The sequence below is a fragment of the Furipterus horrens genome, unplaced genomic scaffold (assembly GCF_987537825.1).
Source record: "Furipterus horrens unplaced genomic scaffold, mFurHor1.1.pri manual_scaffold_2, whole genome shotgun sequence".
Taxonomy (NCBI): domain Eukaryota; kingdom Metazoa; phylum Chordata; class Mammalia; order Chiroptera; family Furipteridae; genus Furipterus; species Furipterus horrens.
Window position 1 is genome coordinate 94,989,512 of NW_028327172.1, and position 72,089 is coordinate 95,061,600.

The following is a 72,089-nucleotide window of genomic DNA, read 5'->3' on the forward strand; positions in this document are numbered from 1 at the left end:
GCTGGGTGGGTCGGGAGCAATGGGAAAAAAATGGGACAACTGTAATTGAAAAACCAAAAAATAAAATTTAAAAAAGGAAAACCATCCTACAGCCATCTGATTATCTTGGTTGGATCTCTATGCTTTACCTTAAAGAATGTGTTTTGTATTGTTAATAAATGTCACATAATTTATATGGTTGTAGCTCTGAAATGAATATTCATTTTTCAAAGCCTGACACTGACTTGAATAGAAATATAATGGAATAAAATATGGAAATAAGGTTGAATAGCAATGGAATGATTCAGAAATCAGAACATTCCCCTCTGTTACCCTGGGGTAATTTATTATGAGAGAGGTGCTCCTGGAGAAAGAATTCTAATTCCTCAGGAAGAAAAGATGACTGTGCCAGATTGTCTAAAATGTGCAGGTCTTATATGATTTGTGAATTATTCCTTGTATTCACTGCATCACCTGATTTCACAATCAGTTAATCTTTATCCTTGGCTGGTTTCCTAGCTGCCCTCCAAATATTATAAAACCTTTTTAATAATGTGCTCTGCATATTCCCTTAAATCCTTTCTTTTGTTTAATAAACTTTGCTGTTAGAAAAAAAAAAGTAGGTGTTAGTTCTTCCCTAAATGTTTTGTAAAATTCACCTGTGAAGCTATCCAGTCCAGGGCTTTTGTGTGCCCAAAGTTCTTTTGTTTGTTTTTTTTAATTACTGCTTCAATTTCACTCTCTGTTATCAGTCTGTTTAGGTTTTTTGCTTCTTCTTTAGTTTTGAAAAATTATGTTTCTAGAAATTTGTCCATTTCGTCTAGGTTGTCAAGTTTCTTGCCATATAGTTGTTTATAGTAATTTCTTACAATCCTTTGTATTTCTGTTATTGGTTTTAATACCTCCTCTTTCATTTCTAATTTTATTTAGGTTCTTTTTTTCTTAATAAGCCTAGAACCAGCTCCTGCTTTTGTTAATCTTTTAAATTGTTTAGTCTGCTCTAATCTTAATAATTTCCTTCCTTCTACTTGCTGTAGGCTTTATTATTGTTGTTCTAGGTCTTATAGCTGTAGGGTTAAATTTTTTATTTAAAATTCTTCTATCCTTTTTAGGTAGGCCTGTATTACTATAAACGTTCCTCTCAGAACTACTTTTGCTGTGTCCCATACGTTTTGTACTCATTATCATTTGTTTCCAGAAATTTCTTAATTTCTTCCTTGCAGCACCTAACAGCTAGCATTACAGATACCCAACTCTTTACCCTTGCTACTGAGCCCCTCCTGGAAACCAAAGTTTAATAACCCTAAGTATAGTCCCTAGGCATCACTAATATGTTTAGTCCAGGGACTAGATGGGGAATTACATAGGGGCACCAAGTATTCCCTGTAAAAAGTTTCAAAGGTCTGCTAAATATGTAAATATGTAGGGGCTTCAGATGTTCTTTGTAAGAAGTAGCAAGGACTTGCTAAAAAGCCTTGGAGAGAGGAATGTAGGGAGAAGTGTTGTAGCAACTGGTGATTTACAAGCTAAAAGCACCTCAGCCTCTATCACCTTCCATTTGCTTGCGTCTGGTTTATAACATTTGTGAAAGGTATACTTTACAGGATATCTAGCCCTTTGAAAATAAATTGCTTAGCAAAGAATTCGTCCCTGGCTGGAGAGCTATGCTGCCGCCGAAGATAACCTTATAGCCTTGCGAATTTCTGTTCCTGTTACTGCCAAGACATTCCTACAGTCCTGCCCAGCCCTCCTCTTCCTAAGGCTGTTTCCCACCAAAGAAGAAACAAAGGGGCAATACCAGTATATAAGCCCCTCCCTAAAAATCCCAGGAGGTTGGACCTTGTTAGAGACCAGCTCAGGGTCTGCCCAATTTGCCAGCAACCATTAAAATCCTTTGCTTACTTTATACACCGCTTCGGAGTGTTCAATCTCTCCTATGTAGCCGTATCACAACAAAGCCCAGAGCGAGTAGAAGGAAATCATCAAGATCAGAGCAGAATTAAATGACATAGAGACTAAACAAACAATTCAAAAGATCAACAAAAGTAGGAGCTGGTTCTTTGAAAAGATAAACAAAATTGACAAGCCTTTAATCAGGCTCACCAACAAAAAAAGAGAGGACCCAAATAAACAAAATCGGAAATAAAAGAGGAGAAATCACAACCGATACCACAGAAATACAAAGGATTTTAAGAAATTACTACAAACAACTGTATGGCAAGAAACTGGACAACCTAGATGAAATGGACAAATTTCTGGAAACATATAATTTTCCAAAAGTGAATCAAGAAGAAGCAGAAAGCCTGAACAGACCAATAACAAACAACTAGTGAAATTGAAGCAGTAATGAGAAAACTCCCGGCACACAAAAGCCCTGGACCAGATGGCTTCACAGGTGAATTTTACAAAATATATAGGAAAGAACTAACTCCTATCACCTATTACAGGAGACTAATGAACAATACAGACAAATGAGCATAATTGAACCAGAAGTATGAAAACAAGGAGTAGACTACAAGGAGTAGACTAACAGTGAAAAGCAGGGAGGAGGGAGGGAGAAAAGTGGGTAAGAAGGGGAATGGTCTAGTCAAAGAACATGTATAAATGACCCATGACATGGACAATTGGGTGGGGACTGACTGTGGGAGAAAGGGTGAGCAGGGTATGGGGAAGCAGTAGGGAAAAAAGTGGAACAACTGTAATAGAAAAACAAACAAAAATTTTTAGTGGGGGGAAAAAGCAAAATATATTAGTTAATGAGCCAGGAACCCCCCGCCCCCCGCAAACAAAACAAAACAACAAAACAAAACCCTCACATATAAGATAGTGAACAAAAGAAAATGTAAATATGAAAATGAAATTTTATTGAATATTAGGAGGACAAGGATTTTCCTTCACATTGTATATTTTTCTCCCTACCTGATCCCTCCAGAAGTTGGCATTCTGAAGAAGTAAGCAATGACATAAATTTCTTTGCATAGAATACGAGTTGTTTAATAGAGGTTTTGTTGACCAAAACTTTGACTAGAACGTCATGCCTAAAAGAGACATGCTTGGGCTCTGGTTGTTACCAAAAAGCCCCAAGGAACTGGAATTGACTTTCGAAGGTAATAAAAGCCCACGAGAAAAAAAGTCTGGTACCTTGGTTGGTTGTGCAGTCCATGGCAATCTTTCCAGGGAAGGAACTAAGGTTGCTTTCCTGAAAGATGGCTAGAAGGTACCTTAAGGCACAACTGAAAACCCGAAGGCCTTGTAAGACAGGTGTTTACAGCCAAGGCTGAATGGCAGGTATGTGGCTCAGCTTCTGTACCCTAAAGGGCAGATTGAAAGTCACCCTAAAAGTTCCTTGTGTAAGTTCCAGCAAAACAGACTTAAAAGATCCTATGTGAACATTTGCTACTCTTGTTTATGCAAATGAACAGGATAAATTAAAACTGGACTTACTGTAGTCCCTTTAATGACAAGGAGTTATCTTTAGAAGAAAAATTGATTCAAGGAAAACCACAATGCTCAGTGGTAGACTATAAAGTAGTGCAGCTGTCTAAAGTTTATTTTCATTTAGTTTGTTTTCACTTGAAAGTTAAATGAGGTCTGTGACATCATCAGATGCTTAATTTACAGGCAAGTAGGTGGTGAAATACCTTGCAACTGGATGTCTTCCAATAAGACAGTCTTACAGATTTAGAGACTGGTTTCTGGATTAGGTTGCATAAATTAACATGTTTTCTGTTTTCAAAAGTCATAAACCTATGATCTCATTACCTGAGTGATTGTGCATACAGACCTCACTTAATCCTGTTTACATCGCTGCCTCCTGAGACTCAACAGTTTGGCTGAACTAAGTGGCTGAGTTGGTGAAGAACGGGGTGGTCTCTGGGCCTCACTTTAAAACTGGTTTCTCTTTTCTATCCAAATGGCTTGGACAGAAAGGGCCCAGAGGTCTGAGAGTGAGGAAACCTAAAATATTCCCCTTAGCCCAAACTTAGTGGGGAAATGGGTTTTGGACAGGTGTGATGTGCCTGGCACACCTTCCTCCAAAGAAGTTGTTTTCCGTAATGTGGGACATTAGAAAATTAATCCCTGCCTTTTGTCATCTAGTGGTTATGGATTGAATGATGCCTTTTAACACTGTTGCCAAATTTGTTGCCCCCGGAATACAAGGATGCCAGCCTGTTAAACCAAGCACACCATTGTCCAGGACAGCCAACTAACCTGTAGTCTGCAAGATCCTTCCACATGTGGGAAGGCCATCCTCCTCTCCATACCCCCACTGTCATTAGGGATTTCTGGACCCAAGGGTAGGTAGGACAACCATGCCCAGCTTGAAGCAGCTAGAGGAGCACAAGACCTTCGCCCATTGTCCTTTATAAGATTATAAAGGATCTTAAGTCTGAGAGGGGGGATTGTTATTTTTTATTGTCATAAAAAATTAATAAAATATATAGGAAAGGGTGAAGCCAGAGAACTTGTATGTACGACCCATGGACATGAACTAAGGGGGGTGGTATTGATGGGGGAAGGGGGTTATTGGGCAGAGGGGAGCAAAGGGGAAAAACTGGAACTATTGTAACAATATAATCAATAAAATATACTTAAAAAAATTCAGATACATTACTATTAACAGACTTCACTAATTTTTCCACAATATCTTATTGCTGCAGGATTCCACATTGTATTTGCTTTGTCTTCTGTTTTGTGACTTCCCTTGTTTTTCTCCTGACACTTTGGGAGAGGACTGGTCAGGCATTTTGTACAATGTTCCTCTTGGTTTGTCTGTTTTCATTAGGCTGGGATTTTGGGTTTTGGGGAAGAATACAGTGGTGAAATGCCATCATCACATATCTGATGCACAAGGTATCCACATGTATCATAGGTTATATTAACCTGATCCTTTAGGTAGGTACAAAGTTCAGTGTTGCCTCTCTTCTACAAGGTAAGGCTGATAGTAAAGGCTGTTGTAGATTTGCTGATAGCACTGGAGGTAAAACTACACACACCCCTAAACAATAAATGCTAGGTGGACACCATTATCATAATGGCTAATAGGACAAAGTTCATTTCAGGGCAACACTAATAAGCGGCCAACATTATTGAGCACTTATCATCAGAATATCAATGACGGAAGACAAAGAAGCTGAGCGCAATTGCGCTAGTTTTTTAAAAAACTTTTATTCATTTATTTTTAGAGAAGGGCAGGGAAGAGAGCAACGTCAATGTGAGAAATGAGTTGCTTCTTGTACCCATCCCACAATTCAGGCATGTGCCCTTACCAAGAATCGTCCTTGCTTTGCAAGATGGTGCCCAACCGAGCCACATGGGTCAGGACCAGCTGCCATAATTTAAAGTCGTGGCCCCTTGCCTGGTAACCCAAGCCAGTTTTCCAGCCCAGAACACACTGAATGAAGAGGTTGGGTCCCCAGGAGGAAGTTCTTTGCCACACAGTAAGTACATACTGGTTAACATCCGCCCGCCCCCTCCCCCCCAGTTCTGTCCTCAAAGTAATTATGGACTTTTACTCAGGTAACCATACATTTAAGGGGGATTCCCAGATATGTTGAAGGCCGCTGATACCCAGAGATCTGAAGTGTCACCATGGAGGCACAATGTGGGGGTACAGTTATAAACTGAGTGCTAACCAAGTTATAAATGTTAAGTAGTAAGTGCTCACATCACCTGGTGGTTATTTCTATCTATAACTAGACTGACATACTTAGTAACTGCCATGACTCCTCACATGAGCCTTTAGCCTGTGGGATGCAGGCTGTTGACAGGCCCAACAGAAGCCTCTGCAGCTGCTGTGCAGCCCCTTCTCACACTGCCAGCCAAGAGTGAATATGCTTATCAGATTACAAGAGGGCCAAATGCAGGTCAAAGTCACAAGGAGCAGACAACACACATGTACAATAGTGAGGACAACCGGTCATCCCACAGAACATCATGGTGACATGGTTTAATATAAGCTGGATGAGCCAGAAGTGGCTGGCACACTGAAGGCCCTCGTAATGTTGAGTATGGGGGATAAACCTGGAGATCCTATTTAAAACCAGAAAAGGAAAAAAAAAAAAAAAAAAAAAAAGACTTAGGGGATCATGAAACACGCTTAAAATAACAACACGAAAACAAAATAAAGTGACAAAATGCACAGCTAACTTACCATTGGAAGATAGTGAAGCAACTCATTTTGAAACTCACAAATAAAGAAGCGGGGGGGGGGGGGGGGGGGAGGCGGACCAAGGCCTTTATCTTATTTTTCCTCTGTAAGCTATACCACTAAGTAGCCAGGTACTGGATGAGGGCAAGTTTCTCTACTTGAGCTAACAATGAAAGAATGACAGAATTGGAATACTGCCATTCTTTAACCTTTAATAAGTTGATGAATTAAATAAGCGTTCTGTAACAACGACAGCTAAATTCAATGTAACAACTAAACATATGCCACTCAATGGAAGACCACCACTACCTGTGAGGTAATACTGGCCCGCTTCCAACCAAACCAAACAAAAATATGAATCTGATTAAATCTGTGAATCCACAACAAAATCACAGGGAACACTGTTAAGGACAAAGCATGTTGACTGATATCAAAGGAATGCAATAAGCAAAATCTGGGGAACTCTGCAGGATAATTAATCTTATTCTCTTCATAAATTAATTGCAGGGAAAAAAGTGAAAAATAGATGGAGGGAATTCTATTGTAATATATGGATTTTAATTGGATCATGATTCAAACAAATTGTTTACAAAAACTGAAATTTTTTTTAGGAAATTATCATTTTTTGGTGACAATATTATTTTGCTGTGTGTTTTAAGGAGTATATATTTAAAAACATACTGAAATGTTTATTACTAAAAGCATCTATCTGAAATTGCTTCAAAACAATATGGGGACGTATCACACGAATGGGGTTATGAAGGAAACAAGATTAGATGAGTTGGTAATTGTTGAAATTGAGTGACAGGCACTTGGAGCTTCATTATTTATTGTCTGCTTTCAGGTATGGTTAAAAATTTCCATAGTGAATAATTTTAAAGATAAAAACAAAAAACCCAATTACCACTAGAATTTAGGAAATTCCTTTAGGTTTTCTGCAGCTAGACCTGAATGACCATTGAAAAAGTACTGAAAAACAAACTTTAATACTTATTTTAAGAAATCACATTTAGATGAACAAATCCAGGTAAACTACACTGAAGTGAAGTAACATAGTGAGACTGATCATTCATTTCTAATTCTCAATCCTTCATCCTACATATTTAATACCAGCTGTCCAAAGAATATGCAATACATTAGGAAAACAAAATATGCATGACTATCACATATTAGTCACTATTCAGTCAAGACAAAAGGCCACTGAGTATAAAAACCATCCTAATACTTTATCCAGTAAGTTTTAAAAGTCATTACATTTCAAAAAAAATTTCCTCTTTATTTAAACATAAAACACATTTACAGCATGCAGGTAAAACTTAAAATTATATGGTGTCTTCCCAAACCAATTATCTTTGAATGTATCTCCAAGCACTGAAAATAAACCAACATATTCTACAGGTAGACTCAGATTCTTCTATCACCTCATGTCAAATTGAGTTATGCACACTAGTTTTAAGTTAGGCAAATAATTTAATTGATCACCTGAATAAATATGACTTTTATCTCACTGAGTTTCTCTTCTGAACCACTTACTAATACCATTCAGAGGAACACTAATATATTCAGTCAAAAATAAAAAACACTCCAAATTGAAGTAAGTGTCAGTGCTCTAAATGATCAGAAAATTTCATTTATAAGAGTTAATGCTATGCTTAATGATCTAGAGCAAAAAGAGAAATTGACTGAAAACAAATTTATGACAGTCTCTGTACACTTTGTGAAAGTCTGAAATTATAAATAGAAAAATTGAGATATTTTAAAAAATCTAACGTTGTATATATTCTGAACCACATGCTAGTTAAAATTCATTGTTACACATCACCAATACCCACAATACATCTAGGAAGAATGAAATTACCATATTCAGACGAGAAAAAAAAATTCTGCTTCATGTATGGATATTGCCAAAGAAGCAAGATTTCATTTGAAAACAAAATACAAATGTCTATGTGAATGCAGCCAAACATTTCTCAATTTAGAAAAGTACCATCATAAATAATAAGCTGTAGCAATTTTATTTTAAGTTACTGCATTACTTCAATCTTGCTGCACCAAGGTTACATCTACATTTTTGATGTTTCTTTTGATCAATCCTAAAGGCAACACAATCATTTTAAAGGCGATAGCCTACAACAGCAAAGATTTTTTACTGTTAAAAAAATAAATAAATTTCTTTTAAATCAAAAATTATATAAAAGTGGAAATTACAATAGTTAAGGAAATAGAAAAATAAGCCAATTATAATCTAAGTCTTCTGACTATGGCTCCAAATTTATTACAAATATCTGTGTATAAAACTCTTTCAAAAAATCCTGACACAGAACTTTCCAAGTTTCTCTACTGACTGAATATCCTCTTATATCCCCATTCTCTGCAAATTTCTAACATGGCCACAGTCATCAGCCCACTGATGGAGCAAATAATTGAAATTTCTTTCCCTATTACTTTTATAGCTTTCTAAAACTAACTATTGACTTAGTTTAATCATCTGAGGAATAAGTGGAAAAAATAGGAACACTTAATAATAATTATAAAATTATGGGTTATAACCAACAAAATAATTTACTTGAGGATTATTAGGGACTGACTTGCAAACAATTACCTATTTCTAGGCTAAACAAGAAATAAATTATAGTGTATGACTTAGTGTAACAGGTTAAAAATACCTCAAGGATTTGGGACCAAATTTTACCTACATATTGTACTTATAAATTCACCATATATTTGTCTGGTTCTCCCACTTTTTTCCCTTCAGTTTTCATAGCCTATACACGAGATCAACCAAAATGTGCTAACAATATAAAATTATGTTTAATCCTATAATACCTTAATTCATTTCACTATATAAAGCAGACAAATTAATAGCTGTTCAATTCTTATAATAACTAGCAGTCTCACCAGAATGAAACAGGGTATTTTCATTCTACCAAGCTATGTTGATTATAAAAGTGAGAAAAAAGGAAATCCAATTCCTTTCCAAACTAAAAACTCTTTCTTAAACTGAGATTTGTTTTTGATACTGTAAAATATGTCTATTCAAGAAAATTCAGCAGCAGGCATTATATAAGATAACAGTTAAGTAGCCTTGCTCAGTCTCAAGTGCCTATGTAGGCAGTTTTAAGGTTTCAGTGTTCAAATAGTAGTTTTCAGAAACAAACAAAAGAGAAAATATAAATAATTTTGACTCTGAAATCATTTCAAGGGATTCTATAGTACAGTACTGACTTGGTATATTTTGTGGGCATTTAGTGTTATAAGTGTTAAAATTTAAGACATATAACCTAAATGTTTCATTTCCCCTAAAATAAGGAAGACATTTTAATTAGAAAAACAATAAGTGGTAGCGGCTAGGTAATTTGAGATTAAAAAATAAACACACACACAAAAACAAGTACAAAAAGTACACTCCTATATGGTACAGTTAGCTTGGCACAATGAAGAGCAAATTTAAGATGCAAAAGACAAACTGTGTAATAAATAGGACCACAGTTGTAAACTGTAATTTTTCCCTCCTACGATGCCAAAATTGCACTCTAGTTGTGTTGGGAAGCAGCAGAGTTTATAAGAAAGTGGGCAGGAAACAGCTGTACAGGCCAGGTATAATTTATACATTAAAAAATAATTATAATCCTACAATTCCCATGGGGTAAAGGTTATAGTCACTGAATGACTCTCCTTGATATGTCTTCTTCATACTTCAATTACTATCAACACCTGAAAATAGGAAAAAGCATAAAGAAAATATTTTTTATTTGCATGAAACCTGCATTTGAGATAATCATGAAATGAATAAAGTAAATAAAATATACCAACATTTTAAAAACATTTTGGCCAATAGCTCTGACCCCTTTCCCCCAAAATTTAAAAAATGGCAACATTAAGTGATTTTATTATTCTCCTTTAATTTACCTTCTAAGTTATTTATGAGCAGTACAATGTTTAAAAAGAGGTCAGCCTTCATTTGTTTTTATTCTTTCCAAGAGAGTCAATAAGTAAGCTGATGTAGGAATTGTATTTTTAAGAAAAAGATGGAAAGCAGCAGACAGGGTCAGTAACATTCTTAAAGTTAAGAAACATTAACTAGCAATGTTATATACATGATAGCTATAGGGAAAAAAAAAAAGAAGGGGAGAGAGGAGGGGTGGCGAGCTGAGGATACATAAGAGGTAGAAAAAGTGACAGGAAAATAAACAATAAACAATTTTAGTAGTCGTTACCTGGAGAAATCCTTGTAGTATTAAACTACTTACCTATGTGTTTAGAATAACCCAACTTTTTAAGTATTATATAAATTAGAAGACCAGTCATGTAAAACTGGGTACTAAAGGTATCAGTATTATTAATATTTTGCCATTGATCCCAAGAATAAATCGAGTGTTTTGAAATGTTTTTCTTCTCTTGATAATTAAGAGACTAATTCCAAAATTTCTGTATAAAGCTTTAAATTTTTCAGTAATTGATCACTTAAGTAGATCAGATGCTCCTCAATCAGGTTTAAGACTGACTGATGTAAGAGTTAAAAAAAATGAGAACTAATATCTTTGGACTAGCAATGAGACAAACTTGTATGTTTTATACTTTTATAATTACTTAGGTCTTGAAAACCTAGGTTAGCGAGGTTAGCTATCTCCCTCAAATGCTAAACTGCTACATTACACTAGGATAAGCATTCGACTTGTAAGCTAAAACCTAGCTGTATCTGACAAAGGCCATGCATGGTCTATCTTCTCTGCCTATGAGATTAAGTTCAAAGTTTAATCCAAAATGGATAATTTTTCATCTATACTTATGCTTTAAAAAGCTCCTTGCCATTCTCCCACTTTCAGAAAAAAGGCCTGCTCTGTACTAGGTAATGACATTTTAACTTGCTTAATTCTTAAAAATGACTACAATTTTACTTAATAAAGGGGCTCAAAAGTAAACACAGCCATGTCCTTGAATAACATCATTTTGTGCAACATTGTTTCATTTTAACATTGATGAGATGCCTAGGAACTTAACTCTTGTTGATATTAATCAGCCGGTGTTAAAATGGGCTTCATGTCATAGAACCTATTGACAATGTTTAGTGAGAACTTACTGCATTCCAAAGAGGGAAAAAAGAGGCCATCCTTAACTGGCAGGAAAACGAACTAATGTATCTACTAATATAACACAATATTAAGCATGTATTACCTACCATGTAGTTTTGTTAAAAATGCTTGTGCTGAACCTAATAAATGCTTTCAATATACAGGAACTAGAGAAACAAAGCAATTACACATAGAAACAATCAAACATATGCAGACGGTAGCATATGCTGAAAATAACAAGCCTAGTCTCTTCAGTAAATTGATGTTATTTAAAAAGAGGGTTATCCTAGGTTAAAAGAGACTTAAGGGATATAACCAAATATAAACAGTAGCCCTGAACTGTACATTGGTTTAAGCCAGCGATTTTCATCAAGTGTGCCACAAAAATTTTCAAAATATGCACTACCTAACTTATAGTCAGGGGCACTGACCTCTCTTCCCTTAGATTGTCAAATAAAAAATGACGACAGCTAACACAACAACAGTTGTCTGGTGTGAATGAATCAAAATTACACCAATTTTTTTGGGGGGGTCAGATTGGCAAAAAATACATTTTTTGGTGTGCTGCAGAATTTTAGTAATTAGTTTATGTATGCCATGAGATTTTAAAAAGTTGAATATTGATGGTTTACACAAGCCAGCGCTAAAGAACTTTAAAAAGAGAAGTCTGAATATAGATTAGTATTAAATAATATTAAAAATATTTTTAGTTAGTTGTATAACAATATTTTGTTGCTAATGTTATTGTGGCTATGATGAAAAATGTTATGTTTTAAAGATACATTCAACATTTAGGTCATGAATGTAAAATTTATTTTTATGCTAAAAGGAGTCAAAATGAGAAATAAATTATTAAAAAAGTAACTTGCTGAAATTCATGAAAGTAGAAAAGTCAGGATTCAAACTCAGAACTTCAAAGCTGGGCTCTTTTCACTTTATCACTTGCTTTGAAATTCTATACTGTGTGGACAAAAAATTACATTGTTTGTAATGTGAATCTTCCAGAACATTGCTTAATTCTCCATTCAAATTGAGACAATGTTATACAAAATGTCAAAGTAAAAAGGTGAAAATAAAGTGATTTTCATATCTGCCAGAAACAAGTTAGGCACTGTAATTATCTAGTATTTTTAGTTTGCAAAACACCTAGACATCTGGGACTTCCTAAAGAATTAAAATCTGAGTTCCTGCCATATGATGAAATATTAGGCAGATATTTAATGAATCAGGTTGTAGGAAAAAATGCTCAGAATATATTACTAAGATAAAGAAACAGGCTACAAAGTAGCATATATAGAATAGGAGTAGTATGTGACTAGAATACTTATAAATAGTTTAAACCCTTTAAAACTGAAGTAAATAAAGCTCTACTATACAAAATATACTGGATGGTTTTTCTGTATGATTTATCTTCTACTTTGCAATAGTTTTTAATCCTCTATAAGGAACAGACATACTTGTATTAGTTAAAAACAAATAACTATAATAACCCATATATGTTAGAAAAAAATCACTTCCAATAGGTAATTTGAAAAGGGCACAGAAATAACGCATAAAAACTAAAATTAAAGTGGGCCAATAAATACATGAAAAAAATCCAACTTCAATAATAAACCAATGAAATGTTATTACACCAGAAGCTTAAAAACTATTAATACTCAATGCTGGCAAAGATGCAACAAAATGGACAGTATCCTTAGTTAATAGGCAACTTGGTGCAATCTTTCAAGAGCCCTTAAAATGTTCACATTTTCTTGCAATTCCACTTCTGGGAATCTTTGAAAATAATCTAAAAGGATGTAAAAAGATTTTCATACTTCAAATTTCATACAAGAAATTTCAACTTTGAAAAATTTCAAGTATGAAAAAATTAACATACTTATTTACTTGTCCAGTAAAAGGGAATATAGGTATAAACCATGGTATATCTGAGACAGAACAGCAGTATCTTTCTTTAAATGACCCAATGTTAGGTTAAGATCACAAATTTGAATATATAGCATTGAAAATATCTATGTGAATTATGAAAAAAGACTAGAAGAAATTGTGCCACTACTTTTTAAATTATATACCATACTTTTCACTATAAGACGCATTATTTTACCCCCCAAAAGTGTGGGGGAAATGTCTGTGTCTTATGGAGTGAATACTGCGTCACGACCATGATGTGTATTGCCTGACATGTCAGCAATGGCGATAGCTGTTAGAAGAGGAAGCGGTGGGCCCTCAAGAAACCCTTGGGGATGCTTAAATGTCCCACTTTACTGGTGAATCTCAGGGCGTCTGGTCAGTATGAAGATAGTGAAGAAAGTGATATCAGTGATTCATAAATTCTGACACCGATGAACTCTTGGGGTTCCCAGAAAACTAGAAAAGTACTTGAATCATAAAGTCCTCATTTGTTAATGGCAGTAATGATGGCTCTTAATACCACTATTGACTGCTTGTTCACTTTACATGCTTGAAATATTATTGTTATATTTTATTAAATATTTTAGTACACCATTTGGTTCAGAATACTTTTTTTTGTTTTCCTTCTCTGAACCTAGGTGTGTCTTATGGTCAGGTGCGTCTTATTAGTGTGAAAAATATGGTACATTAAAAATATGACACTAATGTAAGAATCCAAAAAAGTTACTTAATGACCAATGGTTGAATATTTCCACTTATAGCTATAATTCTAAAGCCAGATATAAACTACAGACCTGTAGGTAATGTGTTAATGCTTACACTTGTTTGCCTCCTCCACCTCGTACTGTCACTGGCTGGCTGTTCTGAATAAATGCACCTCCTCCACGAATTACACTTGGATGAGTTGGAGAAGCAGCTGGATGTTGCCCAGGACGAATAGGTTTAGCTAATACAAAAACCAAAAACTGGCTTTAGAATAAATCTTAACACATGACTATAATGACTTTTTAGGTCTCTTTATTTACAACAAATTCTTAAGTGTTTTTTCTCTGCTGTTTTGCTGCTCATTGGATTCCTCTCTCTTTTCTTTTGTTACATACTTTTTTCTCTAGGACCTACACAATCTTTATAGCCTTATACATTAATCATTACTCTGAAATATGAAATATTGCTTAGAACTTACTTTCTTGCAATTTTTTTTTGTTTTAACACAATGTATGTGGGACACATACAATTTTTGCAAACTGTGCAGAGTGCCCTTAGCTTTCATGATAACGATGAAGAATACATTCTAAGGTAAGAATATCAAAGTTTCATAGAAAAACAATTCAAGTAGTTTTCAATTTATAGCAACTTTATGTAATGAAAAATTCACATGCATATTTAAAAAAATATCCCACTCCTATCATAATGCATCAGCAGAAAACGCTCACATACAATGTTAATAACATTGCTCAATACAGTTTATCCTCTACTCCTGACCATTCTTGCTGGCTTGTCTAGGTCTTATCTTCTTGTCCTGTTCATGTGGTTATTCCTCAACTTTGTGCTGCTCTCCCAACAACGGCATTCTTTGTTAGAAAATAAAAACACAGGGGAAAAATCGGGACAACTAAAAGAAAGAAAGAAAAGAAAAGAAAGAAAGAAAGAAAGAGAGAAAAAGAAAGAAAGAAAGGGAGGGAAGGAAGGAAGGGAGGAAGGGAGGGAGGGAAGGAGGGAGGGAGGGAAGGAGGAAGGAAGGAAGGAAGGAAGGAAGGAAGAAAGGAAGGAAGGAAGGAAGGAAGGAAGGAAGGAAGGAAGGAAGGAAATAAAAACAGACAAATACCACATAGGTTATGTTTACAAGTAAATGAAAACATTCTAACCAAGTGAGGTTTAAAGGTTTTCATGTGGTCTACTAACCAATCTGTGCAGAATGCCCTCTTCTGGCCATATTCTTTGACCTGACTGCTTCTTTTATACGATCTACTTCTTGCTGATAGCGTTTGCGATCACGAGATGCATTTTCTTTGGCTTCTTTCAGTGCTGACTCCAGAGCTTTCACTCTCTCAGCTGTAGCTCTCAGTCGCTTTTCCAACTTAGGAAGTTCACAGCGAAGATCTGCATTATCACGTACCAACTAAAGATATATAAAGAAAATTAGGACTCTAGCTTTTATAAGATGACTTGAGGAAGTTTGCACAGTCATAATTTCTCTTTAGAAAAGAAGTAAAACTACATTTATATTAAGGTTCGTCAATTAGCTAACTTAATTTAGGCAAGAAGCAAGAAATACATATAACCGTACACTCCATACACATAGTTTTTCTCACAAAGATAATTTCATTTAGATTTTTTTGGGGGGAGGGGCTGTTCTTTCCCCGACTAGGTAATGACACTAAGTTAGAACATAATACCAGATCTCTTCAGTAAGATGGAAATGAATATCCTTTCAGACCCACAAATACACATAAATTTAGTAAGACCCTTAATAATAGTGTTAAAAGCAAAAAGGTTAAAATTTCTTTAACCTTACTCCAGTGCAAACATCTTGTGTAAACAAGTTTACAATAACAGAGATGTACAATTTAGTGGGCTAAAAATATTTTTTGTAATTAAGTCATTTATCAAGCCATATTAAAAATAAGACATGGTAAACATTACTTTTTAAAAAATATGAACTGCCTCACAATACTGTATGTTTCATGCTTGGAGCATTAAATGCAAAAGTATAAAAAATTTTTATTTTAGCTGCAGACTTATCTATCAGATTTTTAAATTACCATAAATAAATTAAGAAAACTAATAGACCTAAATTCCAGAAAGGTTTTCACTTTTGATAAAAGGATTGTTAAAACATTAGCTTTCCTAAAAATTGCTAGTGGTTTCTTTATGTAAGTACTTGAAAAATAATGGAATGGCTCAGGGTACATAAATTCAAAAAATTGCTACTCTCGAATTTTAAAAATTCTTTCAATGTTGCAGGTACCACAAAATATGTTGTTACCTGTTTGTGCACTTTAGTAAGTTGTTCGAGATTATTTTCAAGAAAGGAGATTTTCTGTTTCTGAGCAGCGCTGCCTCCAGTGTCATCAGAATCTATATCTGCACTCTAAGAAGAAAAGGTCGATTGAATACCGTGAACAAATGTGAAGGTAAAAAATATCCTAATCTTAACTACACAAAAATTGTTATGACTTCCAGCCAAGATGGAGACCTAGACAGACACACTGCATCTTCCTCCACAACTAAGAAGGAACACAACTACCTCAAAACTAGAGACAACCAGAAGTTCAGAAAATCGAGCAACATGGAAGTCCAACAAAAACATAAAGAATACTCATCCAGACAGGTAGGAGGGGCAGACCCAGGGCAAAGAGGACACGGTGTGGTGATGGCAGCAACAGCAGCAGCGGCAGGCTGGCGGAAAGTGCAGTCACACATTTAAAAAGTCGGGAGGAATACCTGGTGAGCGCTACCAGCAATAGACCAGACCCCACAGCTCATGATCCCAGCACCAGGGACAATAAAGCCTCATTGCTTAACTGTGCAAACCAGTGGGAGTTGGGGCAGAGGAAGAAACTGCCTGTATTTCAGCAAAGTCCACTTGTTTAAAGGGCCCCCACAGTCCTAGAAAGTCCGCAGACCCACCCACTCTGGGAATGACAGACAGGGCAACACCTAGAGAGGAACCAGTCCCATACAGAAATGGAGAAGTGGCTCAAAAAAGGGTAAGTGCCGAGCAAGTGGCACTGTTCACTCTCAGACCCCTCCCCCACATACAGTGCCACAACGTGGTGAAATGGGTCACCCTGTACTGACAAATATCTAAGGCTCTGCTCCCCACAATGTAACAGGTGCAACAGCTCTATCTAAGACATAAAGGCAAATAAACACAGGAGCCTGTTAAGATGAGGAGACAAGAGAAGCATGGCCCAAAAGGGGGAATGGATCAAGGTTCCAGTGGGAGAACTAAGCAATGAGGAGACAGCCAATCTCACAGATGAGGAGATAGCTAAACCAACAGACATAAGAGTTCAAAACACTGATGATAAAAAGGTTCACAGGCTTGAGAGATATGCTTAAGTATGGCAAACACATAAAGGAAGAAGTGAAGGCTATGCTAAATGAAACAAAGGAAAATCCACACAAAACCAATGGTGAAGGGAAGGAAACCAGGGTTCAAATCAATGATTTGGAACACAAGAAAGAAAAAAAAACAGTAAACCAGTACAGAATGAGGAAACAAGAATTGAAAAATATGAAGAGAACTTAGGAACTTCTGGGACAACTTTATACGTGCCAATATCTGAACCATAGGTGTGCCAGAAGAAGAAGAGGAAGAGAAAGAAATCGAAAGCTTATATGAGAAAATAATGAAGAAAAACTCCCTAAATTTGGCGAAGAAAATAGACATACAAGTCCAGGAAGCGCAGAGAGTCTCAAACAAGCTAGACCCAAAGTGGACCACACCAAGACACATCATAATTAAAATGCCAAAGGTTAAAGATAAAGAGAGAATCTTAAAAGTAGCAAGAGAAAAGCAGAGAGTTACATAAAAGGGGTGCCTATAAGATGACCAGCTGATTTCTCAAAAGAAACTTTGCAGGCAAGAAGGGACTGGCAAGAAGTAGTCAAGGTGATGAAAAGCAAGGACTTAAAACCAAGATTACTCTATCTAGCAAAGCTATCACTTAGAATGGAAGGGCAGATAAAGTGCTTCCCAGACAAGGTGAAGCTAAAGGAGTTCATCATCACCAGCCATTAATATATGGAATCTCAAAGGGACTTAATTTAAGAAAAAGAAGATCAGCATTATGAACATTAAAATGACAATAAACTAACAACTATCAACAACTGAATCTAAAAAAATAAAAACAAAATCCAATGAAGCAAACCAGAATAGGAACAGAATCGTAGGTATGGGGATCATTTGGAGGGTTATCAGCTGGAAGGGGGAAGAGGGAGAAATGGGGAAATGGTGCAGGGATTAAGCATAATTGGTTGGTACAAAATAGACAGGAGGAAGTTAATAATAATATAGGAAAGGGTCAAGCCAAAGAACTTATATGCATGATCCATGGACATGAACTAAGGGAGATAGGATTGCTGGAGATAGGGGGGTACTGGGCAGAGGGGAACAAAGGGCAAAAAAACCTGGGACTACTATAACAATATAATCAATAAAATATACTTTAAAAAACTGTTATGATAATATAACATAATTTCACTTATACATGCAAATAATCACACACTGTAGGCACCATTTATACAAATACCCACACCTCAGCATTGTTTTATTACCTTTTTAACTCTGGTAGCCAGGTCCTGAACAAAGAGCTTCCGCAGGTTGTGTAAAGTCTGAAGTTCTTTTGCCTTGAATTAAGAACAGCAGTATTTTTGGAGTACAGACCTCCAATTTAGTATGATCAAAGGGGGAAAAACCCATTAAACATTCCCCATCTTATTTATTTTCAAGTTTTTCTTACCACTGTTTCTTCCAAACCCTTCAAGTCTTGTCTTGCTTGTTCTCGTCTATCTTGCATAACCCTAGACAGAGGAAGAATAGACATATATACTTTAAACTCTGAGTCCATAAAATCTAGTTTTACTTAGCACAGAAGATGAAGCAAATATTTATTTGAATCAATTCCTAAATTCAAATAAATGAATTATACTTATTTTTAAAAGTGTCTTTCAAAGAATTTTTATAATGCCTTATAGTCCTTCTAAATCCATTATTAGAAGAAAGCACTCCTATATAGCAATAAAAGAGATAAAATAAAAAATTGCAGAATCTAATTAATGAGTGGTTTTTATTTATATTTTGGAACATGTCACATATAGCATACTGCTTTTATCCAAAATCTGCTTAACTGTTACTTACAGAGATTATAAATTATTAAAAATTAAAACAGGCTATATATTTTACTTAAAATTATTCTAAATAAATTATGGGTAAGATTCAGTACAATATTTATAAATCAGCACTCAGTGGTCCTGATGGTGTTACCATTCTAATAGCAAGAATTCATTTACAAATTATTTCTCATAAATTCAAGGTATATAAAAACTTAAAACCTGAGTTTTCTATCTGTTCAGATTCTAGAAAATTGAGCACTGACTATAGTCTTAGTAAATTAGAAAAAATGGTGAAAAACCTCTGTTCAAAAGGCAAAGCCAAAATAATAATTCCCTTTTATGCAAGATCAATTGTGACATAAATTCAGTTTTTATGATAGATCTTGAAATAAAATAGTGGCACAGAAACAGCAAACAGGATGATTAACAGGAATCTGAATCTTGACCATCACTGAAATATAAGATCTTGCTTTCAATAAAGTATAAAAATACACTACAAGTTTTTAGCTATAAATCAAACCAATGAAGAGGGTTTAAGAAAAACACTCTTTACCCTACACAAAGTATCCTATGAATATATTTGCTAGGAATAACTACAATACTCTAATTTAGTTTTTTTTTAAGTTTTAAACTTTAATTAAAACATTTACTTACGTAAGTTCATGTAGTTTTCTGCTCTTTTCCTGATCTGTAGCTTTCAACTTCTCATGTTCTACTCTCAGACGTTCCTGCTCTAACATCATTTTCTGGTTTTGACTGACAAAAGAAAAAACAAAGCCCACAACATCCACACACCACCATTTTCTGACTGCTGTCATTAAGACTTTTCAAACTATCAAATTCTATAACCTCACCATTCAAGCAACCAGGGCCTCCTGTGATCCTAGACCACCACATGGAGAGTAAAAGGACTTGGTTACTTTCAGCTGTGCAATGTTTTTCCTATTTTGGTTTGAAACCATGATTTTAGTCTTCTACATCTTTCATTTCCCCAAATCCTTGTTCCTAAATCCATTAGGTTCAATAATAAGACCCACGTCTCAAACTTTGTCTTCATTTTTTTCTTATGCTCCTCTGGTTCCTATGCAAATCATGATTTAGGTGCAGACCTCCAATTTCAATAAATTCAATGCTAATTGAATGCATTGAATTCAATGCATGTGGTTATGAAAATAGGAAAAATGTCTTCTTGATAAATAACAAAGACAACTTCTATTTTTAAAAAATTTAAAGCGCCAATTTCCAGTAGTTTTTCTCAGTTAAGAATTTTTTTTAAAAGGAAGAAAATGATTTGAAGGAGACTGTGGTTTCTATTTGCTACAGTGGCTAAAGTTTTTTCTTCTTCTTACTGAAGTTATATCAAAAGACCCCAAAATATTTCCACCAGGAACTCAGGAGTTATACTTATAAATAAAAATAATTATTTTCAATTCAAAAATTATAATTTCAATGAAAAAATGCAGGTACATCTAGTAAGAATATATTAGCCTACCAGTAACCAATTATTTCCTTTTGTCTAAATAGTCAATCTTTCTTAGTTTTTAATATTCAGAGGAAAGAACAGTACACTTACTCTTGAAGATCAGTTATAAGTTTTTCTTTTGCCTCAATTTCATCTCTCAAACTACTAATTTGTTTCTGATGAGTTTCTCTGTGACTTTGGATCTGCTGCTCAACAGCTTGCTAAAATTTTGGGAGTGGGAGGAAGGATATTAAGTTAGACTAATAAAGATTAATAATGATGACTTAAAGCCATTAAAATCAATTACATTAAACTTGCCTTAACTTCATTTGCAGTTTGAACTTTATTTAAGTGCTCCTTTTCCATTTCATGCACTTTCTCTGTTTGGGCAGGGAGAGACATTAAGAGAGGAAATAAACCTTACATTTCTTCATAAACTCAGGTTTTATGAGGGATATGTTCCTTAGCAGTTCTTGACTTTAAACTATCCGTATGCTACATAGTAAATCTTGCTGTTTAAGGTCAACAACATGTGACTAAGTACACTTACAGCATTTTGTTGAAATTATGGTTTCCTTTATTTTCTTTACCTAATCCCAGAACAAATGGGTTAAGGTATGGTAGGGAAACAAGACAGCTTTCTGAGTTTCTGTGTCAAAACGTGTGTGTGTGTGTGTGTGTGTGTGTGTGTAAACTTAATATATATGTATAACAACTTCATAAATTTGTGGGAAATTCACAAATTGGCCACTGCCATATTGAAACAAAACTTTAAAAATGTTTCAAAGACATATTAAAATATAGTATTTGTTTACTATTCCAAGTTATCCAGACTCCTCCTATTTTCTATATGTGTGAATATAAGTCGAATACAATTATACTAAAATAAGGACAATTTAATATACACATAACTCATAAACAATTAGAAGTTAATACCTTGTGCTCGAAGCTGGACTATTTCTTCACTGAGGGAATCGACAGATTCTTCCAGCTGCCTTTTCTTTTGTTCCACATTTTGGAGGTATTCAGTCAATGACTTAATTTTGGCTTCATGCTTTTGGGGAAAATGTACTGATATAAAGTGGAAAAAACCTCATACACACATTTTATTGTTACAAATATTTAAAAACAGGCAAGTCCTTCAATGTATATAAACATATAATACACTTAAGGACACTAAATGTTCAGGGGCCAAGTTTACAATGAAAAAGAATATAATCAATGAAATAGTCATCTGATTAGCTTATAACACTTGTAAACAAAGGCAATGAAGGCTGAAAAAATGAAGTATTCTTATTGTTTTTTTCCATATGACACTACCCTCCTCCCTCTGCCTACAATTCCTATCTTGGTGAATAGCCTCATCTATTCAGTTGCCAAAGTCAGAAAACTGGCCATGCAGTTTTGTCCACCATAGGATTCTTCTAGGTTCTTCAACAGGCATATCAGTCACATGTTTCTAGTAAACCTGTATACTTAACCCAGTTAAATCATCCATTTTGCTATAATGCAGCTAGACTAGGAAAAACGGATCAAATTAACTTTTTTATTTTGTTACTCAGAGAACAAGCTATGGAAGTTCATTTTTCTCATAACTTTTATAATAAATAAAACTTAAGTGGCTATTCAAAAATTGAGGAACTTTGTTTTGTTAATACATACTTGAGAGATACGAAGCTGGCATGCTGCTAACTCCTTTTCATTTTCTTCCATTTTTTTATTGCTCTCAGTTTGTGTGTTTTCTAACTGTTTGCAGCGTTTTACCATTGTTTTTACTTCTGACTTCATTTTGCTAATGTAGAGCCTTGCAACGGTGAACTCTTCATCTATCATGCCAGTTCCCTCAGGCTGTTATGAGAAAATAGTGAAATAAAATAAAAAGACAAAAATGTCCAGTGCATGTTTACCCAACGAGACTCTAAAATCTTAGAACAAAATTAAATATATTTTGATATTACTCAATCTTCATAGAAAGTCGAGTTTTTCTTTTATTAAAATTGTTTTAATAAAAAGGGTAAGTAAATAAAATACTTTCATTTTTGCCTGCCTTCCTTTTTCAACTTAATGCTAATATATGCCTACAAGGAAAAAAGAATGCACAATTAAAAAACAAACAAACCTTGATGAATCTGTCTCTTTCAATATTTGAATTTCCTCTTCACGGGCTCTTTTCAATAAATTTATGTTAATCATGTGTAACTCCAGTTTTAAACTTAAATAAGCCCTGGCTGGAGGTCTCAATTGGTTGGAGCACTGTCCTATACACCAAAAGGTTGTGGATTCAATTCCCGATCAGGGTGCATATGGGAAGCAACTGATCTCTCTCTCTCTCTCTCTCTCTCTCTCTAACTCAGTAAACATACCCTCAGGCGAGGATTAAAAAAATAAATAAAACTTAACCAATAAGGATGTTTAGGTGGCACAGAAAGAATGACTTTTAAGCTCACAAGGAAGAATGGTGGTCACTTTACATTCCATAACTTTTATGGGTTTCCCTATAAAATTCCAGTATAATATTCAATGTCAAAATTAAGTGGAGTGTGACATGGAAAACATAAAACTGTCTTTGTTTACAGTTGACATGATTATTAAAGAAACTCCAGAGACTAATAAGCCATTATTATAATACTGCAGAATACAAGGTTAACATACAATAAAGTCAATCACTTTCCTATATACCAATAGTAAACAAGTGAAATTTAAAATTGCCATTAACATTAGCACCGAAAAGAGAAACACATAAGTATACATGTAGTATATTATGTATAAGATCTATATTAGAAAACTATAAAACTGATGAAATCAAAGAACTAAACAGATAGAGGTATTCCACATTTATGGATAGACAATACTGTCAAAATATCAGTTCTTCCCAACCTGATCTATGTATTTAATAGAGCTTCAATCAAAATCCCAGTAAGTTATTTGGTGGATGTCAAAACTGATTCTGAAGTCATTCGGGAATGCAAAAGACCCTGAAGAGCCAACACACTACTAAAGAGCAAAGCTGGAAGACTAACGCTACCCAACTATAAGATTTACTATAAAGCTATAGTAATCAAAATAATGTGAGCCCTGGCTGGTGTGGCTCAATGGACTGAGTGCTGGCCTGTGAGCCGAAAGGTCACCAGTTTGATTCCCAGTCAGGGCGCATGCCTGGGTTGCTGGCCAGGTACCCAGTTGGGGGAGTGTGAGAGACAACTGATCAAGATGTATTTCTCACACATCGATATTTCTCTCCCTCCCTTTTTCTCCCTCCTGTCCCCCGTCTCCAAAATAATAAATAAAAATTTTCAAGAAAAATTGATGTGATATTGGCAAAAGAACAGACAACAAAAGGTCACTGGAACAGAATAGAGCCCAGGAAAGGACACATAAAAATCCAGTCAATTGATCTCTGACAAAGGTGTGAGGGCAATTCAACGGAGAAAGAATAATCTTTTCAACAAATCTTCTGGAACAAGTGGCCATCCCATGTAAAACAATATATTCTGACAGACTTTATACCTTTCAGAAAAATTAATTCCAAATAGATCATAAACTTAAATGTAAATGCAAAACTAAAATGCCTTAAGAAAAAAACACAGGAAAAAATCTAGGTGACTTTGAGTTTAGAAATGAGTTTTTAAACACAACATCGAAAACATAATCTGTGAAAGAAAAAACTGGCAGATGGACTTGTTAGAATTTCTGCTTTACAAAAGACACTGTTAAGAGAATGAAAAGATAAGCCACAGACTGGGAGGAATATACATAAAACACCTATCTGATAAAGAGCTTATCCAAAACATAATTCTTAAAACTCAACAATAAGAAAACAAACAACCCAATTGCAAATTAAAATGAGATAACACTACACATCTATCAGAACAATTCAAAACCAAAAATCTAATGAAGTAAAAGGAACTCTCACTCAATGCTGGTGGGAATGCAAACTGGTACAGCCACTTTGGGAGATTCTTACACAGCTAACACTTGTAACATACGACCTAACAATCATATTCCTTGGTATTTTTACCTAGCTGAATTAAAAATTATGTTTACAGAAAAAGGTGCATATAAATGTCTAGAGCAGCTTTATTAAATTTTAAGTACCAAAAACTGAAAGTACCAAGATGCTCCTCAATAGGTGAATAGGTAAACAAAGTGGTACATCCATACCATAAAGTACTATTCAGTGATTAAAAAAAGAGCTACCAAGCCACAAAAAGACACAAAAGAGCCTTAAATGCACAATGCTAAGTGAAAAAAGCCAGTCTGAAAAGGCTATATCCTGTGTGATTCAAACTATATGAAATTTTTGATCAGTGGCTGCTAGGGGTTCAGGGGAGAGGGATGAAAAAAACAGAGGGGATAGTAGGGGATGTTAAAGTGGTAAAACTATTCTATGATATTGTAATGGTGAATCTGTATTATGCATTTGTCAAAATCCATAGAACTGTACACACAAAGAATGAACCATAATATAAAAAACCTAAGTTTTAAGTGGAGTTCAGCAGGGTTTAACTGATGATGTTAACAGGAAAGGAATTATGTACAAATGACAAAAACACTGGGAATCCAATAGATTTATTTTTAAAGAACCTATGTGCAAGGCGGACTTGCTTTCAAATGCAAATCTAGGAATCAGGGAACCTGTATTCTAATCGCCCTGCCACTGAACATAAGCCATTTCCAATTTTTATTTTCTCTATCTTTACAACTTCTAAAAAGAAGTTGCAAATCTACAAAGCAAGTTTTGGGCAACACCTTTCTAGTGTTCAGCGATACGAAATAAATATGCTTTTCCGTCTTCAAAGATTCCCATCTAGCTTCAACATCTCCCATTACTTTACCATGAAAAGGATAAGACAGAATGTTCAGATTGATGGTGAAGAGAGATCAAGTCAAGTCACCCAGTATTTAACAATAACACTTTTCCTTTCTTTCCATGAGGTGAGCTGACATTAAGAAATGACATATAATCCTCCGGCCAAGATGGAGGCTTAGACTGACACGCTCGATCTCCCTCTACAACTAGAAAGGAATACAACTACCTCAAAACAAAAGATAACTAGAAATTCCAGAAAATAAAACTACACGGAAGCCCAAAGTACAAAGTTATAAACCAGTGGCGCTCATTGGGCAGGTAGGAAGAGCGAAAGTGAGTGGTGCTGTTTGCTGTAGCAACAGGGACAGCGGCAGGGAGAGCAATCCCAGCTGCAGTCGAGCCCCGGCAGCTCGCGACCCCAATGCTGGGAAAGGCAACCCCCACATTGCCTTGGACGGTGAGGCCCAGAGGGCGGGAGGATGGATCCCAGTCTCCCAGCAGAGAATAACGGCAGGAATCCATCTTGGACCCCCACTCCCACACAAAGCGCCACAGCGCCGTGAAAAAGGTTGTGGAATGCCACTGGTTGCCGAGTAGTGACGACAAAGCGCCACAGCGCAGGAAAGAAGATAGCAGATCGCCACCGGTCGCTGGGTAGTGACGAGTACACGGGCTCCGCCCCTATAGCCAGCCCAAGAAGCAAAGCAAAACACAAATCTGTCAAAATGAGGCAGACAGCTATAGAAATCCCGGTGACGCAGCTCACCACGCAGCAGATGAAGAATCTGACAGAAGAAAAATAAGAAACCTTTTGGAGGCTCAGTTCAGAGCTACAGTCATTAGGTGGCTTACAAAATTAACAAAAGATTTGGAACAAGACGAGAAAGGATTGAAAGCCACTCATTCTGAAAAGAATGAAAACACATACGAGACAAGTGGTGAGGAAATAAAATCCAGAGATCAAATCAACAAACCGCAACATAGGGAAGGAACAGTCAACCCATGTGGAAAGAGAAACAGAAAGCAAGAAAAGTGAGGAGAGGATCAGAAACCTCTGTGACAGCTATAAGAGACTGAACATACGGATTATAGGATTGCCAGAGGGCGAAGAAGAAGAACTAGAAATTGAAAAATTATGTGAAAAAGTAATGAAGCACAACTTCCCGAACTTGGGAAAGGAAATAAATAGACTTACAGGTCCAGGAAGCACAGAGTTCCAGAAAAACTGGACCCAGGGAGAAACACTCCAAGACACATTATAATCATATTGTCAAAAATTAAAGATAAAGAGAGAATCTTAAAAGCAGCAAGAGAGAAGAAAAGAATCATGTACAAAGGGGTCCCAATTAGACTATCAGCTGACTTCTCAAGGGAGACCTTGCAGGCAAGAAGGGACTGGCAAGAAATATTCAAAGGAATGAAAATCAAAAACCTACAGCCACAAATACTCTATCTAGTGAAGCTGTCATTCAGAATTGAAGGGCAGAGAAAGTGCTTCCAGGACAAAATACAACAGAAAGAGTTCATTAGATCCAAACCACTATTATATGAGATGTTTAAGGGACTGGTTTAGAAAAAGGAGGATCAAAACTATGAACATTAAAATGAAAACTGCATCACAACAACCAACAACAGAAGCTAGGGAATCAAAACAAAGTCAAAACTAAATAGGCAACAAGAGCGGAAAAAGAACTATAGGTATGGGGAACATACTGGGGGGAGGTCAGCAGGGAGGGGGCAAGGGGAGAGGGAGGGAGATAGTACAGGAATTAAGAAGCACAGTAGAAGGCATGGAACAGACAGGAAGATGTTGAGAAGAACTATATGCACAACCAATAGACATGGACTAAAAGGGGGGACAACTGGAGGGGGGGGCCACCAGGTGGAGGGGAGCAGAGGGAAGGGAAATTGGGACAACTGTAACAGTATAATCAATAAAACATATTAAAAAAAAAAGATTACATATAAGGAGAAAACTTTCAATTCTTGTCTTTATCAACAGACTTTGAATAACAACCAACAAAGGGAATATATGTTCTATACTGAAAACTTTTATTTCATTTCCAATTGTCTAACTTGGCTTCTTAGTGTGCTTTCAACATAAACCCAATTATAAATTTGTTCTGTTTGTAACTATAATCAAGGTTTAATGTAAAAGAAGTCCAAACAAATACCTACTGCAACATAAATCTTTCACGTTATATGTTTTTGCAGTCAAGAGTCTTAGTTTATCTTTTTGGTCTAAGCTTTAAAATCTACTAGGTCATTTTTTATTTTTACAACATGCCTAGTTATAATACAACCAATATTATTATCCTTAAAATTAGTACTAGAAACAAAAAAGGCATAAATAAATGTGTGGCCAAATTTTGATAACAGAGATTCATGGTATTATTCAGTTACATATTTGAAAATTTTCATAATAAAATTTAAAGAGAAAAATTAATTAGCAGTGCTTGTCTTTTTAAACAGTTAAAGCAACTACAGACCAATTCATTCATGATTTTACTCCCTGAGCTAATCTTCACTGTTGTCCCAATTACAGTCTGCCACGTATGGTAACTCATTAACATAATTTTTAAGTAAAAAATCTTTACATAGGAGAAAGAACTAAATGTGGAGTGCAAATAAGAAAAATGAGACTTACTGAATATTCGTCTACTTGAATACCCCATTCTCTTCCTCCTTTCTATTTAAAAAGATAATACTATCCATCTACCACACACGACTATTATGAAGATAAGAAAATAACTGTAAAAATATCAGTCATAAACAAAAGTATGAGATGCACACAGAAAATAACACTTAATATTTGGTTATTATATTTACCTTTACATCATTATTTCCTACAGCAATTCCTATTTCTGCAAGGTCTTTTAGTAAAGATGCCATCATCTCAGCTGCTCGTTTTTTCTGGTGGTTAGTCATTTCCTTAAGCTTCTGAAGTTCAGCATCTATACTTGCCAACGTTGCCTAGTAGATCCAAAAATAAACAGCATGGTCAAATCTATTGAATAAAAGAATTATTCAATATTGATAGGTATTTCAAGATTTCACTTAATACAAAATTGTTTTTGCTTTCATTTTCTTAAAATTATCTCGTTCTAGAATAGCTCCTAGTTCAAAATTAAAAAACATTTTAGATTTTTTAGATTTAATAGACAATTTAAAGTTGCCATACTGTGTTCCATTAAGAGTGCTACTTTCTATTACTTCACTAATTATTGAGATTGGGCCATGTTTTCTGCCTTGAAACAGGAAACTTTCAAATTAATTAGATTCAATTTCATTTACTGCCAGAAGCCTGAGCAAATTAATGTTAGAATAGAATTGATTAATTATCTAGATGGTTGGTATATTTTCTTTACCATCTATATATCTACTTAATTTGTCATTATGAAAAAGTGTACTTAAGTAATAAGAAAGAAAAAACGGCATATTACCGATTTTTGATTTAGTTCATCACTAAGCAATTCATATTCCTTAGTTTTGTCTTCAACTTCCTGAGACTTCTGATCATAATTGACAGCAAGTTCCTCTAAGGCTTGTAAAACTTCTTTTACTTCTTCTTTAGAGGCATCATTTTCTGCTTGAAGGCGATTCAGCTCAGCTTGCATATTATCTTGATCCCTTCTGGTAGATGCCAGAAGCTATGTGGAAGGGCAAAGTTACCAAAAGGATACAGGTTAAAAAAAAAATCCATGTGTTAAGCAAAAAGGGGGAGAAATGTGGATGCTAGTAAGTATGGTAACATTCATTCAACAGATTTACTGAACTAGGTCTACTACGTGCAGGCACTGTAGCTAGACATTGCAGGAGATAGGAAGGAAATCAAACTTTGTCACTGAGGAATCTGAATGAGAAGACAAGTACCTAAATAAACAGAATATGAGATGAAATGTAAAGCCATAAAGGAGGGACTGAGCATGACTAACAAAGTGCTTGGTAGTATAAAAGGGGGGGTTGTATTCTTCAGGCAAAGCAGGGGGATTGGAGAAGGTGCCTAGGATAGGTAGACTTTAGTCAAGTACAAATTAATATAAAGACAAAGATATTCTTGGCTAAGTGTGCATAGGGAAAGAAAAATTAATAATGTTTAGAACAATTTTCCTGAAAGTTTAGATTTGGGGGTGGGCAACAAGTGGTGACTTCTGACTATGCCTCAGGAAAACTTAGTATCAGTATATAAAATCTGAACTGGAAAGATGCCAAGAGACTAGTAGTTAGAAGGATCTGTGTGAGAATATTAATAATGAAGCAGAATGCTAATGGCACTTAGAAGCAGAATCCAGGGATGCTAAATATACTATAATGCACAGGACAGAACAATATAATTAAGAATTAGGCAAATGTTACTAGTGCCCCTTTGAGAAAGAAATAGAAAGATGATTTGACTATTGGTGGGTAGTTCTTTCTTACTGAAACTGTACAGTCTCTGCCACCCTTCCACAAAACAAACCTTAAATGAAGGACCATTTTCAATTATTCCCCTGCTTTGTAGGTGAGATAAAATGAGGGTCCAAGCTAGATGACAAACTATGGAGGAGAAACTTTGAAGATGGCAGAAATGAACAACAGGTTAGATTAGGGTAAGAATGTGAAGGAGTATAAATTGACTTTATTCACTGACATTCTCATTCTCCCAGTAAGTCATACCCCAACTTACACAATTATTAAAGACAAAGTCAAAGATTCAGAATTCAATATTTTCTTTAACAATCCCTTTAGATCTAACCTATTTCTCTGTGTTGAAGAGAATGAGTGAGACTAACACGTTGTATTTTTTATTATTTCTTTCCTCATTTCCATGTGTAAACACTGTACTTTTCATCAAGGGTGGGGGAAACTAAGATTATTCTAGCCCAGTGCAATAAGTCTTTCCTAAGGATCAGTAAGAAATATTTTAGGGAGTCAAAACAGCACTGTACTTCAACCAAGCATAAGATAAGAGTTTAAAAAAAAAATCTATGAAAAACAAAACAAAACAAAACAAAACAAAACAAAAAAAATCTAGTATGTGTATATATATATATATATATATTTGCCCTGGCTGGTTTAGCTCAGTGGATTGAGCGTCGGCCTGCGAGCTAAGTGTCGCTGGTTCGATCTTCCAGTCAGGGTACATCAGAGAAGGAAAACTCTGACTCCAAAAAACCTCCGCTGCCTTGCGGCATACCTCTTCAGGGGAAAGGCTAAGGGAGTAAACCCCGACAGAAAATCTGGAGCCGGAGTCCCTAAGGCGGTTTGACGTTGTAGTCAACACCGGCAACTCCTGCGGCGCACCTGAACCCAAGCTGTATCGACTCCGTCTTTCCCTTGGACCCTTCAGCTGCGAAGAGAGGGGGGGGTCTGCTGCATGGGCAACAGCAGACCCTCCATATCACCCTGCCCAGGCTCTGTAGCTTCAGCGTCATCACAAGATGTCGATTCAACACGGGAGGAGACAGATACCATGTCACTCCCGAGTCGGACTGCACAGCCATTCTCGGCGGTGCAGATAGACTCTTGGGAAGCTACACCATCGTCTCTCGAGACGGACGGCTGCCGACGACGACGATATATATATATGTTAAAGAGCATATATTTTGAAAAGTTATCCTCTCCCCTCCAGTTAGATAGAACTTAACCTTATATCATAAAAGAAAGTCTATCTGTGCTTCAACCCATATGATGTTTCAATCTCATAGGGCATCCACAATAAAGTATGTACACATTCAAAACTTTTAAAATGTACTCTAGTATATTCTGAGCTCTGTAGATTGCTTCATTTTGTTTTTCTGGAAATTATATGAAAAGTATACAACTACCTCTTCCTGATCCAACATTCTTGTCATCAATTTCAATGACAGACTACAAAGCTTTGCTGGGAATATGAATGGTATTCAACTTACCTCTTCCTGATCCAACATTTGTGTCTTCAATTTCTCTACCAACTGGCTCTGTTGATTAATTTCCTCATCCTAGAATTTTAATGTAAGAAGTAGCTCACAACCTGATTGTAACTGTTTCATAACATGTAAGATAACTATACCCCACAAATATTTCAAAACCATTTCCCAAAATTCAATATAGCTTATTCCAATCTCTTAAGAAAATGCTGAAACAGATGTCATCTCTTTCAATTATCAATAATTTTAACACTTATCATACAGTAAGAAAAAAGGCTTATAAACATATTTATCATGCAATAAGAAAAAAAGCTATTCATTAGATATTTTAAATGTAAAATATAATTAAATGTTCAAAGATATTATTGAAAATAACAGACATACACCAACATCAGAATTGCCGCCTCAGTTTAAAATACGTAAAAATACCACCTAAGAACAAAAACAAAACTTAGAACTATTTTCTTCTAGTCTCTTTACTGCTTTTGTTTTTCCCTTCTTCTGTGTGGTTCATAAATTGTTATTTTTCACACTACTGACTGATATAAATAATGCAGGAAGATATTTTCACTTTATTATGTTCTACTATCTAATATCTTACATCATCTTTTATTAGTCTTAAGATCCTTGATTCTAAGAGACCATTTCATTAAGTCTCTCCAATGGTCCAATGCCAAATTTCCTTTAGGAAGTTTTTTTAGCTTAAAAATTAGGAGGGAAAAAAGACATGTCTCATACCATCTCCTCATAGAAACAGAAAGTGATTTTCTACTTTTTGTAAATACAATAATTTTTCAAAAGGCTAACAAAAATCAAGGAAGACGTATATAGGTCATCAGGACCAATTATATTAAATTATGAAGATAAAATATCTTATTAATAATGTTCTAGAACAATATAGAACCTACCTTGTCATCAAGTTGTTTGTACAATTTAGCAATTTCTTCTTCACACTTTCTTCTTTCAGCATCAGTCAAGTTTCCAGTAACTCCAATTGTGGGTGCTGGTTTATCATTGGTAACAGCAGTATCTTTATCTACTGTGAAAGCTTCCAAGTTGGCTTTCTCTTTGTCAAACTGTTCATCAACAGGCACTGTCTCACCTAAAATAAGAAAACAGAATGGTTAATAAAAATTCACCTGTCTAGCCCTGGGTGGTGTGGCTCAGTGGATTGAGCGCCAGCCTGTGAACCAAAGGGTCGCTGGTTTGATTCCTAGTCAGGGCACATGTCTGGGGTGCAGGTCAGGTCCCCAGTTAGGGGCACACGAGAGGCAACCACACATTTATGTTTCTCTTTCTCCCTCCCTCCTGTTCTCTAAATATAATAAATAAATATAATCTAAAAAAAATAATTCACCTGTCTAAAACTAATTTCAGATTTCTGGCCAAGATGGAGGCCTAGAAAGACGTGCTGTGTCTCCCTCCACAACTAAGAAGAAATACAACTACCTTGAAATGAGACACAACTGGAAGTTCCAGAAAATTGAGCTGCATGGAAGTCCAATAAACAAAGATATAAAGAAGAAATAAATACTCATTCAGACAGGTAGGAGGGGCAGAAGACATAGTGTGGTAACAGTGGCAGCAGCAGGCTGGCGGAAAGCGCACTGACATGTTATAAAAAGTAGGGCCGGACACCTGGGGAACATTCCCAGTACCAGACCAGACCACAGAGCTCATGGTTCTAGCGCAGGGGAAACTAAAGCCTCATTGCTTCTGACTGTGCAAACCAGTGCAGGTTGGGGTGGAGGAAGAAACTGCCAATCTCTCAGCAGTTGGCTTGTTTAAATGGCCCCACGGTCCTAGAACGTCTGCAGACCCACCCACTCTGGGAACAACATCTAGGGCAACAGCCAAACATGCTTACAGGCTTGACAGATATGCTTAAGTATGCCAAATGCATAAGGGAAGAAGTGAAAGCTATACTAAATGAAACAAAGGAAAATCCACACAAAACCAGTGGTGAAGGGAAGGAAACAGGGATTCAAATCAATGATTTGGAACATAAGGAAGAAATAAACTATCGACCAGACAGAATGAGGAAACAAGAATTTAAAAATATGAGGAGAGGATTAGGAACCTCTGGGACAACTTTAAACATGCCAACATCTGAATCCTAGAGGTGCCGGAAGGAGAAGAGGAAGAGCAAGAAATTGAAAGCTTATCTGAAAAAATAATGAAGGAAAACTTACCTAATCTTGTGAAGGAAACAGACACACAAGTCCAGGAAACACAGAGTCCCAAAGAGGTTAAACCCAAAGAGGACCACACCGAGACATATCATAATTAAAATGCCAGAGGCTAAAGGTAAAGAATCTTAAAAGCAGCAAGAGAAAAGCAGAGAGTTGCCTACAAAGGGCTGCCTATAAGACGGTCAGCTGATTTCTCAAAAGGAACTTTGCAGGCAAGAAGGAACTGGCAAGACGTATTCAATGTGATGAAAAGCAATGACCTACAACCAAGATTACTCTATCCAGCAAAGCTATCATTTGGAATGTAAGGTCATTGCTTTTATATTATATTATATTTCAGCAGCTCCTACCAACTTTTTTAGCTGCTTATTCCCTGAGATTTGAAAAGTTGTAATTATCTTTGACTCTCCCCTATCTTCTAAATCCAATCAGCAAATCTTTATTCCCACCCCAATCTATGTACCTTGCCATCTTGTGACTTTTATAGCTTCCAAGTTGGCCTTTGTGCCCCATTTATTTCAGGTAAAATCAGAACTTAATGTAAAAGACTTTATTCATTTTTATTTGATGATCCTTAATGCCTAAAAAGTATAAATGGATGTTACTTTTTTAATATTCATATCTGAATCTCAAATTTATAAAATAGCTCTAAATCTGTATTCAACAACTAAAAAATGACAAATTCTTAAGTTATTACCATTACGCCATCGGTTGAGTTCATTTTCAAGCCACTGAATGGTGTTCCGCAGGGTCTTATTTTTTTCTTTTTCTCTTTCATACTTCTTTTTCCACTGTTCTGCAGTTAATTCCACATTGACACAAACTGTGTTCTTAATTGTTTTGGCCCTAAGAGACGTGATTAGGGGGAAAAAAAGAATGTGACTGAAATTATTTTCAATTGATATCTAATCTTTCTAGAATATGTATGTATATAGTAAAGTAATTTAACTTTCTTATCTAGTTAACTCTGACTAAATACTGAGTTTTAATTATTATAGTTGTTTATTCAAACCCCAATTACATTTGGTTCAGCCCCAACATCTGTGAATACCTTAAAAAAACAAACAAACAAAAACCCCCATCAAAACATCATCAACCTGATGAGGATAAAATATGAAGGTCCTTATTTTCCAATTCCTTTGCAAGGCTGAATTAAGAAATTATTGTTGAAGGTCAAAAATAAAGCCATCGTTATTTTCCTAGGCTAACCATCTCATATAGATTATTTGAACTCTGTCACTAATGCCAAAAGGTTTAACTATATTACCTAATTTAAATGCTTATTTTCCTTAATGCTGAGTTAAAGCTTCTCACATAAATCTGATTAAAGTTAACATTTGACTTTAATGTTTACTAAAACTTAATCCAAATCCAAGCAATCGAAAAAAACTGACCTTACTTTTACTGTCTCTCAATTTAAAGGTTGTGTATCTAGCATACTAACAATATGCACTGATATGAATAACATGTACCTGACATCTTTATAGATTTAATGAACAAAGGCCTATCTACATTCAGACTTTGTATTTTCTAACAACAAACCTTTGGCCAAAAAGGAGTGTAGATTTTGTTTCAGATTCATTGTATGATGATGGAGAGCAGCAAATTACAATAGTGGTTCTACAGTTCCCACCTAATGAATCTTGAAGGATTCTTGTCATTTTACTATCTCGATATGGAACATAGGTCTATATACAAAGACAAAAAACACAGAAAACCATGTAACTATGCTATTTTAAAAAACTACAAAGTGATTTCAGTTGTTTTGTTTAATATTAAGATGGGAACTAGGATGTACATACTAGTACTATAAAATATATTTCTAAGAAACAGCAGATTCACACATATTGATTCGAACACAGTGAATCTCACTCACAGATCCATGCATATACACACATTTAAAAAGTAATTCCCCTTAAGATAAGGACAGGGAAACAGAAGACATGTATACTTACACTACCCTCAGCCAAAGCAGAAATGACATTTCCAAGAGCAGAAAGTGACTTGTTGATGTTCTTAGCTTCATCCAACACAGCACCTTCAGCTCCAGTTTTACTAACCTATACATAAGATTTTAAAGAATTATAAGTTTAAGATAATTTTATTTGAATATTCTAAAAAGTTCAGAAGTCATCAATAACCAATAAAAAAGACAGAAAAAGAAAAGCTTCATGCCTTTATTTGCCAAGTGTTACTGTCAATTACCACTGTTTCTCAAGTATTATTACTTTGAGAACTTGGGTAAGTAACTATCTGCATGATAAGAATGTAATTAAGGAGACACCAAATTTTATTTTTAGTTTGTGCTCTTCAGCATAACCAATTATTTGTGTGTGTGTGTGTATAAAACTAATTTTTAAGTCCCTTTTTCTAGATTAGAAAAGAGGAATCTCAGTGAAAATATTGCTGCATTAGCAAGGCAGGGGGGAGCAATGGGGGAAAAATTGAAACAACTGTAAATGAACAACAATAAAATAAAATAAAATAAGGAAAAAAAAGAAGAGGAATCCTTTAAAATTTGCTAGAGCATAACGTTGTTGATGGAACCATTAGAAAACAGAAACTAAAAATACATAAGCAAACTTGTTTCTTCTAAAAAATGTAAAATACATAAAGATAGGATAGAATATATTGCAATGTTGGTGGAAGAACTGGCATCTCAGAATTTGCAAAACAGAAATAGGTTTTAAAGGATGTATGTAATACTTTTGAGTAGAAGGAAATAGGTACATTATTCTAAATCATAAGAAACAAAATTAGAACAGCAAAATGGTCACAGAGATCAATATTAAAACATCTGAACTTATTTTGACAGAAACTAGTCAGATTATATAGGACTGTAATAATGAAATAATCATTGAAAGAAAAGAAGTAAGTACAACCAAAGCAGAAAGGACTAATGAATAGTTAGCAGTTTTCATTGAGAGCTGTTTGTCAATACAGTATTCCCACACTTATCACAGGTACTACGTTTCAGAACCCCCATGAAGTAGGAACCTTACATTTATTCTACACTCTTCAAAACTTTGTAACTTTAACAACATACATATACAATATGGCAAAATCCCACAATATAGCGAAAAATCCACGATAAACAATTAAATATAATATTTTTTAAAATCCCACAATATAGTGAGGCTGCAATAAGTGAACCGCGATATAGCAAGGGACTACTGTATGGATAAAAAGATACCAAACATTAGAAGGATAACTATAACTTTTATAATGACATAAGCTGAAGAGGTTCTCAATAAAAACATACATCTTAAGCCAAAGGTAACACCTATTGGTTGAACTAGACCATGGTCCAAATAACAGCGATTTGAACTGATAATTGAGTTTATGTAATCATAAAGCATTGACATCAATGCCTGCAACTCTCAAAAATGTTTTAGATATATGTAAAGATTTTACCTTTTCACTACCAGCTAAATCAACCAGATAAAGTTTTCCACTCAGCTTTTGCTCCGTTTGTGTGTTCTCTTGTTTTACATTAATAAGAAATATACTGTGACTCCTAGAGCTATGTTCATTCATATCTGCAATGGAATTACAGGAACAACTATAAATAAACACGACTTTCCTTTACAAATAATCTCTAAAGCATTATTTAACATAAAAATCTCAATTAATCACCCTGATAAAGATGATTTAAGGCAGTTTTGTACCTTACCAGATGTTAATAAATATTCGACTTACTTGTAACTGCTACATGTCTGTTGGATTTTCCTTCATCTATGGTATCCATAACTTCATCTGGACTACACACAAAACGCTCCGTGCATCCCTGTAAAATAATTTTAAGTATGTCAATATCCTTACAAATTTTTATTTCAAGGCTTTTCTAAATAATCATTCTATATTATTTAATACCTTTACATAGGGGACTCGATTTCTATCTTCATGAACTGAAAGGTTGGTCTTTGAAACTGAAAGGAAAAAGAAATAATATTAGCGACACTTCCCTAAACTCTAACCACTGGCTGTGAAATTCAATTGTTTCCTTCCCAAAGCAGCCTGAACAATATGTAAACTTTAAAAATACGAAAACATCACTATTAAAACAACACCCTGTATAAATTTTAGGAGATTTACATAGAAATCAATGCAGGAATTTTAGATCCGGTCCAACATCTACTACCCACTTTTTGAAAATAAAAACATTAAGCCAGTGTGGTTCAATGCTTTGCCCTAAAACAATGTATCTAATTGACAGCTGACAGTATACCAGAATTCAGAACTCAGGTTCTCTAAGTACAGTTCTATGTTCTAATTAGTACTTAAGAAAGCATTGATTAATATCTGCTTTGAATAAGTTATTCCACCTGTCAAAAGGCATTCAGCTAAAATTTTAAAGAAAAAAATGTTAATGTCTGTTTCCTAGATCAAAAGGCAAGAATTTAACTTACCATCTAATAGGTCCCTTATTTTATCCAAATAAATTTCAAAATATGAAACCTAAAAGGTAAAGAAATAAAGGAAAAAAGATCAATGAATTAAAAACATAAAGTAATTCACTTACTCATTAAATAGTTACTGGGGTCTGAGTGCCAGATTCCATCTAGACCAGGGGAACAGTTATTAACAACCCAGTCATAGTTCATATTCTAACCAGCAGATCTAAATTAAACAAACTGCTTATATAGCAATTTCCATTAAGTATTTTCATCTAAAATGAATTAGACTAGTAAGAGTAGTAAGAACCTTAAATTCCATAGTAAAACACACCTTTATTTTACAAAGGAGGAGGATCAGGCAAAAGAAAGTTGGCTATCTTAAACAAGGTCATCTAATGGCAGATAAAGAATCCGAGTTTACTAACTCTGATGATCTGTAACTGTATCAGTCCATAAAATAATTCTAAAAATATTTTAAAGTGTTTTAAAATAGAAGTTAGCATTTATTATACTTGGAACAGAATTAGTCTAGGTATAACATAAAATATAGCCTTTTCCCAAGGATTTTACCTTAATATGAAACTCCAAATTTTCATCCATGGAATAAATATAATTAAATATGTCTTGCACTATTCTTGGAATAATTCCCATGCCTTCTGGATCATGAAGTTTTCCCTAAACAGAAAACAAAACTAGACTTCTTAAATAAACTCTAAAGAATGAATTAGAATTCAAAACTTTCAATGTGTAATTTACAGTCAAAAGAAAACTGAATTGTAATTGTGGCCATTATTGGTGAAAATGGCTCTATAAGTACCTAAAAAACCCAATTCAACCATTAACATTTTGGTAAGTTACATATAAATATTGTATATAAAAACTTTGGTAAGTTACATATAAGTACTATATAACCACATGAGTTACCAACTAATTTTGGCCTTTTAGTTAATCATTACATTTAGATTATCCATGTTTGTAAATGAACATATTCTAGAAAAAGGTTTTAGCTTCTTTCCATATAAATCTGCCTACTTCAAGTCAAATTCATGCAAATGCTAGGAATGTCATTGTTCTTGGACTTTATGAAAATGAGTTAACAGATTTAAATAAGCAGTCATTTACTTTATATAGTAAGTTCAGATATGTGATAAAAGCAGATGTTCAGTAGCAGCGGTAAAAGTTTTCTAGAAGCAAAGCTCAAATACATTTATTATTAATTCATATCAGAGAAGAATGGCAGTTGAGGGGGAAAGGGGGACCAGAGAAAGGGGTAAGAAATTAATTGATCTTAACAGAATTGAAAACATACATTCAAATTTTTCCCATTATAAGGTGATAGAAAATTCCTGTTTAATCCTAAAATGTTCATATTTTGTGGTTACACTAACTGATAAACCTAGATATAGATTTAAAATATATAATTTCACTATTCAAACTCAGTTACTGATTAGACTTTAACAATGAAGTTACTTGTGTATTATTCACATGAGAGAAAGCAAAGAATAAATAAAGATGTTTAAGCATGGTAAAATAATTTCACAAATGACGACTGCATGTACTGTCTGTACTGCAAACCACACCCAAATTCAGATTACAAAATTTACCTCCATTGTGTGTGTCTTCCCAGAGGATGTTTGCCCATATGCAAATATTGTTCCATTGTATCCCTCAAGTACATCTATGAGAAAGTAAGAGATTTTACACTTGAGAGAATTCTTTTCCTTACACAAGACTCTTAAGAAATTATTTAAGAATGTTAGAAAACACTCTAAAAAAAAGTCCACACATACATAACCCTGTTCCTTAATCCATACAAAACCATAATAAAATATTTGTGGGAAGAATGGTGAGAAAGATATGAAAGAGTCCATCAAAGCAAAAATTTAGCACATGAAAGACTTATGAAGACATTGAAGAAAATAATATACTTAATATGTAATTTTCTTAGTGATGATCCATCTAAACAAGTACTATCTCTCAAGCCTAGATTACTTTCTGTGGTCAACAAGAAACAAATTTTAAATTCTGTCACTTATAATTATCAATATGTCAGTGTACATCTCCAATGTCATTATATCTATATTCTAAAGCTTCCTATGAACTAAAAGAAAAAAAATGTTCCACCAATTTACATACAGATATGAATTAGCTTTAGAAATAGGACTACTGATTGGTGGTTAAATCTCAAAGTATAACAAGCCCAGTCCTACCTCAGAATCAATTATTACAAAGTTACCTGTCAAATTAAAATCATCTTTTCTAGTCCTTTCTGTACCCCAAAATCTACTATTAACATTTAAGTATCTTCCTTTACTAGATTGAAGGGGTATAAAAAGAGTATGAGTGAACAAGAAGATGACCTTTTGATTTCCAGTTTCCAGGGATTCAGTTTGTTTGGTTTTGGTTTTGGTGACAAGAAAAATATTATGAAATTACATTCTGCTCTAAAGGAAACCTAACTAAAGAGAGAAGCTTTGGTTGGAAATACCAGATAGTAAGAATAAAAAGTAAATTAGTAAGCAAGTTAATCCTTGTTTTTTTCAACTGATTTTTTTCAAAGGGGGGAAAAAACCTATCCCAACACTGGATACAACTAACTAGGTAATAAATTTCCTTACAGAACATTTATTAATGAGAAAAAGGAGAATAGAAAAACAATATAAATTAAAAAAGAAAAAGGCATCAGTACTTATTTTCCTGATAAAATTTTAACAGACCTCAAACATTTAGACCTTTCTCTCAAAATCATTAGTTTTAAGAAGGAAAGCAGAATAAACTGCAGAATCACATTTAAAATAAATGAAATTGCAGTACTTCTGTCAGAAACTCTTCAGAAATAATCTGGAAATAAAAGCACTAGACCCTTTATTTCATTTCCTTCATATATAGTATTTCTCAGTATGGCTATGTCATACCCTTTACTTAAGATCTTCTAATCAACCACATAAAACCTAACCATAAGTTCCAAAATTTTTTAATCCATAAAAGGTCCATTCATATTATCCAATTACATAGCAACTACCACAATAGTTAATATTTGTAGGTGAATGATTAAGTGACTTTCCCAAGAGCACATTAGTAGCTTATGTCTAAATAAATTATAGCACATTTGTGATACATGAAACTATATAATACAAGGGCTCCTAGGATAATAAATGTATGCAGCACATTCGTATTTGGGACTTCAAGCACAACTTTAAGAATTTTATGATTATAGATATTAGGAAATACTCAACATTCAAATACTTATTGAGCACCTGCTATGACCTCAGCTCGTCTCTGGATGCAGGGGATATAGCAGTGACTGATTAGCTGATTTCTAAATATGCCACGTATCAACCAAAATAATAAGTTTTATATGAAATAGGAAAATAATCACTTTTTACCTAATTTAATATCTATTCCTGACTTTGCTTCCTATAGTGATTTAATTCCCAATATTTTATTTTTAAAAAATCTAGCCCTGGCCGGTGTGGCTCAGTGGATTGAGCACTGGCTTACAAACCAAAGGGTCGCTGGTTTGATTCCCAGTCAGGGCACATGCCTGGGTGAGTTGTGTACCCGGTTGGGGAAGCATGAGAGGCAACCACAGACGGATGTTTCTCTTCTTCTTTCTCCCTCCCTTCCCCTCTCTCTAAAAATAAATAAATAATATCTTTTAAAAAATAAAAAATCTAAATATTGAATCAACTTTACAGTGAACATGCCTATATAACCATAGCCAAGATTCTACCATTAACATTTTATTACTTTACTGTTTGCTTTAATCATGTACCTAGCCTTCCATCTTATTTCAAAGTAAAATGTAGACTTCAATACATTTCCACCGAAATACTTTGCCTTGCATATACCATTAACTAGAATTCAGTATTTTAAAGTTTCATTCTTCTGAGGTAAAATTTACATACACTGAAACATACATTACCTTAAGTATGGATCTTTAAAAAAACTACAAATAATTCTTGTGTATTTGAAAATCCTAGAGAGTGCACACGTGTAATCATATAAAATTAGGCATTTTTTGACCTGGCTCTTGTTTGCTTTTTTAGTCCTCACCATCCTTCTCCTAAATTACTGTTTTTGTTGGTGAAAATGGTCAAATCTGACTGTTTCATATGGTTCAACTTCCCAGTCGCACCATAATGGGTGTTGTTCCCCACACACGCGATCCTCTTCTCATACAGGTATCCATCCATTAGCTCATGTATCTTCTCTGCCTGGAAAGTAACCCTCCCTCTCTTGCTACTCTTTATGCATCCTTTAAGACTAGCTCAGGCTTTACTCCTTCCTCTAACCCAACTCTACACCCACCCAAATAAATGTGGTTAAAAGTCCCATCCTACGTGTTCTTATAATACCTGATTTAATCATAACACTTATTGCAGTGTACTGCAACTACCAATTTATTTGTCTGCCTCCCTCACTAGGGTGTGCCTAAAAATAGGCCTGCCTATTTTTAACTCCTAGCAAAGCACCTGGCCCTTAGTCGGAATTCAAATGCTTGCTGAATGATTATTATCATCATTAACACACAACAGCTTTCTAAAGTCTCCCTCACCTTTTTAAATATACTTTTGCTGCTCTGGTGAGAAACAGAAGTGGACAACTACAGACAAATATTACTTGTTATACTTTATCAACAAGAAAAACACATTTAGTAAAGTGAGACAACAGCACATCACTTTCTAAAAGTAGCTTAATCTCTCTGAACTTTAGCTTCCTCATTAGCAAAATGTTTGCTTGGGGAAAAGTGTAAGAACTAGAAGTTACCATATAAAACTATTAATGTTAATATTTAGTGTGTACAATATGTCAGACTCCATTAATTTTTCATATAGGAATGTATTTAATCCTTATAACACCCTGTGCAAGGTACTAGTTTTAGTTAGTCTCATTTTATGGAGGCACAGAGAGATTAAATATCTTGCCTACAGATCCACAACTAGTAAGATGGAGCTGGGGTACAAACCCAGTCTCTTAATTGCTCAAGATGTGCTCTTAACCACTACACAGTATTTTCAAGTAACTCAAGAACTTATAAATATCTGGCAGGCTACATCTGAAAAATTCAATATGGATTCAGGGTTAGACAACCTAAGTCCGGACACTGTAGTAGGAAACTGGGGAATCCATGACTGCCTGGCATATGCCAAATACTGAATACAGGGGAAACAAATTTGCAGACAACACTCAGATTCCGAATTCAAAAGAGAATACAAGTTTCTAAGCCTTGTTCAAAAGAAAAAAAAAATCTAATGAATCCACAAAAGTACTATATGTATACAGAAACTGAAGGAACAATGCAACCTCAGTGGGGTGGCAAGGGCCCAAAGATTACTAGCAGCTTTTATTTAGGTCATTGCCTGGTAACTTACTCACCAAATCTACAACTCAGATGACATACCAGCTGGCCTACCATTTTGCTGATTCTTGCCTACCAGTAGTTATTAACCAGGGTCTTCCACCTAATTTGTTCATCAATGACGGTCCCAAGTTCAACCTATCCTGTATATAATTGGTTTACTGTCCTCACAACTCACCAGACACCCACCATGTACCCCTACCCCATCTCTCTCCTTATATCTATGTATTTCATTGATAACTGTGTGTCATATTCATATCCTTGGCCAGGACAAGACAAATTAGCTACTACATACAGCCTCCTCCAAAATAATAAAGAGCATTTGGGTGAAGGTAAGAAGAAAAAGTCAGGCAGGTGGTACTTTTCTAATATAAATTACAAAGAAGGCATACAAGCAAGAAAGAGATAGCGACAGAAAGTTTCTATTGTAACAGATGTTTGAAGTCTAATTTTGTAGAGTGAAAACATCCAAGGCTATGAGTTGTTCAAAGCACAATTATGGTTGATTAAATTAAGAAAAATGATTTTCCCATTCAGAAAATAGAGGGAATAAGTAGCAATTGATATCTATTGGGTACTTACTTTGGAAGTATTTTTTAAGAATCATCCTTTAAAATACTCAGTGTCCTTAATTTGCAGAGGAAATGGAGTCTTAGAAAGGTTAGGTAACTTGCCCAAAATCTCATGACTTCAATCTAGGTTTGTCTGATTCTAAAGACTGCACTCTTAACCATACTGCAAAGAAGGGAACTGCTATTTAGAACATGATTCCAACAGTAAAGCAGGACTTGTGCTAGTGAAGTAAAAGAGACCAAACTTTTGAGAAAATGAGGAAAAATTTCAGGAAAAGAATAAAGTCTTTATGGACAACAGCCAACAAGTAGACAAGGTAATAGAAGCCCAAGCCCTTGTGCTGGGAACCTCTCAGCAGAGAAGACTGAACTGATAGACCTCATGAAAGCCTTTGTACTGTCCCAGGGAAAAAGGTTAACATCTACACGGACTCCAAATATAATCTTCATGGTAGGTCCATACCCATGGTGCAATATGGAAAGAGAGAGGACTCCTAACCTCGGGGAAAAAGGATGTTAAACATGCAGGGGAGATTTTATAATTGCTAGAGGGAGTGAACCTATCAGACTAGGTTGCCATAATACACTGCTCAGGACACCAAAGGGACAGTTCCCAAAAGAGCATGGGAAACCAAACTACTGATAAAGCAGCAAGCAAGCAGCCAGGTGGCCATCATGCATAGGGGTTTTGATCCCCTGCTTAGACTTATCAAAATTTAAACCTCGTTACACAGAAAAAGATGAGAAACGGGTAAGTGAATGGGGATTCACTAACACTGATCCCAATTCCACAGGGAAGATCAACACCCATGCTATGATCTTACTCCCCGAGTCTCTAGTGTATCCCATTCTCAAACACCTACATAAAGGGACACCTTATGGAAGGGATACTTTGATGGACCTCATTAGGCCACGTCTGAAGTGCCCTCATTTGCAAAGGACCATTCAGAGGATCACCCAAGCCTGTCAAGTTATGCGCCAAAAACAATCCTAAGATAGTACGCACGCCCCAACAAAAAAGGGAGTACAATATAAAGGGTTATGCCCATTTGAAGACTGGCAAGTGGATTTTACACAAATTCCTAAAAACAAAAGGAATTTCAAATATTTATTAGTGTTTGTGGAGACTTTTTCTGGATGTGTAAGAGGCATACCCCACTAGAACTGAGAAGGCAACTGAGGTAATGAAACTTTTACTTAGGTTTGGACTTCCTCACACATTCAGAGCGGCAATGGACCATTGTTCACTTCAGAGATCTCCCAGAAGGTTGGAGAGACACTGCAAAGAAGATGGAAACTACATGCATCTTGGAGCACTTAATCTACGGGAAACACTGAGAAAATGAATCACAGAATAAAGAAGACCTTGGCAAAAACACGCCAGGAAACACATTTGAAATGGGACCAGGCATTTCCCATTGTGTTGCTCCAGATTAAAGTAGCACCCAGAAGTGAACGGAAGTTAAGCCCTTTTTAAATAGTTTATAGGAGACCCTCCCAAATCTGCTTTAGGAACAACCCTTTAGATTCGGAGCATGGGTCAAAAACTAAACAATATATACAACATTAGGGCAAACACTAACCATTTCGCACAAGTCTGCTCATTGCAGGTCTGTATTCCCATCTGATGAGCCCTTATACCTGTTCTAGCCAAGGGATCGAGTCTCATTAACGACTTAGAAAACACAAGGACCTGAACAGCAGCTAGCTGAGCAATGGACTGATTCCTAAGACGTCCTACCGACAACGCACTCTTCTCTAAAGCTCACAAGAATTAAGCCTTGGATCTATCACACACGGATAAAATGGGCACCACCGGAGGAGGATTCGAACCCGACTCTGTGGTTGATGCTAAAAAGGGAAACTGGACCTGCACTCTGAAAGATTTAAAAGTTCTCTTTCAGAAGACAGCAGGCACCAATCCAAGAGACAATGTTCCTTTATTGATTTGTTTGCAAATTTAGGGACTTTTGGCTGCTTTATACTGTCAGGGTATGGTCCTTCCCATTGTTAAAAAGAACAAGGATTGAAAATGAGTTATGGTTATTTCTGAGTGAGTATAAAAAGTTGTGAGTTTTAACTTAAAATGAAAGAAAATTCAGTTCTTAGTTATAGTTATTCTATGCCTGCTTTCTGATCTTGTGGGGACTAGGGGAACTCAGTTGTTTTGTTTACAGCGGGAATCCTCTGTCTCTGCCGTTTGGGTCATGCCATCTGGACCTCATAAAGGTCATTTGCAATACTGGTTGGGGTGAGAGAATTCTCTTCCATTTGTGCTTTGTGCCATCTGGACCTTGTAAAGGTTGTCTGTGGTACCAGCTGGGGCAAGAGAATGTCTGCCATTTGGGCTTTATCCCATTTGGACCTAGGAGTGGTTGCCTGTGTGACACATTAGTGTGACTGATAAGTGTTAGACAAGGTTCTAAGGCTAGTTCCAGTCCTCACCCTACTTTTTTTCTGAAACTTTGTCTTTTCTTTGGCTGTTCTGAAAAGAAACTGAGGTTTCTAAAGGTTAAAACTTCATATTAAGTTGGAAAATAAAAAAAACCAAAGATATAAAGCGTAGAGGTAATTGTGACTATTGAAGTGTAGTGCAGCTATCTCTCAAAGTATTGTTTTCACTTAGAAGCTGACATGGAGGATTTGTCAAATTGTCACTGTTTGATACCATTCCAGCAAAGGCTTTGCAGTTGAACATCTCAAAAGACAGTCTTGCAGACTTGAAGAAAGTGTAAGCCCCACTTGAGAAGCCCACCTGTGCTGCTGCCTTCTACGATTCAATGGCTTGGCTAGACTAGAGGGTTGAGTTGGTGAAGTATGGCGTGGCCTATTGGATTTGTTTGAAACTGGTTCATTTCTGCCTTAATGATTAAGACAGAAAAGGTCCAGAAATGTTAAAAGGGAGGAATTTTAACCTTCATTACTTAGTTGTGGTTCTGACTGCCTTCTAACCCTCTTGCCAAATTTGTGGCCTCCAGAATATGACAAGGATACCTACTTGTCCAGCAGTGCCATCATTTGGACATTGTGCATGCTGTTTTCCAGGTACAACTGACTTACCTGGATCTTACAAGATCATTCTCCTTGGTGTGAAGACTCCCCTCTACTCCAGACACTCTATGTTAGTGACTCTGGACCGGGGGAATAGGTAGGACTATGGCCTTGGACAGCAGGAAGTAGTTATAAAACAAGACTTTGGTCCATTTGCTCTTGGATGATTATAAGTGTCCAGTGTTAAAAGCAGGGAGTTGTAATGGAAACACACTCCACCCCCTGGAAATAGGGGAGGGGTTTGAGCTGCACATATATGCATTACCCCAGCAACTGGGATGACATACAGTTGTGTTGCACATGATTTTTTTTTTTTTTTTTTTAAAGAGGCACGCAAGAGCTAGGGAGATGACTGGATGGAGGGACATTCCCTCTTGTCCACTTACGGTGCACAGGGGGCCATGAGGGGCAGTTTTTAAATAGCAGTGTGCGCATTAATGCAGCATACTTCGCAGCCCCCTGTCCCTTGCCAGTGGGGCATGGGAGACTCAGGCTCCCAGGCCAGCAGGAGACCCTGCCTGGAGTGCAGCAAGCACAAAAGAGAAGGGGAGGAGGCCTGGGCTGATGGACCCTGGGAGCCATGGAGCCAGGCACCAAATTCCGTGCTCCCACTCCCCCACGAGAAGCCACCGGGCAGTCGCTGGCTCGCTACCCATGAGCACTCCAGTGTGGTCCCTGAGAGTGGAACTGTTGTCAACCTAGGCTCTGCGAGCCTGGGAAATAGATGAGAGACCTTGAACCAGTCATGACTGGAGGCATGCTTCATTCACTTGCATCCTTCCCAAGGATGGTACTTTAAAAAGGGAAAGGGAATTCTGGGTGCAGCCTAGTGCCAGCCTGATCTAGCAGAGAGGGTGGTAGGGTTTGTTTTCCTGATTATGCCTTATTTGCCAGGGAATGGGTTTTGGGGCAGAAACCAGCTGTCTTTATCTCAAACTGCACGCTTAAAGATTTCTTTTTCATTTCCACCACATTCTGTCTTTGGAGTTTGCCTACTAGGTAGTGGGCGGTAGGTGCCTCCTTCCTTTGCCCCCGCCACTGGCTGGGTTTGGTAACAAACTGAGCTACCCAGCCCAAAAAGGAAGGTATGAGATCGTTCTTAAGAGACTATATAACTGAGGATATACCAAAGAGGTAAAAATCACCAGAATCATATGAGAAAGGTAAAAACCCATTATGAGGGGATCATACAAAAACAAAACAAAAACTAAGGCCCTAAAAAGAGCTTTCAAAATATACGGAAAAAGAATAAATGAAACCTGCATTACCTAGAAAACACGATAAAATGTTAACAGATGATATGAGACAGAGGAATTACTATTTTATTACCATATTCTACAACACTGAGTGGACAAAATAAACACTGTCAAGAGACTTTCAGGTTGAGAAGTATAGGACAGAGAAAGAATAGTCTTAAATGAGTCCAAATTGCTAGTTATCAGACATGACATTCCATTCATAAAAATTTCATAGTTATCATATGTTAAGTTTTAAAAGCTGCAGAAAACAAAGGTAACACAAGATGAGTAACCTGTAAATGTTTCACTTCTTTTCAAGAAGTGGAACAATGATAAGACGCTAGGCACTGTAGACAAGATACCAAAATTTCACTAAGGAAAAACTATGGATGACCTAATTCCATTTCCTGTTTGAATAGGGTAACTCAATTGGTGTTTTGCAGAAATTAGTCATGTACCATGATTTCATAAAATACAAATTTTCTATGATATTCTTGTGGATATGTTAATAAGCTAAGAATAGATAACTGTACAGGTGAGAGAATCTGTAGTTGGTTGAATATAAAGTGTGATTTAATTAACTGCCAACAACCTTATTCAGTTTTTAAGATTAGGCTAAGGACCATAGCCCATTAAGCACTTTTATACATGACTTTAAGAATAATATTTTTGAAACTTCAATATCCTGAAATAAAGACCTTAAAAAAAATCTTCAATGTTCTTGACAACATGAGACTTATCAAATATGCTGATAGCCAATTAATCCTTAGTAAGATAATTTAAAAATCAAAACTCAAAATATCATCAAGAGCTCAAATAAAGATAATGGGAATTTGTGCTTTAAAGGCTATAATTGCACTCAGATTTAAAAATTTTAATACTCAAGTGCAGATTGGGGTTTCACGTTGGCTGCAACGGATATGAACATTTTTCACAAAAGATCTGAACATTTAAATAGCCCATGAGTTCATGAATCATTAATTTCCTAGAATTAGGAAAGTTAATGTAACCTTAGGTTATACTGATGACAAATGTTAAGTGACAACCAAAAAATGTAATATAATTGTGTTCCTTCATGGACAGACCCATTTGGAAAACTATCTAATACTTACAACAGAAGATGACCCTGCTGGTTCCTCTTTGTTACAATCACTTACAGAATCACAAGTTAATCCCTCCCTCACTGTACAAAGATTTCAGCAACCAAAACACTCTGTCCCACCAATAACATTCTTATTTTAATTCTTGGTGGTTTCAATGTCCATGCAGTAGATGATTCCACTAAAATACCCTGGTCTTTCAGATCCTTGACCCAATTTTCCTCCATTATCTTATTTTTCATTACTAACTGCATTGCTTCCTTATTCTCAATTTCAAGTATCCACTTCCCAATACTCCTTCTACAAATTTGATTTCAACAAATCTTTGACTCAACTGACTATAATACACTAATCATACCATCTTTTTTCACTGTTCCTCATATTCGCCCCCATCATGTTCTCCTTCCTCTCAACCCACCTTAAGATTCCATGGTTCATCAATATCATCACTCTTTTGACAACATCCTCAATTCCCTTACCCTTCTCTTCCTCTTTTGTACTCACCTGGCAAAAGCCCAACTGGATAAATTCAATTCTTTGGCAGCTAACCTGACTTGGGCCCTTAATGCTGCCTGGCAATACTGCCATATTTTCCTGATGCATTCACTTCTATACTGACAGATAGCTAACTTCATACCTTTTCCTAGAACCTCCTCAGCCTACCTTTTTCTAGACCCTCTTCCTCCATCCTCACTCTCTGTGATGACTTTGCTACCTATACCATAAACAAAATAAAATTAGTACAAAGAAAATATCTACATTTTCCCTCCATCACATATATAAACCTACTTCTATCAATAAACTCTATGTTCTCTTCTGTTACTGGATGAACTATTTATGCTTCTACTTAATACTACTTCTGAATCCAAACCTCTCTTTATCACTAGTGAATGCTACAAAAAGGTTTTACCCCAATCTAAGCAGCATTTTTTAACAATTAGAGATGAAAAAAAAAAAAAAAAAAAAGGAATAAAATATAAAGGCCACTTAACTACAAAAGATCTCTTTGAGAAAAGGAATTTCTGTAACTAGGAGTCCAGATAATCACTTAATACCTTCTCAGCTCTAGGATTCTATGGTTTTAGAAAACATAAAATTGAAATACATCCTAGTATAAATTAAGAGTATTAACTGGATTGTACCTACTTTTCTTACACAGTGACTCATGTTAAATTCCTCAAGAGTTTCTCTGCTGACTACAAGGTTAAGTCTTTAGGGAAGGAATAACAATGGAATGGAAGAATGATAGACTGCCATTATCTACTACTTTTTAGAAACTTGTCCAACCATCTTATTTTCATTCTCATGCTGATGTATTTCTAAAATTTCTACCTTAGACACTCTCCAGAGAATATCTAATAGAAATACATCTTTGAATAACAATATAATGTAATACTATAATTCTTATAACACCATCATTCACTAGGTACTGTATATAAATTAGATCATGGAATTCAAGCAAATACTAGTTGTAATCAACCTTTATGTTAGTTAATTGCTGAAAAAAAGTTGTTTGAATAAGAAAAAAGGACATTAAAATAAAAAAAAAAGAATGTTAGGTAAATGGGAAAGATCACAAAGAAAATTTTACTTATTGCTAGGACAAATGAGCAGGTTAAATATATTTACCTTTAACAATCTTCTTTGCACAGTCGTTATACACTTGCTCTTGAGACGTGTTTGACTGGAACACCTGGTCAAATGCATAAGGCTTGGTCTGAAAAACAGAAACAAGGCTCTCAACTACACAACTTGAGGGTGAATGGCTTTCTAAGCTCCTTTAAAGATACCATTGTAGATATAACCTTCACAATAGGATACCTAAAATGTAAAATAATCATGACTCCAGAAAAAAATCCTTAACATTATAGAATACTTCTTAGCTCTTAGCTTAAAAAAAAAAGGGGGGTGGGGACACACACATGAACCATACTTTTTAACCCATAATCTTCTCTCTTATTTATTTAAAGAACTATTTGTTGTTTGTCTTTCTTGTGCAGCTGGATATTACTAAGATGACCAGCTTTGGTGTAAATTGAAAGTAGGCATCTCAATGTCTTAATTTATTCTTTGGCCTAAGACATACATAAAAGTGTCCTTTTACTAAAATGCCACCCACTGAAACATTAACATTTAAACCTACAGGCGTGGCTAAAAAAGAGCCAATCTATGTTTTACTAATTATGCAAGACATACTCATAATTAATAATCCTGAAAACAAATTCAAGTACATTCAAAATAGCAATCAGTATTTTTTTTTCCAAGATGGCAATGGAGTAGTAGAAGCTATACTCACCTCCTCCCAGGACCAAAATGGAATTTCAACCAAATTATAGAACAATAATCTGGTATAGCCAACTGAGAATAGCTGAGGATGGGACTTAGAGCCAGGATTTACAGAAGCAGCTATATAGACTGGTAGAAAGGGTGGTGACATGAAAAGGTCTGGCACCACAGGCAATGGCTGAGGTTCCGAAGGGATGTCTCAGGTGCAGGCGGTGCCCCCTGAGAAGTGTCGGGCCTAAACCCCAGGCCAGTCTCCTCAGCCCAGAGCACTAGATCTGAAAGAGGTACCCACATAAAATCTGACTATGAAAAGAAGCAGGGTTTCTGTCTGCCAGGTAAAGATGGGAGTCAAAGGCACACAAAAAGCCAACACAAAAAATTTCGTTTACAGCCAAGCAGACTAGAGTAACCTGAGGGGAGTCTGAGATTTGTGGCTCTGGGGAGTGAGCTGGCAAGACAGCTGCCAAGGATCCCTGTGCTGAGTCATTCTTCCATACCACAATGCTATCTTTCTTGGGTGGAGCAATCCCCTCTGTGTGACATCAGCCTGGGGAAAAGCAATCGCTCCATCCTCTAGACTCCCTCTTACCCCACTCTGCAGAGCTTATGCCCCACAGAGGAGTCAGCTGCCTTGGCCAGGGCAGAGGTCTCAGCAGACTCGGGGTGTCAGTGACTGGCTTGTCTGGCTTTGGGGCAGGGTTCATTTCCCCCACTTTCCTGTGAACCTGACTGTTGCTTTCCCCACAGAACCACCCTCACAGCTTCCGGAAGGCCCAACATCCAGGCTCTGCCCTGCTGAGGGTAAAATCCAAGACAGACTGAGTCTGTGTGGCTCTGACACGGGAACCACACCCACCATCTTCCCTGAAGCCTGATTGGCACCACCTCCTCACAGGACATCAGCTAGTCCCATTCTCCCAACTCCACCAGAGGCTCTTTCAGTGACTGAGCTTACCAGGCAACAAGCAGGTGAAGGCAAGCAGAGGCAGGTCCTGGAGTGCCTTGAAACTTTTGCTGACCTGCTCCCAGGCCAGGTACTGAAAAAAGCTGGCTTTCACAGGCAGCTTGGTCTTTCCGACAAGCACCAAAGCTCAGCAGAGGTAGCCACAAATGGTGGATCTGTTGTAGCTCCAAACAGGTTGCCAGGGGCCAGTCACAAAAGCATCTGACACTGGCATCAGCATCCCTCCCAAGAGGCCCAGAACACAGACACACACACACACACAGACACACACACACACACACACACACACACACACACACACACACACACACACACACACACACACACCCCACACCACACCACACCACACCACACCACACCAGCTTCAGACATCAGAGCAGGATCCCATAAGCTCCACAAACAGCATGAACAAAGGAAGATATCAGCAAGTAACAAACCCTGCTGAGAAGGATTCTGCTTTGTGTGGCCAGTACCTGCATAGCAGCTCACATGCCCTGGTCAGGGTTAAGACTCACTGTAAGCCGGCCTATGGGCCGATCCCACATATGGTTGGGCCAATAGCAAACAAGACTCAATTATAACAGGAGGGTCCACATAACACAACAAGGGACATTCCTAAAGCACACCCAGCTCAGGTGGTCAAAGAGACTGTGCCACAAGGTCCCACAGGACACCTACTACTACATCAGGTCACCCCACAAAGAATGTGAGTCATAGCATATCTAATATATACAAACAACAAAATGAGACAGCTAAAATGTGGATACAAAGAAACAGGCCCCATATAAAAGAGAACTCTCCAGAATGAGTTAAGTGAAACAAAGGCAAGCAATTTATCAGATGTTTAGAGTTCAAAGTTATGGTTATAAGGATGCTCAACAGCACGAAAAAAGACACAGAAACAATTTTTTTAAAAAAGCTGCAAATGAAGAACACAATATCTGACATGAAGACAAGGTAGGAAAAAAGCACCCAATCAGAGCAACAAAACGGAAAAAAGAAATTTTTCCAACACTTGTTTTTTTTTTAAGTATATTTTATTGATCATGTTGTTACAGTAGTTCCAATTTTTCCCCCTTTGCTCCTCCCTGCCCAGTACCCCCCTTTCCTCCAGCAATCCCACCCCCCTTAGTTCATGTTCATGGGTTGTACATATAAGTTCTTTGGCTTCACCCTTTCCTATATTATTCTTAACTTCCCCCTGTCTATTTTGTACCAACCAATTATGCTTCTTAATCCCTGCACCATTTCCTCATTTTTCCCCCTTCCCTCTCCCAGCTGATAACCCTCCAAATGATCCCCATACCTGTGATTCTGTTCCTATTCTGGTTTGCTTCATTGGATTTTGTTTTTATTTTTTAGATTCAGCTGTTGATAGCTGTGAGTTTGTTGTCATTTTAGTGTTCACAGTTTTGATCTTTTTCTTAAATAAGTCCCTTTAACATTTCATATAAGGGCTTGGTGATGATGAACTCCTTTAGCTTTACCTTGCCTGGGAAGCAGTTCATCTGCTCTTCCATTCTAAATGATAGCTTTGCTTTATAGAGTAGTCTTGGGTGTAGGTCCTTGCTTTTCATAACATTGACTACTTCTTGCCAGTCCCTTCTTGCCTGCAAAGTTTCTTTTGAGAAATCAGCTGATCGTCTTACAGGCACCCCTTTGTACCTAACTCTCTGCTTTTTTCTTGCTGCTTTCAAGATTCTCTTTATCTTGAACCTTTGGTATTTTAATTATGATGTGTCTTGGTGTGGTCCACTTTGGGCCTAGCTTGCTTGGGACTCTGTGCTTCCTGGACTTGTATGTCTATTTCCTTCGCCAAATTTGGGAAGTTTTCCTCCATTATATTTTCACATAATCTTTCAATTTCTTGCTCTTCCTTTTCTCCTTCTAGCTCCCCTATGATTCGGATGTTGGCACATTTAAAGTTGTCCCAGAAGTTCCTAAGCCTCTCCTCATTTTTTTAAATTCTTGTTTCCTCATTCTGTACTAGTTGACTGTTTTTTTCTTCCTTATGTTCCAAATCATTGATTTGAACCCCGGTTTCCTTTCCTTCACCATTGGTTTTGTGTGGATTTTCCTTTGTTTCACTTAGCATAGCCTTCACTTCTTCCCTTATGTGTTTGCTTTACTCAAGCATATCTGTCAAGCCTGTGAGGATCTTTATCACCAGTGTTTGGAATTCTGAGTCTGTTAGGCTGGCTATCTCCTCATCTGTTAAGCTGGCTATCTCCTTGTAGCTTAGTTCTCCCACTGGAACTTGTTCCGTTCCCTCTTTTGGCCCATACTTCTCTGTCTCCTCATCTTGACAGGCTCCTGTGTTTGTTTGCCTCTGTGTCTTAGTAAAAAAAAAAATTTTTTTTAAGTGAAGATAGTTGAAGGCAGGGGTCCCCAACCTCTGTTATCCATCCACAGCCTGTCAGGAACCAGGCTATGAGCAAAGCTCACCTGAGTTCCACCTTTGTCTGTCCGTCATTATGAAACTGGTCCCTGGTGCCAAAAAGGTTGGGGACCACTAGTTTAAGGGACATTTGGGAAAATGTGGAGCGTAACAACACCTGCATAATAAGGGTATCAGGAGAGGAGAGAGAGCATGGGATCAAGAAACTATGTGAAAAAATAATGACTGATAGCTTCCCTAACATGGTGGGGGAAAAAGAAAAAGAAAAAAGGACACACAAGTCCAGAAAGTGCAGGCAATCCCAAACAAGACGAAATCAACACATCATAACTAAAATGGCAAAGGTAAAAGACAAAGAGAGAATCTTAAAAGCAGCAAAAGAAAGACAGTAAATACATACCTCTCAATAGTCACTTTAAATGTGAATGGATTAAATGCTCCAATCGAAAGACAACTGATGTTTGTCTCTCACCTCAATGTTTTTCTTCCTCTCTCGCCCTACCTCTTTCTCTAAAAAGTAAATAAAATCTTTAAAAAAAAAGACACAAGGTAGTTCAATGAATAAGAAAGCAAGAACTAAATATATGTTGTCTACAAAAGACCGACCTCAGAATGAAAAATACATACAGACTAAAAGTAAAGGAATGGAAAAGATATTTCATGCAAATGGAAATGAAAAACAAAAAGCTGAGGTAGTAATACTTATATCTGACAAAGTACACTTGAAAATAAAGGCTATAAGAAGAGACACAGAAGACACCATATAATGATAAAGGGAACAATCCAACAAGAGAATATAACCCTTGTAAACATGTATGCTCCCAACACAAGAACACCTAAATATGTAAAGTAAATCTTGATGGACATAAAGGGAGATACTGAAGTAATACAGTCACAGTAAGGGGATTTTAACACTTCATTTACATCAATGGATATATCTTCCATACAAAAAATAAACAAGAAAATGGTGGCCTTAAATGACACACTAAATCAGATGGATTTAATACATATCTTCAGAGCATTTCACCCAAAGCAGCAGATATACATTCACGTGCCCATGGAACATTTTCTAGGATAAACCATGTTAGGACACAAAAACAAATCTCAATAAATTTAAGAACATTGAAATCATACCAAGTATCTTCTCTGACCACAATGGTATGAAACATGAACTAAAGCTCAAGAAAAAAAACAAACAAACCTGAAAAACAGACAAAGATATGGAGGCTAAATAACATGTTATTTGGTGGGAATGCAGACTGGTACAGCCAACATGTAAAGTACGTAGGTACCTCAAAAAATTAAGACTGGAAATACCTTATGACCTCCCAATTCTACTTCTGGGAATATATCCAAAGAAACCTGAAACACTAATTCAAAAGTATATATGCACCAGTATGTTCACTGCAGCATTATTTACAATAGCCAAGATGAGTGGACAAAAAGCTGTGGTATGTTTATTTACACAATGCAGTACTACTCATCCATAAAAATGAAGGAAACCCTACCTTTTGCAATAGCATGAATGGACCTTGGAGAGTATTATGCTAAATGAAATAAGTCAATCAGGGAAAGACAAGTACCATATGATTTCCCCCATATGTAGAATCTAATGAACAAAATAAACTAACAAATTGGAGACAGAGAACACAGTGACAGCTGTCAGAGGGGCCGGGCTTGGTGAGAAGTATGAAGGGATTAAGCAAGGGAAAAAATAAAAATAAAAAAAGACTGATGTATGGTGACTGCCAGAGAGCAGGGGGAATGGGGATAGGTAGGAGACAGTAAAATGGAGATAACTGGTGATGGAAGGAGATTTGAGATGGTAAACAAACAATGCAATATACAGATGATGTATTGTAGAATTGTATACCTGAATTGTATTAATCAATGTCACCCCAATAGTTTTTAAAAATAACAATCACCACTCAGAGATAAACTTTGCTACTTTTTCTATGGAAAAAGAAAATAATTTTTCCTCTTCATTTATCCAGCAAACATTTATTTAGCACTTATAAGGTTATCATATAATAAGTGAGCAACAATTTTAGAAATGATAATTAGTACAGGCTTTAGTGTTCAAAGAATAAAAGAGGATAATATTGAGTCTTGAATATTCAGCTAAGAAGCTTTATACTGGGATCTAATTAATATAAGTGATCAAGTAATGTTAACTAAATTGAATTAGAGACAGTCTCTAGCCTTAAAGAAGTCACAACCTGGTAGAGTCAAGAATAGATTTCAACTAGCTAAAATATAGATTTAATAACACATGTATTAAAAAACAATATAAAAGCAAAATTTAAACAATTCTAATTTTGAATGTAAGAAACAATAAATAGAAAACATAAGTATAAAGACAACTGCGTCCCTCCAAAATAAGTCAAATAAAATATTATTAAAATAAACATTTAAAGAATAAAAACACTACTGAACTTTTTAAGTCTTTATCTACATTTTTATATCAATTAGTTTTTATTCCCTTTAGAAACTCATATGCTAAAAATAATAGTAAAGTCTGTCTTGAAAGTAATTATGTAGCTGTTTACTCTAGCAGCACCACATAGTAAATATGCAAACTACCTCTACAACCTTAAAGTACAACTATGAACATGCAAACATAAAAAATAATCAAGCTGGGATTGAGTAATTTGTTTCCAAGTTATAACATTGTTAAATAAAAAATTAAATGTTCAGCAGTAAGTTGATACAATAGCCTTATTTTAATTCCAAAACTAAAAAACAAGACTTACGGAACACAAAAACTATTTCTAATTGTCTATAATGAAGGCACATTTCTGAACTAATAAGCTTCAAATAAATAAAGGAAACCTCAATCTTTCTTTCCTTCTTTCTTTTTTTGGACATCTACATTTTAAAGCCTAGTTCTCAGCCTTGTGTATATCATGCACTCTTTATTTTTGTGTACCTTCAAAGGCACTCCAAGTTGCAAGATTCATTGACATCCAACTTGGCTTCACGGGCGCAAAATCAAATAGGAATATTTTTGAACTGTTCTTAAGTGAAGTGGTTCATGTCTGAGTCTGCACAGACCAGGCTTAATACCAAATTAGGTTACAAAGAAGACCCATCTGGTAGGGCTATCACTCTCTAAAATTCTGTATAGTAATCAACAGATCACATGGAATTACAGGATACTACATTTTCCTTAGTTTGACACTGATTATGGACTAAACATCCCACAATTGTAAACCCATTACCCTACATTTCTAAAGGCTTTGTCACTCAATTGTAATGTATTTCAGCTTACACATTTCTAAAAAAAGATAAAAATGCTTGCCAGTTTACATAAAGACCAACACGACTATTCATCACCAGTTCACAGCTTAATCATCATCTATCCATTATTTCTATTACCATTTAAGTTTAGTTACCTTACTAAATAAACATATAAGAAACTTATAACTGTATCCAAAGGAAAAAAACCTAGCATAAATGTGTGCTTCCTGTGGTAATTACTGGGTTTTTCTTTTTAACTGTCGTTGTATTTTGTCATATTTGAGCTGCATCAGGTTACCTTCTAACCTAATCTTAACACATTTTGTGAATCCTAAATTCTAATATACCAAGAAAATAAATGTTGGTAATATTTATAGATTTGTGTAAACACAAAAAATCTTGAGAAGACATTCTAATACAAGTCAAAAAGGAAAACAGCTTTGATGTGTTGAGCACTGTTGAGGCTGAGTAATCATAAAAACTATGAGAAACTAGTAACCTCATCTTTGCCCACTCACAACCCAGGTCTTTCGAGTCTCCCGATTCCATGTACAATACATTATTCTTAAAACAAACAAACAAACAAACAAAAAAAAAACTACTTCTGTACTTAACTTGACCTCACTATGATATCATTTATAGCAAGAATTTTTCTTGTGAACTTGACGGTCTTCACATAGAGGCAGCAGACAGTTGTAACCTACTGACTTGTTTGTCAAAAGCCTAACAAGCAATATGAACCAACATTCACACAAAAACCCTAAAGAACTTTAGTTCTGTCTTATATAGGTCAATGCTTTTAATTATCACTGTACCATCTCCTATGACTCCTTTGTCTTATTTCCAAACTAAACTCTCCAAACAATATGCTAAATATGGAATGTCATTGGAAAAACTTAACATTAATTTGTACCATGGTAACAATGTAGAAAAAAGTTATGCCACGTGGTATTACCAAGAAAGATCTCATTTAATTTTTAGTTACATTGTTCTGTATGCAGTATCTTAGTATCCATTTTAATTTCCTTGAACTAGGAGTGCTATTTGAAATTTGTCAATACCAGAGGTCAAACCCCCAAAATCAATGAATCAATGAACCTTACATTCTGGTCCCCCTGACAAATGATCCAGCCAACTCTGGTTATGTTTTATACTACAAAGGAACAATAACTCACCATCTTTGGTATCATAAAAATCAGCTTTCTTGGGAGTAGATACCCTCAATATTAATTACAGAAGTAGGAAACCTAATACTAACACGAAATCTAGTTTACAGGTCAAAGTTTTTTGTTTTTAAAACCTTCCTTTTATAATACTTTAATGTACAGACAAAAAGTTAACACTCTTATCTAGACTGTTACCCTAAAAAATCCCAGTAAGAGATTATGGGTCTTTCTGGGCACTTGCTTGACCCAATCTGAAGTGGATACAAATACGTCTGCGATAAGATTAAACTAAATTGATCACTCCAATTTTAAAAGAGAATTTACTATTTCTTTTTATACAGTTCTTTTGTTTTCAATTAACAAAAGGTGGGTTGGTAGACATTTCAGGTGCAGGCATATTTGTATTTTTGTCTATTTTCCCTCTTCAGCAGGGAAAAAATATGGTTCATCATGTAGTTACATGTTTCTATAAAACTTAAGTCTTCATAATTTAAGATACAGTAGGGCTAGTCTCATAACTCAATCTTCTTAGCTGAATTTTAACCTTACATATTTTATGAATTGGGGGTACTCCAAACCCCCGACAGCCATCAGCAACAGTACCTGCACACACACACACAGGCAAACACTAAACTCGCTTCCCGGGCAGCTCCTCCAGCGCCCAGGTTGGGGAGTGTCCCAGACTGAGACCCGGCGCCTCCCGTCTCCTGGCAGTGGAGACCGGGGTGGGGGCGATCCAGGCGCACCAGTGGAGCTGCGCTATCTCCCTGTCCTGGGTTACCTGGCCCAGCAAACTCCACCAGAGAAGGTCGGGGACATCACTACTCCCTCTACATTCTGCACCCCGCCACCTCTCTAGACTCCAGGCCCAGCCAGGCATGAAGCAGTGGGACGGGGAGGTGGGTGCGAGGGTAACTCACCGCGATCACGACCGTGTCTTCTCCCTGAAACTTGGCGATGTATTTATCTCCGCGGTTCACTTCGGACTCGTTGAGAGGTCTGAACCGACACATCACTTTGATGTTGCACTCCGCCGGGTCCGCCATCTTCCTCGCTGACGGGGCCGGAGGCCCGGAGCCACTTCCCGCCGGACAGTCTTTGAGGAAGCAGGTCGGAGCTAAGGGTCTAGGGTCGCGAGGGCCGAAAGAAGCAGCAGTACACGGCGTCGCGCTTTCTCTGCCGGGGGCAGCCGGGAGAATGGAACTCGAAGCGCCAGCAGCTGTCGCCTTGAGGCTCACTTCCACTCCATCATGGCAGCCATGGTGGCAGGGGCATCGGGTGGGGCGGCCCCAGCTCCTCGGCTTCCCCCTCGCGGGCCTGCGCGGACTGCTGGATCTGAGGGTATTCTCGAGGCCAGGAAGGTGGCCCCCTCCTCCTTCCTCAGAGAGAGCAGACCAGGCACACCGTTTCCGCACCCAGCTGTCTGCTTGCGTTCTTGCCGGCTAGCCGGAAGCCTCCTGGCCACTCCTAAGGCCGCGGACCCAAGACAAGGCGGCGGGCCGGGCGCTGCGCAGGGAACACTACGCAGGCGCAGAGGCCCACACGCCTAGGCGACCAATCCACGCAGGCGCCGAGGCCCACACGCCCAGGCAACCAATCCGTGCACGCGCCGGCCAAGCCGCCGCCGCCGCCGCCCGCGTTCTTTGGCCCAGGGTCGCAGATTCGAGTTTTACTGGTTGTTCACACTGCTGTCTGGCTTCAGAATTCACCGAAGCTAAGGCATTTAGCTTTCTTTAGAGAACAATGGATTTAAAAAATATATATATATATATGATGTATGTTTAAATATACTACTGTATTCCACTAAGGAATGTTTACTTTTTATTTGGTCTGGAGGTAAAATTGATTCCTAGCCGCCTTTTTATAGCTCTTTTCCAGAAAAGGGAAGATTTGAATGAAGGGTGGGACATGCTCTCTGGTTTAAGCCATTGCTTTTTCCTGAGAGAGGAGGTTGAGGAGACAGGAATAAAAAAGAAAAAGGAAATTTCTTCTAAGGAATGAAGAGGGTTGCTGAAGAAATATGGAAGAATAGAGTGAGGTGGGATAAGCCCCTCAGTCAATGGGAGGCCCCTCTTCCCCAATAATAAACAAATGGAACTCATCAGTCTTAATACTGGAGGAATGACTAACCTGGAATGTGGAGAGAGTTTCAAAGAGCTTGGACAAATTTGTGGGTTAAATATGTAAGGAAACCCGCTCCACAGTTGATTTTTGCCTCCTATTTTGAGAAGAAGGGTACTGTAACGGATCTTCCCATGAAAGTGGATCTAATGTGCTATGGTAGGAGAGCTGCAAAGATAATAGGAACCCTTCCTCTGGTTTCCAGTTTTGGTTTGTAAAATGAAGTATTCGACTATGAAAACCTTCAATGCCCTCTGCCCTTGCCCATTCATCCTAATACCTCCAGAAATGAATTCATTGCTCTACAGGTTCAGGTTTTATTGATCCACTGCAATGAGTGAAAAGTCCCACCAGAGGATCTGTGGGGCATCTCCCCAAACAAAAATGTCACCCTGATGATCCATGGTTGGTGGTGTCAATTCAGTTTCAACAGGAAACCCCAATTTGGGGTGCAGTGAAGAAGAAAACTTTATTTAGTGCCAGCAGCTCATCAGAAACACAGTATGGCTGTAAAAACAGCACTGCTGTGGAACAGCTCAATACAGGGTGGGGAAAAAGTAGGTTTATAATTCATGTGGGCAATAATATGATAATTAATAAGTAATAATACAAGAATAAACTTTCACATACAACTGTAAACCTACCTTGGCCCCACTCTGTAGTGCTATAGTATACACCAAATGGCCAAAGCCCCCACCAGCTAGGAAGCTCTGCTCTGCCCCACTCTACCTCTGCTCCACTCTTTGGCGTCCATCCCTGCACCCTGGACCCCTACAAAGTACACTCCTAGAGCCACAGGGGACACTGTCTCCTGGTTCCTAATAGGTCAGAATAGAGCCACGCTGATTGGTCAGAGCTGTGCCCTTCTGACAGGTCACAGCTATGCAACTCTGATTGGATGAGGAAAGGCTCGGTCTTATTGGTTGAAATAGGACTATAGGAACTCCTTTATAAGGGCTGGCTCGGATGGCCAAAACATAGTGCAGGCAGGAAGTTTAGTGCAGAGGCAGGCAGCCTAGTGCAAAGGGATCTCTGCAAAGTGTAGTTTGTGTGAGGAAGCCTCTGGAGAAACGAGTGCTAGACACATTTTCTTTTTCTTTTTTTTTTTTTTTTTTGGCCAAGGTAGCCACCGGGATCCTTTTTTTAGCCCTCAGGGTTCACAAAAGGAAAGATGGAGTTGTTACAGGGTTAGGGTGGAAGTGTGGAGTTCAGGTAAAATTTAATGTAACTGTGTTTTGATAGTGTTAAAGAAAAAAATCCCACAGTTATAACTGCAGAACCAGTTCAAACTGGTCCTATTCTCTTCCTATCAAGAAACTGAGTTGTTTTTCAGAGACAAGAGAACAAAACCTCAAGTCATGCAGCCAGGCATAAGTAAGGGAGGGAATTTTGACCTCCATTAACACCGGGAACCAGAGTCTGAACTCCCCCCCACCCCCACACACAAGGAACTAAAGGACCCATTTCGGAAGCAAAGGGCGCATTGTCCCAGAAATTGCAATGCTGAAGCCCCTTACCCTATCTTACCATAAATGGCCAAGTTCCAAAGTTCTTCCATTGAAACTTGCTCTGCCAGTGCTTCTGCAAATCAGCCTGTTCCCTTCAACCCCTTAAATCTTGATCTGAACTCTTGATGAAGAGATAGAGTTGAGCTCTTCCTCTTGTCTCCTTGGTTAACCTCACAATAATTTTTAATATTTTTTCTCAAAATCCTGTGCCACAGTATCATCTTCTATGCACACAGGGCAGTGAGCCCTTGCTCAATAACAGAGGCCCCAAATGGTGTCATTGGTGCTAAAAACCTCAGATACCAAACCTAGGTTTAATACCTGATTTAATTGCAGTTTTAACCTCTTCCAGAAACGTAATCTTAATTAACCAGTATGAAATTTTCTGGTCAAGAGCCTGTAAGGTAATGTCACATAGGCCTTCTCCAACCCTCATAAAAAGAAGAGTCAGGGAATCAACACAATAAAAACCTTTCCCTTTCTCTTCCCCCGAAGAAAATATGTATCAGCTCAAAAAAAAAAAAAAATCCTTTCTTTTCTTTTGATAATAGTTCCCTTGCCCCCAGTATTCTTCCTATAAAATTATTCCATTTTGTACAACTCCTCAGAGCCTCCATCTAGTTGCTCAATGGGATACTCCCTGATACATAAATCTCTCAATAAAACCAACTAAATCTTTAAATTTACTTGGCTCAATTTTGTTTTTTAGCAATAGATTCTAAACAAAGCAGACCTGTGACATCAGGTCTGGACTACAAATGATCCCAAGTTGCTGTTTCCTTGAGAACTACAAAGTTAAATTAAGGTAGATGTGGAATGTTGTCTTCAATAACCAGTACCAAAACTCTGCACTTGGCTTAAAAATCCATCAAGTCTGCTTCTCTATGACTTAGATCCTCCAGGCAACTGTGGGATGTTTTATTCTTACTGATGTAATTTCAAACAGTTTCTGATAGGCTTTGTTTTAGAGAACAAAGTTTCCAGTGAGTAAGGAGGCAGTAGTAACTCAAAGAAAGAGGTTGTGGCAGGTATGCCACCTATTTTTAACCTTGGCAGCAGGATCTCATGAAGGCTCTGCCTTCAGCTCTCTGTTCTCTTCTCTCTGAACTCACTTCTTTAACAATTGCTCGAATCCCTTATCTACAACTCTGAACTTTTCACCTGTGTGACATTTCCACCTCACTAGCTGCTTATAGGCCACCTTGTTTATAATGCTCTATCTGTGTGCAGAAAAAAAAGGAGTTCTACAGCAAGTAATGTCAGAAGGTGATCTGATCATAAATTCCTAACTGATCATGGGTGGGTAGTCATGGCCCAAGCCTATAACTTCTTTAATGAAAGGTTTTAAATCAGTCCTGTCCATTGTTCTTCTGCATCTGGGTTAACACCTTTGAAATACTGTGAGAAATGCTCACAATTAAAACAATAGGACTTCAGCAGCAAAGGGAGGTGTTTATTCATGATTCTGCAGAAAAAAGTGCCCAGCCAGAGGCAGGCACACCAAGTGGAAAAAGCAAACTGGTTTTATTGTAATGCGAGTAGTCCCTCCCCTGTTTCTCTATTAACTGGGTACTCTGGAGTTTACAATCTAGTGTGATTGTCTAAGGGTGATAGCGTGATAGGTCTGTCTCTAGCTCTCCCTTGAAGATTCCTTAACTTGTTTGCTGAGTTGTCTAGTTACATTTCCCATTTCTCTGTGTTTGGTGATGAATATCTTCCTCTCTTTGATCTCAGAGACATTTGTGATGAGCTGCAGAATGTCATTTCCTTACATGTATACTTATATTCTTTCTTTGTTTTATTGTTGATTCAGAGACTGACCCCCCTGATTCATGATTCAATTACAGTTGGTCTTAGCTGTTAATTATTTCCTACCGGTTTGAGACTCACCAGTTTCCTTGTTCCCTACAATAAATACCAGAAGTAATGCACCTGGAAATTAACCCTCAAGACAGCACATAATCTTGTTAACTGTCATGTAACCCAATCCCCACCTTGCTTTTTCAATCTTATTTACATCTCCTCCTTAATTTCAAATTCATAAAACAAACTGAAAAACTGTTATTCTTTGGAGCATTTGAGATCTTGCTCCCCAGTGTATGTGGTCAGTTTGGTGCAAATAAACTCATAAAAATTATCTACAGGTTTGGATCTTCCTGTCAGAACATGGAGGCAGCTAGAATGCACACCTGAACTTTTGGTATATGCTAATCAACCTGGCCCTGGACTTAGCCGTTCCCAAAGGATATGCTGATGTACTTAGCAGTTCCTAAAAGGTTTGTTGATGGACTGAAACCATTCCCAGGGGAAATGGTAATGGACCTAGCCCGATATGTTAACTAACCTGGTGTGTTCTGGGGGGGGGGGGGGGGAGCAGCAATGAGATGTAAATGACCTACTGAATATGTTGAAAAGTAAACTCACCCTCACCAAAATGTGTGGTTGGCAAGTATAAAAAAAGGTGCCTGCAGAAGTGCAGGTGGGACTCCTACGGGCCCACGAGGAGGACCGGGAGTCCCTAGTTTCCATTTCCCTTGCTCCTACGGGCCCTTGAGTTGGTCTGGGAGCTGCTTCTCCCCTCCCCCTTTCCCCCTTTTTCCCTCAATAAACCCATTGCTTAATCCCACAGTGGTCTCCAGGTGATTTCTCAGAGCAAGGCTGCCCTGACATTTTGGTGCTGAAACCCCGGAGGGGCTCCGAGAGCGGTCAACAGCAGCTTGCGGGCAGGGGAGCAGTAGACTGCGGCGGAACGTCCCAGGCTTACCCCCTGACCTGCCTGTTGAAACCCTCTCACCCCCTCCTCCCGCACCTTGCTCGGAGATCTACCCATCTGATGACCTCCTCCTTTGAACCCTTTGCCATGGCCTGCCCTCCATCCACACCGGACACCAGCTAGTCGAGTTTCGTCTCATTGGGTGAGTCTCTTGTCAGGTTGACCATCTCCTTTCTGAGCCCACTGGGCTCTACTCGAAAACCCTAGGCCTAGGTCGGTCTTCCTTGGGGCCTTGCGCCTCACTGGTTGGGGACGCCCATCCCGTTGGCAAGTTCGTTTGGGGCCTTTGCGCCTCGGAGTCTTTGCACCTCGGAGCCTTTGCACTCAGTTGGACTTCCAGGGGCGGCTGGGAGCGCCCTTTCCCTGGACATTTCACTCAGGGCCTTTGCACCTCATAGAATCAGCGGCTTAAGTGGGGACACCCCTTAACCCTCCTGATTCATTTAGTCTCAAGCTCACTCTCTGGGTCGTTACTCTCAGTGAAGCATATCAGTCCCTACTAAAAAAGCTAATTTCTCTCTCTGCTGTTACCTGACCTCCAGATTCTTACTGATCTCCACAACTACCTCAGGCTTAACGGCAAATGGTCCAAAGTTCCATATGCAGAGGCTTTTTTTAATTCTTCACAGCAGACCATCTCTTTGCTCTTCCTGCTTCCTCCTCCGACTTATTCTCCTTCAACTGAGCTCCGCCTACATTTCCTCTGTGTGGAAAAGCTCCCCTGACCACCCCTATTTCTATCTGCTTTACAAAGTAGTTGCTGTGTTTGTTTTCCAGCCAAGCAGCCACCTAATCACCTAGCAGGAGGTGACGCTATTCATTGCCTGCCTAACCCAAGCCTTGACAGAAAAGCTGTAAAAGTTTTTCCTATACAGTAATCCCTCACTTATCGCGGGTATTATGTTCTAGACTGAGACGGAGGTGCCTCACACACCCTAGGCTTGGTTAGAAGTTGCTCTGTCCAGAAGAGGCTTCATGACCATGGCGGAACAAACTTTTACCCAGGACATTTTATTATGTCTGGGGGAAGGAAGGTGACTGGTCTCTCTAGTGGAGAATAGCAGCCAAGCCTTCATCCCTCATGCCTTTTATTGAGGAGGATACACATGAGAGATACAAGGTCAGAATTCATAAAACATCAACAGCTTTTAGGCATTTGACAGTAACAGATTACATGTATCAGTACAAGGGGCATAATGACCAGTCTGTGCCAAGATCTAAAAAACATCTTGACGCCACACTGGCAGCAGGTGCAAGGTTTCATACACTCCTTGCTAGAGATTGTTCATGTTACATTAATGATAAAGAAAGCAGAGCAAGTTCTAAAGCATAATGAGCATAATAAGCATTCTTTAATCCAATTCCCATGGCAACACTCTGAGTGGTCTTCGGTTATGTTCCATGTTCCACACACAGCCTTATGTTGAGGCTTAAAGACAAGAACAGCCAGAATGCCAGCAGCAGTCAGGCTCAGGCTGGGGATACAATTCCCTAAACCATGAGGAGCAGCTGCCCACATTAGACCCCCCGCGATAGGTGAAAATCAGTGAAGTAGGAACTTCACATTTATTTTAGTATTTATATATATTTTAAGGCTTTATAAACCCTTCCCACACACTTATAAACCATTCCCCGTCCCTTATTAACCTTTCCTACTCCCTTATTAACCTTTTCCACACTTTTATAAACACTACTTCTGTTCTTAAAAATATTCTACACTGTTAAACCTAAATAACTTTAACAACATATGTATAGAGTACCACAAAATCCCATGATATAGTGAAAAATCTGTGATAAATAATTAAATATAATATTTTTAAAAATCCCGCTATACAGTGAGGCTGCAATAAGTGAACCACAATATAGAGAGGGACTACTCTATTTGCCTAAAAGCTAAGGTTCTGTTTATTAAAATAACTATGTATTGTGGTATATTACTCAAATACTTAATTAATATTCAAAAATTCATGTCTCTCAATGCTAAGAACTGAATTTCTGTCAGCCTATTAATGTTATATACTTTTTATTATCACTTTAAATAAATAGTCAAATATTATTTCATAATATATATTCCTTAAATCAAATGTTTGACAATATTTCCAGGACTTAAAATTTAAAGGACTTTTCTCCATAGCTTTGAGGTATTTCAAAGGGCCCTTGAAATATCTCAAGGATTTATTATTTTCTTCTTACAAAAAAGAAAAAGAACTCTAGACCAATCAGGCTTAATACATTTTAAAATACTTGGAAAGCTTTGTCAAATAAAAAAAAAATTTACAAAAATCTACAAAAGTCTACAAAATTCTAATTATTTATAATTCTAATAATTATTTTAAAATGTAATATTGCAGAGTACATATATTACAAAGCAGCTCATGAATAGTCTGTGTAAATTAAAAAGAAAAAAAAAGTAACACTTTTAAGAGTCCAGCCGCTTTTCAGCTGCAGCCTTTCTCTCCAGCCCCTGCCCGGAGAGAGTAGGGCAGGAGTGGGGTGGCCATTCTAAAGCAGGAACTCTTAAAACTCACCTTTGTAATAGAAGCTGACCAGATGTTTGTGGGAGAATTGCAAAAGGTAAATAAATGGGTCAGATAGAACAATTTAAAAACTCCTCAAAAAGCAAACAAACAAACAAAAAATATATATATATACATTAGAAGAGAGGAGCAGATGCAGAAGTTTGTTTAAAGCTGCAGGACATCTCTGCAAATCTAGGAACTTCTAGCTGCCAGATACTGAGTTTGAGTATAGTCCTTCACAGTGTGGAAAAGAACAAGGATTGGAAGCATGTTACGGTTAAATCTAAAGAAGTAAAAGGTATTTTAGAAAGTGTGTGAATATTGCATAAGGTCTGTGGAAAGTTGTAAATATAAATTTAAAAGGGTGTGAAAGTTTGAACCTGAAGAAAAAGAAACCTCAGCTGCTTATTTTCTGATCTTCTGTTACTGCTCTGGAAAGGAAATCGAGGTTTCCCAGGGAGAGTTAAACCTTCACACTATGTGAAGTGAACAAGGGAGAGTGTAAGGCATGGAAATGAAAAAGGTTTGTGAAAGTTTTGAAAAGAAATTGTATGGCTTTAGCAATGGAAAATATAGGGCACAGAGATGCAATTTTAGTGAGTATTAGAAGGACAGGAATTTTCCTTCCTCATTTACACTTTTCTCCCTACCTGATCTCTCCAGAATTTGGCTTTCTGAGGGAGTGAGTGATGACTCCATGTTTCTTTGCATGAAACTAATAAAACTGGTTGTTAACAGGGGTTCTGTCAATGGAGGCTTTGACTGGAATGTCATGCCTGAAGGAGGTGTGCCTAGGCTCTTGTTACCAGAAAGCTTCAAGGAACTGGGATTGACTTTCAAAGCTAATGAAAGCCCATGAGATAAAAGCCTGGTACCTTGGTGGGTTGTGAAATTCATGGCAACCTTTCATGGGAAGGAATGAAGGTTGCTTTCCTGAAAGATGGCTAAAAAGAACCTGAAGGCACAATGGAAAACCTCAAGAACTTGTAAGAAGCAGGTGTTTACAGGCAAGGCCAGGTGGCTGGTGTGTGGCTCAGCTTCTGTACCCTGAAGCATGGACTAAACAGTCAATCTGAAGATTCCTTTTGTAAGTTCCAGCAAAGTGGACTTAAAGATCATATGTGATCAATGGCTGCTCTTGTCGTGTTCATGCAAATAAACAGGCTAAATTAAAACTGGACTTAATACAGTCCCTTTAATGACAATGAGGGTGATCTTAAGGAGAAAAATCATTATTTAAGGAAAATCACAATGCTCACTGGTGTACTAGACTAGTGCAGCTAATTGTTTATTTTCATTTGGAAGTTAAAACTGGGTTTGTGACATCAGAGATGGTCAATATACAGGCAAAAAAAAAAAAATAGTCTTTCAAATTGCAGCTGTTAAGTATCATTCCAAAAGGAAGGCTTTGTACTGAATGTCTTCCCAAGACAGTCTTATAGACTCAGTGACTGGTTTATAAGTTGTGGTATAAATTAACAATTTTGCATAAGTTTGCTCATTGCAGGTTTGCCTATCCACCTGACCCGTTCCAGCCAGGGAACTGAGTCTCACTAAGACCTGGAAGACTCAAGGCCCTGACCAGCAGCTGCCCAAATAATAGACTGGTCCCTGTGACATCCTGTGGACAATGCATTCTTCCTGAAACTGATGGGAATCAAATCCTAAATCCACCACACAGCATCATTATTAATTATACTACTTTATCCATAGGGCTGTCAGTGCAGCTACAGCACAGGCAACCCACTTAACCATAATGCTGAGAGATTACCACTACCAGCCCATTCACCAGGCTGAGACATACACTGCTTGAACAGGAGTAAAAGCCCCACAACCCCTTCTTACACCTTTGCTAACCCTACTTTAGCTCTCATTCTAGGACCCTACCTCCTGCAACTCCTTGTCAGCTTCAGCTATGGCACAGACAGCCCACACCCTCATGCTCCTGTCTACTCCTTGGTTCCGACCCCTGCCAGCACAAGAAACTTTGGAACTATAGACGCAAAGGGTAATGTACACTCTAATTATGCCCATATGTTTTAGCTGTCCTTCTGGGGCCTAAGGCTGTTACAAACACTCTCTGGCTTAGGGCTCCCTTCCTGAAGCATACACTTGTGGGGCCACTGCTGCCATTGCCTCACTGCTGCTGCTGCCCTCTCCCGGGGCCCAGGGCTGCTGCCAGACTGTTACAGAGTAGGGTATCCAAAATTCCCCAGAGCCTGCGGTTGGGGGATGGGGGAAGAGGACAGCTTTTAAGATGCCTTTGCATATCTACGGCTGGTAACTAGTGTCTTAGTTATGCAAATGACTTTGGTTCTTCCAAGGCCCCAAGAAGATGGGAGGGGTTTTGACCATAGAATGATGAGGAAAGAGCATCTATTCTGCGAATGGTCATAACTGGTTATCCTGCCCACTCTGTCACAGGTGTGAGAAATGCTCACAATAAAAACAGTAAGACACAGGACTTCAGCAGTAACTGAGGCAGTTGTTTATTCACAGATCTGCAGCTTTGGCTGCAGCCAAATCAAAGGTGGGCACCAACAAAATGGAGCTGGCTGTTTTTATCTTAATGTGAGTAAACCCTCCTCTTTCCCCCCACCCCCTTCTTCTCCTCCATTTTTCCACGCTGGATACCCTGGAGTTACAATCTAAAACGATTAACTAAATTAACGGAGGGTGATAATTAACTCAGGGTGATCTGGCTATAGGTCTGTCTCAGCTCTCCTTTGAAATTTTCCTATCTTGTTTGCTGGGTTGTCTAGCTACATTTTCCCATTTCCTGGAGTTTGGTGATGAATATCTCCCACTCTTTGTAGGAAACAAGGAAATCGTCGTCGTCGGCAGCCGTCCATCTCGAGAGACGATGGTGTAGCTTCTTAAGAGTCTATCTGCACCGCCGAGAATGGCTGTGCAGTCCGACTCGGGAGTGACACGGTATCTGTCTCCTCCCGTGTTGAATCGACATCTTGCGATGACGCTGGAGTGTCCTCTCCAGTGAAGCTGAAGCTACAGAGCCTGGGCAGGGTGATATGGAGGGTCTGCTGTTGCCCATGCAGCAGACCCCCCCTCTCTTCGCAGCTGAAGGGTCCAAGGGAAAGACGGAGTCAATACAGCTTGGCTTCAGGTGCGCCGCAGGAGTTGCCGGTGTTGACTACAACGTCAAACCGCCTTAGGGACTCCGGCTCCGGATTTTCTGTCGGGGTTTACTCCCCTAGCCTTTCCCCTGAAGAGGTATGCCGCAAGGCAGCGGAGGTTTTTTGGAGTCAGAGTTTTCCTTCTCTGATGTACCCTGACTGGAAGATCGAACCAGCGACACTTAGCTCGCAGGCCGACGCTCAATCCACTGAGCCAAACCAGCCAGGGACAAGGAAATAGTGACTCCCAAACCAGTAGAAAAATCAGTAATAACAAAGGGCAAATGTAATTAAAGGGTCTCTGAGAAGGGAGTTGACAGCATTAGCATATTTACAAATCACAATAGGGGCATTTAGATGATCCCATTAGATTGTAATTCCGGAGTAACCAGTAATGGAGAAACGGGGAAGAAGGAGAGGGGTGGGGGAGCTAATCTTGTTAGGGTGGGGAAGCTAATCACTTTCACTTTAGGGTAGGGCACTTTACTATAAAACCAGTTTTCTTTGTCTACTTTGCGAACACATGCTCCTAGCTGGCAGTGTGCCCGACTCTGCAGACTCTTGAACAAACTCCTCGCTTTGCTGCTCAAGTCCTGTGTCCCGGTTTTTATTGTGAGCATGTACATGCAAAGTAGACAAAGAAAACTGGTTTTATACTAACAGGATTAGCTCCCCCTCTCTAACATGACTAGTTCCGCCTCCCCTCTCCTTCTCCCCCATTTCTCCATTACTGGTTAATCCGGGTTCACAATCTAATGCAATTAACTACTTAATTAATGATGTGATTAACTAAGGGTAATCTAGTTATAGGTCTATCTCCAACTTATTTGCAAGGTTATCTAACTGTTACAGAAGGGGGGGGGTCCATAAACCCCCAGAGCTTGCGGCTGGGGGATGGGGAGAAAGAAGCAGCTTTCACGATGCCTTCACATGTCTGGGGCTGGTGGCTGGTGT

General features: G+C 37.4%; 1 protein-coding gene across 1 annotated transcript; it reads right to left on the bottom strand.

The window, feature by feature from the left end:
- Positions 1–13,928: 13,928 nt before the first annotated feature.
- KIF5B (kinesin family member 5B) lies at positions 13,929–60,581 on the bottom strand. Its single transcript, XM_090266162.1, has 25 exons — positions 60,001–60,581; positions 50,656–50,743; positions 39,308–39,381; positions 38,274–38,378; positions 37,716–37,764; positions 37,180–37,235; positions 37,006–37,093; positions 36,721–36,845; positions 35,262–35,366; positions 34,849–34,994; positions 34,004–34,152; positions 32,023–32,216; positions 31,118–31,186; positions 28,670–28,876; positions 28,056–28,199; positions 22,079–22,264; positions 21,353–21,470; positions 20,735–20,796; positions 20,528–20,637; positions 19,609–19,710; positions 18,582–18,642; positions 18,397–18,468; positions 16,100–16,204; positions 15,016–15,232; positions 13,929–14,059 (listed from the first exon to the last, which is right to left on the bottom strand). The coding sequence occupies exons 1-25, from the start codon at positions 60,124–60,126 to the stop codon at positions 13,929–13,931; spliced, it is 2,889 nt and encodes a 962-aa protein (XP_090122288.1). The 5' UTR covers positions 60,127–60,581.
- Positions 60,582–72,089: the final 11,508 nt, after the last annotated feature.

Excerpts from the sequence above, each read along its gene's own strand:
- KIF5B (XM_090266162.1), bottom strand. The coding sequence starts at position 60,126 with ATGGCGGACCCGGCGGAGTGCAACATCAAAGTGATGTGTCGGTTCAGA. Across the intron at positions 34,995-35,261 it reads CTGCTTTGGCTGAGGGTAGT|ACCTATGTTCCATATCGAGA; the intron begins GTAAGTATACAT and ends CTTTGTATATAG. Across the intron at positions 21,471-22,078 it reads GCCAGCTTCGTATCTCTCAA|CATGAAGCCAAAATTAAGTC; the intron begins GTATGTATTAAC and ends TTTCCCCAAAAG.